We start from the raw sequence: 69,810 nt of genomic DNA, 5'->3' as shown, positions 1-69,810 counted from the left end.
TCATCATCTGCAGACAGGTGGCGATCTCTGTGGAAACAAAATGGAGGATGCAGAAAGATGGTGGAGAAAACACTTCAGTGTTTCTGTTTGTTGTTCAGACCGGAGTAGATCATGAGGATCCTCTGCTCACCGATCGAAGCAGGAATCGTTTTAAATCAAATTTTCTCCCCAAAGATCTGATTCAAATGTCAGAAGGTAAAATGTTCCCTCAGCAGCGAGGAAGTAGAAGCTGCTAATGTGTGCTAGCACTAGCTAACCTGTTCAACTGACAGATGTTGTATTCTAGTGCTTGGCGCCCCTTTCTGATAGCGCCCTGGGCAGCTGCCCATGAAGCCCATTTCAGAACCTATTCAGATGTGTAAAATGTTTCCCATGTGGCTGTTCCGGTGAGCAGAACCTCCAGAACCAGCCGGTGCAGAGGGGTTCTGCCTCAGAGGTAATGATGCAACAATCAGACGAGTCAGGAGGAATTCAGCTCCAAGGTCTGCAGCGATGATTCACCTCCAGAGCGGCCGCTTCACTCAGCCGCTTCGTCCAATCCTGACTCCAGTCCGAAGAAAACATCTGGAAAATGTTGAAGAACATTTAAAAACATCGGAAAACGTCTGAAACTGTCGGAAAACGTTGCGCTCCCTGCTGGTCGAGCTCCTCTGTCTCTCTAGCATTCTGGCTGCTGTGTCGCTCTGCGTCTTGCTAACCTTTGACCTTCTGTCCAGCAGTCAGGACAGATTAGGAAACCTCTGGGCAAAGACAGGAGAGGGCCCGACCCGCTGAGACGGGAACATCCAGATCAGAACCGGGTCAGAGCGGGATGTTTGACCCAAACAGAACCAAACAATCTGATTATTGAAAATAATTTCATTTATTATTTATTACTTTAAAACTGTAAGTATTTGAAATGAAAACCGACTCTAATCCTAATCTGACCTCTCAGATTAGACCAGATTTAAATCCAAATTTAAAACAAAACAAACATTAAAAACTCTTCTTAGTTTTGGATCAGCAGAAGTTTTCACGCCTCCACAGAAAACCTGACGACTTTATTTGATCAGTTCAAGTTTAGTTTTGAAATTCCAGAATAACCAGTTATTCACCTGATGTGACGTCAAAAGGATGGACTGAACCTGACAGCTGGTCCTGAGACGGGACAGGAGGAAGATTATGGTGAGGAAGACGATGCTGTCGCCATGTCGAGCCTCGCCACTGGTTGCTAGGATACCAAGGTTACAGGCTCTGCCTTGATTTATTGGACGTTTACTGCGATGCATTCAGGGAATGCGTGTAAATCTGATGTCTGACTGACTGGAGGACCGACTGCAGCACCTGAGAGGCCGAGGATGAGGAGGACATCTTCATCAGTTGATCAGCTAATCAATGTTTTTCTTAATTGTTTTGACGAGCAGAGACGTATGTAAACTTCTGACCCGGCGGATCGGCTGATGAAAGATGGCGCGGTTGGTTAACGAGGCCGGGTCTGGTGGGGCAGACATGAGCAGCAGAGTGCAGAGCTGATCAATCTGATGATCAGATCTGATCCATCAGTAATTAACTCCAACTGCTGAAGGTCAATCAGCTCCTGATGAGGTCAGCAGACATCAGAGGGAAACAGACGGAGATCAGAACCATCTGCAAATCAGAAGGAAAAATTAATCTCACAGCAGATTCCTCAGAGTAACGATCAGATCTGTTGATCAGGAAGTTTACCAACTGAAAAAAACTAAACTTCGACTGACAGCCTGAAGGTTTCAGCTAGATGAAGCTAGCTTTGATGCTGTTTCTCCTCCAGGTGGCGATGTAGCCTCAGCTAGCTGTAACGCTGTGTTTCTCCTCCAGGTGGCGATGTAGCCTCAGCTAGCTGTAACGCCGTGTTTCTCCTCCAGGTGGCGATGTAGCCTCAGCTAGCTGTAACGCTGTGTTTCTCCTCCAGGTGGCGATGTAGCCTCAGCTAGCTGTAACGCTGTGTTTCTCCTCCAGGTGGCGATGTAGCCTCAGCTAGCTGTAACGCTGTGTTTCTCCTCCAGGTGGCGATGTAGCCTCAGCTAGCTGTAACGCTGTGTTTCTCCTCCAGGTGGCGATGCCAGCTCCGCCCCCCCAGCCGTTCCCCACTGTGGACGTCCCTGACCACGCCCACTACACCATCGGCTCTGTCATCCTGGCCATCGGCGTCACGGGCGTGGTCGGGAACTTCCTGGTGATCTACGCCTTCAGCAGGTAGAGAGAACATTTCTCGCGACCAAATATGGCCAAATCTGTCCAGTGGTTAATGAAGGCCATCAAAACGTTGTTACATTTTAATTTAAACGTTTGTGATCACCTGCTTGGTTTAATAAACTAATAATTTCATAATTACATTGCAAAACAGGAAGCTGAATGTTTTTTCTTTGTTCTACAAAGGTAGTATAGAAAAAGAATTTAGCATTTGCCACAACTTTATTTTTTTACTTACCTATTAAATTAAGAAAAAAAAATTAATAATCTTCCTGAATCCAATTGGCTGAGCGACTTTTTTTGTTTCTCATTTTGAAATTATTTAATTTAAACTAAATTTGGAGAATTTTTTTCACCAAAAAAAGAAGAGCTTAGATCTGAAGGAATTTATCTGTGAAAATTAAAAGGAGTAATTTTTCTCTCACAACAGAAAAATTCCTCAAGAAAAAGCCCGGAAATCAGAGATGTGTTGGCAAGGGCGTAGATCCATCTCATTACTGGGGGGAACCATAAACAGGAACATTTCTTAAGACCAATTTTTGGGAGGGGGGGTCGGCAAAGTTACAGTGAAATGTAACGTAAAATGTTTAAAGAGTTTTTAAACCACATTCAAGCTGCAGGACCAAAAATGGCTAGTGATGCACATCAAACGTGTTTTTCTCAGTAAGCAGCCTACTGAGAAACTAAACTAAAATTTAAATGTTGCTTCTATGCGAGTTTTGTTCATTCTGACTGATCTGATCTCTGCTACTCCTTTGCAAAAATGTAAGGTTCTAAAGAAAAAACGCTTTAATGAGTAACTATTAAAGTTCCCCATAAACATTGATTTATTGAAATGGCTCCCAATACAAGTTATGGCCTATTTAAATTATAACTTGTTAAGCTGCTTTATTTTTAAGCCTTTTTTAAATTATGGCATATCCTGGATGACTGAGAACAAATAAGCAGATATAAATGAATATCTGAAGTATCATAACTTAAACATAACATTTAAAGCACCAAAGTTTATATAGAAAAATATTCAGATTTTATTTTGTGGTTTTAAAGGCTCTATATTGAAGACAATGAGAAATAAAGGCATAACTTTGTTTTTTTTCTATCTGTTCTCGGCTCCCACTCTGAGCTGGTCCACCTGCTCAGCCCCTTCCTCCCGTTTCAAACTCTTGTAATTAACTAAAACTTAAAGAGTTAAATATGAATGAGATGTTTGCTACCTTTAACTTAAACTTAAAAAGCTTAAGTTTCTGAAAGCAGTGTAGCAGTTTAGCTAATGAGGTAGCTCATCACGATTCAGCCAAAGTAAGAAAATAACGAACTGCAGTCGGATTTTTATTGTTAATGTGTTTATTCTTATTGAGTAGAGAAAGTAAGTAAAAGGTGTTGCATGTTTTTTAAATATTTTATATTTTTAAATGTTTTATGTTTGTGCTGCGGAGCCACAGCTAACAGCTAACAGCTAGCTCCTCTCTGCAGTGGCTCTAATTCAGCGCTGTTGCTCCTCCTACACTTTGGACTGAACCATTGTTCTAATAATGGTGGGGGGGGACCTAAAAAAAATATTTTTTTCTGAGATAAATGGCAGATTTAGTTCGTTTTTTGTTTCTTTTGCCATTTCATATTGAGATTAATTAAATGCAAACGTTTCTTTAATGATTTGTTTTGGGGGGACAATTCTAGACTTTTCCAAGACTTTGGGGGTCTGGACCCCCCAAACCTCCCTGGGATTTACGCCTATGTGTGTTGATGAACAGGTGTTTGTTCTGTTAAAGAGTCACCTCTGTTTATCGACCCAGCCCATCCATCTCTCCTCAGCGAACATCTTTGTTTTTAAGGAGCGATTCGATCGGCGAATTCGATCCGTCCTCCTTGGAAGTCCGGCCCGGTTTCTGACGTCCGCTTCATCGATCCGACGTTTATTTAGAGGAAAACCAGCAGATTTAATTCTGATGGTTCTGATCCAGAATCCTTTCATCAGATCCACGAACTGAGTTCATCCTGAAATTAAAACAGAAACCCAGAAACAAACTGAAAACCTGAAATATTCACATTAATACTGTTACATTTACATCTTTAAAGTTAAAAAAATTATGAAAAGAGTTAAAATAAATGTATCTAAATATAAAAATTGATCAGATCTGGTGTTATTGATCTGGTTTGATTTGTGTCTTTTTATCTTCAAGGAAATATTTTATTTTTGCAGATAAACTTTTAAAACTGATTTGGCAGAAATCCTGAATTTAACCTCGAACTACGGGGCTAAATCAACACCAAAAATGTTACAGCATACCTGGGAAAAAATAACTTAACGAAAAAATATCAAGTTTTGATCTTAAAAATAAAAATGTATATTTATTTTATCCATTCTGTAAAGTTTACATTATTTTTGTTGTAAATACATTTCTGTAGTTTTCTCAGTTCAACATCAAACCTCTGTATTCAGTTTTAACATAAATTTTAATCTATTTCTTGAAATGATAAATATTTGAGGATTTCTGGCCCAGATTTGGTCAGAACATTTAAATTCAGCCAAAAATTGCTGAATATGAAGAAGTTCAGATGATTGACTGAGAACGTTCATTAAAAACAAACTGTTAAAAACCAAATTATTCAAACCAAATGAAACATGAAATATTTTCAAAACCTTTTAAATCTGTAAATATTTCCCTAAAGCGTAGACGCGCCCCCTGCTGGCATAAATGTGCATTAATATGATGCAAGAAAAGTTTTTATTTCATTTATTTATGTATTTCTTTATAGTTCTGTTAGTTTTTATTTGTATATGTATTTGTTTTTTTTGTTTAAAATTTTAATTAATTTTATTTGTGTAAATGTGGTTAATTTATTTTGTTAATTTTGTATTGCATTTTCATGTTATTGTTTATTTACTTTATTTCTGTGCTTCCTGCAGGAGCCGCAGCCTGCGCACGCCGGCCAACATGTTCATCATCAACCTGGCCGTCACCGACCTGCTGATGTGCCTCACCCAGTCGCCCGTCTTCTTCACCACCAGCATGAACAAGAGGTGGATCTTTGGAGAGAAAGGTAACCATGGCAACCAGGGGAGGGCCCTTCATCCAACACCAGGGGGCGCTACAGAGTGGTGGAGTTTATGTCTCATAAATGACTCTGGATTATTTTTTCAGTAATTTCAAAAGATTTTAGCAGTTTCTGGATTCTCAGACTAAATTTTCTGCCAGATATTTGTCATTTGGTCGCCATGGTTACAGAACTGACAGCTGAACATGGCGCCGGTTAGAGAGCAGTTACAGAGGCAGAACACCAGGGGGCGACAAACTAGAAGCGCTTCCCCTGACTGGTTCCTCACTGGTTTCTGATTGGTTTCTGATTGGTTCCTCACTGGTTTCTGATTGGTTCCTCACTGGCTTCTGATTGGTTCCTCACTGGTTTCTGATTGGTTCCTCACTGGTTTCTGATTGGTTTCTGATTGGTTCCTCACTGGTTCTTGACTGGTTCCTCACTGGTTCTTGACTGGTTCCTCACTGGTTTCTGATTGGTTTCTGATTGGTTCCTCACTGGTTTCTGATTGGTTCCTCACTGGTTTCTGATTGGTTCCTCACTGGTTTCTGATTGGTTTCTGATTGGTTTCTGATTGGTTCCTCACTGGTTTCTGATTGGTTCCTCACTGGCTTCTGATTGGTTCCTCACTGGTTTCTGATTGGTTTCTGATTGGTTCCTCACTGGTTCTTGACTGGTTCCTCACTGGTTCTTGACTGGTTCCTCACTGGTTTCTGATTGGTTCCTCACTGGTTTCTGATTGGTTCCTCACTGGTTCCTGATTGGTTCCTCACTGGTTCCTGATTGGTTCCTCACTGGTTCCTCACTTGTTCTTGACTGGTTCCTCACTGGTTCCTCACTGGTTCCTCACTGGTTTCTGATTGGTTCCTCACTGGTTTCTGATTGGTTCCCCACTGGTTTCTGATTGGTTCCCCACTGGTTTCTGATTGGTTCCTCACTGGTTTCTGATTGGTTCCTCACTGGTTTCTGATTGGTTCCTCACTGGTTCCTGATTGGTTCCTGACTGGTTCCTCACTGGTTCCTCACTGGTTTCTGATTGGTTCCTCACTGGTTTCTGATTGGTTCCTGATTGGTTCCTCACTGGTTTCTGATTGGTTCCTGATTGGTTCCTCACTGGTTCTTGACTGGTTCCTCACTGGTTCCTCACTGGTTCCTGATTGGTTCCTCACTGGTTCCTGATTGGTTCCTCACTGGTTCCTGCTGCGTTCTAATCATCTCTTCCTGTTTCCTGTCCATCGGCCTCCCTGAGTCCAGAGACGTGTTTGGTTCCAGAACCAACTGATCCGTCATTCTTCTTCTCCTCTGCAGGCTGCGAGCTCTATGCATTCTGCGGCGCCCTCTTCGGGATCTGCTCCATGATCACGCTGATGGTGATCGCCATCGACCGTTACTTCGTCATCACGCGCCCTCTGACCTCCATCGGCGCGTTGTCACGGAAACGGGCGCTCCTCATCCTGCTGGCGGTGTGGGCGTATTCGCTGGGCTGGAGCCTGCCGCCGTTCTTCGGCTGGAGTGAGAACACACAATGACGTCATCACGATGATGATGTCATCACGACTCGGCCTGTCACTAGACGATAAATCGTCCCAGAAGTTTTTGTGATAAATGTTGTTTTTAGACCTGTTTGCTGTAATATGACAAAATAATGAAAGGTCCGATTCTGAAAGATGAATAAACTTTATATTCTAATGAATATTTAACTCTGGAAGTGGAGGACATTTTAAATATCTGAAATAAAGAAAACAAGAAGAAACGGCAAATCAAATAATGAAGACTCTGGAAACAAAGTTATCCTAAGATGCTGGTTGAGCTGATGTGACTCCCTCCCTGACCCTCTCCAGGTGCCTACGTACCTGAAGGCCTCCTCACTTCCTGTACCTGGGACTACATGACCTTTACCCCCTCGGTGCGGGCCTACACCATGCTGCTCTTCATCTTCGTCTTCTTCCTGCCACTCTTCATTATCATCTACTGCTACGTCTTCATCTTCAGAGCCATCCGCTCCACCAACCGGTCGGTCCCAGTTCTGTTCAGGTGCTGTGGGGCTGGAGACCCGGCGACCCACCGTGTGTGTGTGTGTGTGTGTGTGTGTGTGTGTGTGTGCAGGGCGGTGGGGAAGCTCAGCAGCTCTCGGGATGCGGTGAAAAGTTTCCACCGGCTGCAGAACGAGTGGAAAATGGCGAAGATCGCTCTGATCGTCATCCTGCTGTACGTCGTGTCCTGGTCGCCGTACTCCGCCGTCGCCCTCACCGCCTTCGCAGGGTAGGACACACACACACACACACACACACACACACGCACACACACGCACAGCTCTGTGGAGGAATACCTGTATGTTTTAATTAATCATCATATTTGTGATCATTTTAAGAAACATCTGAAATCAAGCTTGAGGAAAAGTGAAGATGGTTTATACAGTTTCTATCTAAGGCCAAAGCAGTGATAGTAAAGTCTTCTGGTCAGTTTTCAGGTAAGAAAGTAAAGATTTCCATAGCAAATTAGAGACTTAACAAACCGGGACCCTGTCATGAGCCCAGCTGGTCAAACAGCCTCTGGTGACACATTACATTTAATAAAAGCCATCAGCATTGTTACTCTGTGACCCGGTCTGAGGAGTACGGTCAAATACTCAGACTCTGAGAAAATTGAGTCAAGGTAGAAGAAGATGATGAGGGTTAAGCAGGTTTGGTTTGGGTTTTGATTCAACACAATCAACACCAGGACTATCAGGGTAATTTAATAAAAAAAATAGAAAAACAGTCAGAACAATAACTAAACCAAACTGAATAATAAATATGTACTTTTTGCATTTAAGATGAAAAAATCTTGGTGTTTACATTTTTTCCACCAAACTCCCAGTTCAGTTTTCGCTTCACCTGCTTCATTCTGGAAGAATCTCCTGTTAATCACGTTTTTCTATTCAGTCATTAATCTATAATTAATCACCAGATCGGCCCTGCGCTGCATTAATGTTCAGTCCAGCAGAAGGCCTGAGCTTCAGGAGGATTTTAGCTGCAGATGCAGCTTTTACTACAAAAGATCAAACTTTCACGAGAAATGAGTGGATTACTGGGAAAAAACTTAGATCAAGTAAAATCCTCCTCTTTTGACAAGCTGAGGGCGCTCTTTAAGAACTGCTACTTTATTGGAACCAAACATTCACCAAACCGTGGGTTTGTCAGGTTGGTGCCTGACAGACACAGCTGAGGGCTTAACGAGGCGTTGTGATTGGTGCCTGACAGACACAGCTGAGGGCTTAACGAGGCGTTGTGATTGGTGCCTGACAGACACAGCTGAGGGCTTAACGAGGCGTTGTGATTGGTGCCTGACAGACACAGCTGAGGACTTAACGAGGCGTTGTGATTGGTGCCTGACAGACACAGCTGAGGGCTTAACGAGGCGTTGTGATTGGTGCCTGACAGACACAGCTGAGGGCTTAACGAGGCGTTCTGATTGGTGACTGACAGACACAGCTGAGGGCTTAACGAGGCGTTGTGATTGGTGCCTGACAGACACAGCTGAGGACTTAACGAGGCGTTGTGATTGGTGCCTGACAGACACAGCTGAGGGCTTAACGAGGCGTTGTGATTGGTGCCTGACAGACACAGCTGAGGGCTTAACGAGGCGTTGTGATTGGTGCCTGACAGACACAGCTGAGGGCTTAACGAGACGTTGTGATTGGTGCCTGACAGACACAGCTGAGGGCTTAACGAGGCGTTCTGATTGGTGCCTGACAGACACAGCTGAGGGCTTAACGAGGCGTTCTGATTGGCTCTGCTTCAGGTACGCAGACATGTTGACCCCCTACATGAACTCCGTCCCCGCTGTCATCGCCAAGGCCTCCGCCATCCACAACCCCATCATCTACGCCATCACACACCCGAAGTACAGGTGAGACCCGCTGGGCCAGCAGGGTGGCGCCACGCACCATTAGCATTTAGCGATTAGCTGGGTTAGCATAATTATCACTCCAATAAATTTACATTCGAAACTCTGATCCATTTTAAATTCTTTGACATTTTTCTTTAAACACAACAAGTTGTATTTTAAATGTACAGTGCTGTTGGTGGCCCCCTGCTGGCCTGGAGGCCCTGAGACAGGGGTGTCCAAAGTGTGGCTCGGGGGCCGTTTGGGGCCCTTTGAGTGATTTGTTCTGGCCCCCATAAGCAGTTCAAGAAATTTGTTTATTAAACTTTTTGTTTTTAATCTAGGTAAAATTATTACCAAGATAATTTTCCTACAATGCAAAATACAAAGTACGACAGAAGTAATTAACATAATTAACTGTTTATAACCAGGTTCTTATAACACGTTTATCCAGAAAGTTTTACTAGAACATGATTTTGCTGCACCCAGATCAGCTTTTATTTTATTTACTTAACTTGTCTAAATATAACCAATGATCCAAATCTTGTTTAATAACTGGAAATAAATTTGTTCACTAAACCTAAAATAATTTGAAAAATAGGAACATTTTTAATACATAAAATAAATTATTTTATTTATTTTTCCTTGGCCCACCTGTACTTTGACTAGACCGTTTTGGCCCACATGACAAAAAGTTTGTACACCCCACCCTAAGAAGCATCTCGGTTTGATTCTTTTTTCTCTATTTATTTTATTTCTATATTACAGTGTCGTCTTTACAACAAGAATCTTAATTATTTAATATTTATTTAATTGTAAAAATGTGTTAAATCTGTAAAACTCCCTCTGAATCGCCCATAAAGCACAACACACTCCTTGTTGACTTAATTATTAAATAATTGAGTTGGTTTTGTGTAAATGTTGACCCGTTTCAGACGCCGGGTCTGGTGCTGCGATTCAGAGTGGGGGGATAAACAGGAAGTGGGTCAGATGATGCTCCAGATGGACGCGGTGAAGCGGCGGCTGATCGGATCGATCAGGACGTTAATCTGGATGAAACCTGAATCATCCTAATGGCTGCTAACTGGAGCGCATGAATTAAACTCACAGGATGAGTTTTTACAGCGCTCAGGTTAATGGCCTGGATCCAAGTGGTGGCGCCCCCTGCTGGTTGGACCTGGTGTTGTTAGTGGCTCAGAGTTTCGTCTTCTGTGGTTCCAGGCTGGCTCTGGCCAAGTACGTCCCGTGTCTGGGCGCGCTGCTGTGCGTTCGTCTGCGCGACCTTCGCTCCTCCAGCAGCAGCTTCCTGTCGACGCGCCGCTCCACCGTCACCAGCCAGAGCTCCGACATCAGCAGCCAATACCGGCACGGCGCTGCCAAGTCCCGCCTCTCCTCCGCCTCCGACAGCGAATCGGTGAGATTAGCGCTGAGTGTTTCCTCTGCAGACAGGAAGTAGCGCTGAACGTTTCCTCTGCAGACAGGAAGTAGCGCTTAGCATTTCCTCTGCAGACAGGAAGTGGCGCTGAGCGTTTCCTCTGCAGACAGGAAGTGGCGCTGAGCGTTTCCTCTGCAGACAGGAAGTGGCGCTGAGCGTTTCCTCTGCAGACAAGAAGTGGTGCTGAGCGTTTCCTCTGCAGACAGGAAGTGGCGCTGAGCGTTTCCTCTGCAGACAGGAAGTAGTGCTGAGCGTTTCCTCTGCAGACAGGAAGCGGTGCTGAGTGTTAGCGTTCCCGTTGCAGGGTCTGACGGACACGGAGGCCGACCTGTCCAGCCTGGGCTCGCGGCCGGCGAGTCGCCAGGTTTCCTGTGACATCAGCAGAGACACCGCCGAGCCGCCGGGCGGAAAACAGTCGACCAGCTTCAAGGCCAAACTGAGGAACCACGACTCAGGAATCTTTGAAAAGGTAAAATGCCTGATCTGGGTCTGGAGTAGATCTGGATCTGGATCTGGCTTCACGTCAGATTTGTTTCGTCTGAACTCTGTAACGTCGCCGTCTGCTGCTGTGGGACGTCTGGAGGGACGTTGTCCTTCAGGACACCAACCTGGACCTGACAGGACGCTCGTCTCCTGCAGAACCTCCTGGTTCCGGCTCTCTGGTGGATCTGGACCTGTTCCAGTTCGTCCTTCTGGACTTCAGAGACTCTGTCCTCTGTCTCTGGTTTGTCCCAGACTGTCCAGCTGACATCTCGTCTCTTTGTCTCCTCCAGTCGTCGTTTGACACCATGTCCATGGGAGGAGTCAGTGAACGCAGCAGCGTCCCAAATGTGAGTGGAGACGACCGTCCGCTACCTCTGTATGTCCTCCATGTTGTCCCCCTGCTGACCTCTATGTCCCTGCCTCCCTGGACAGAGCGGGGACGCCTCAGAGGGACAGCTGATGAGGGGACAGATCGGCCGGATCCCCAGCATCGTCATCACCTCAGAGACCAGCCCCTTCCTGTCCATCGGCCGGAGCGGGTCGCGGACGTCTGGGCCCAAAGCGTCCGGCGGCATCCTGGGGGCGGGGCCAGGGTAGAGCCCCGCCCACCAGTCATGTGACCGGCTCAGATCCCAGCAGATGAAACCAGAGCTTAGAAATGATTCAAGTTTAAAGTTATTTAATGCAGAAACAAGAGATCTGTTGACCTAAACTAAATAATATCAGTCAGTCATTTTGTTTCCATAAAATAAACATCACAGGATGATGTTGGATCTGTTTTAACCAAAGATCTGATTCCAGGTTTTAAAGTTTTTGATGTGAAAGTAATAAAACTAAGCAAACTGCAGTGGTGGGCGCTAATCTGCTAATCTACCAGTAGCTGAGTTAATGTTTTATTTAGCGCTTTAATGTTAGCTTCCACTGGCTGCTGTATTGTAATTGAACTTTAGCATTAATGGAACTAACAGTCATGGTTAGTGCATTAGCATTAGCAAAGCTAATACTTGTGGTTAGCATGTTAGCATTAGCTGAACTCATGTTTATGATTAGCGCTTTAGCATTAATGGAACTAATATAAATGGTTGGTGCATTAGCATTAGCACAGCTGACCTGTTAGCTAGCAGTGCCCACCGCTGCTGAGCTGTCAGTAAATCAAGTTCAGCTTTAAACGATTTATTCCAGATTCAGACAGAAACACGTCAGGACAGAATCCGGATCGGGATTAACTGAGAGGCAGCAGAACCAGCTGGACGGTTCTGATGAGATTTATCTGCCAATCTGATCAGAAAACATCTGCATACCTGTACAAGTGTCCTCTGCTCTGATTGGTTGGTTCCGACTGAACCACTCCCAGTTGACCCCAAAGAGAACCGGTCCTGGGTCGGGTTCTCATGGTTTGTTCCCCTGAGGGGAGGAAACCAGGTGTTCATGTTTGTTGTTGTGTATTTTTGGGATGTTTTTCCTGTTTGTTTTTATTGTTCTGAATGTTTAAATGTTTTCTGGTTCTGGAACCCAAAGCCGGTTCAGCTGAACCGGAACAGAACCCCTTCCTGAAGCTGATTGGTTCCAGACCACATGATGTCACTGTGCGGTTTGGGCTCCAGGTGAACGACCTTTGACCCCGTTTGGGTCATGTGACCCCGTTTGGGTCAGGATGTTCCGGTCCAGCCTCTGATCTGCTGCTTTGTGTGAAGTGGAGCTGGAATGTTTCTCTGCTCTTTGTTTGCTGGACGGTTTTTGTTTGGTCAGTAAAACTGGACCAGAACCTCCTACTGAGCCCGGCTGCCAGAACAGAACCTTCAGTCCAGAACCTTTGAGTGGTTCTGTCACTTTAGATCCTCCCAGACCTGCAGAGTAAATATTGTTTGTGATCCTGAAGCTGTAAATGTTCTGAGTATTTATGCCGACCCGTGTTGACCCGGTTTATTTTTCTAAATAAAGATCTGTTCTCCAGCCCAGCCGCTCCGTCTGGTTCTGTTCTAGAAACATCAGTGATGCTCTGCAGCTCAGATTATAATCTGAGAAAAAAAAAATCAAAGAATCAGGAATGTCTCCAGTCCGGATCTCCTGGATCCTTCAGATCAGATCCAGGTTTTCATCTCATCACCGGATCTAAAATATTCTGGTTCTCCAGAACTCGTCTGCTCAGTGTCGATATAAACTGGCTGTAGTCGATGCTGACCTGCTGTTGGCAGAAGAATGGATGTGACTGGCTGAAGGCCGAGGATCTCCGTTTCCATGGCGATGATCTGCACAGCGACCCGACCAGGAAGTTCAGTTGGCTCACAAACATCAGAACAGGAAGCTCATGATTATGATTGACATGAAATCCAAACTGAATATTTAAGATCTTTGCATAAATTAATCAAAAATAAAGAAAATGTATTTCAGAAATCTTCATTGTACTTATTCAAATAAGCAATTTATTGGTAAACTTATTACTTAAAGATGGATCAAAAAACAACGGAGAGTGAAGAGTTTTAATGAATTATTGACACCAATAATTTTATCTCTATCTATAAAATGTGTTTCTCTAAATTATCCTAAAGCTATATTAAGAATAAACCAGGGATGATATACATCGTGTATTAACATTAGCTTTAGCAGAGGTTGAGAAACGGACTGTTTTTCATTTATGCCGGTTTCACGTTGCATTTGGACTGGAGACTCAGATCTACCAATCATTTCGAACGGCGCCATGTTTGTTATTTATGAGCGTGAGGCGCATGCGCTGTGCTGGATAGCGGCATGGCGCAGCTTCGACATCATCGTTTTTAAAAAGAGGCGGCTCGTACTTGGCCACACGGAGACAGGCGGTCTGATGTTCGTCCACTCTGAAGTAAAAACTGGATGTTTCTGATCTCCCAAGACGCCGAGTGAACGGCCAGCATAAATGACTCAGAACTTTTATGTTTATCCTGAAATCATCTCCGTTTTGACGGAGGCCTGCTAGTTTGTCGCCTCGTACTTGACCTGCTGAAGATGTGAGGGCGTTTGTTTTTCGGTAGGTTATTTATCTAAGTTGCTTGTTTTTTACATTATGAAGTTATGAAAGCCACTTTTGTGTGTTTGTCACACACGCGCGTCCTGTCACACGCGCGTCCTGTCACACGCGCATCCTGTCACACACGCGCGTCCTGTCACACACGCGCGTCCTGTCACACACGCGCGTCCTGTCACGCATGCGTCCTGTCACACGCGCGTCCTGTCACACGCGCATCCTGTCACACACGCGCGTCCTGTCACACACGCGCGTCCTGTCACGCGTGCGTCCTGTCACGCGTGCGTCCTGTCACACACGCGCGTCCTGTCACGCGTGCGTCCTGTCACACGCGCGTCCTGTCACACGCGCGTCCTGTCACGCGTGCGTCCTGTCACACACGCGCGTCCTGTCACGCATGCGTCCTGTCACACACGCGCGTCCTGTCACACACACGCGTCCTGTCACACACGCGCGTCCTGTCACACACACGCGTCCTGTCACACACGCGCGTCCTGTCACACGCGCGTCCTGTCACACACGCGCGTCCTGTCACGCGTGCGTCCTGTCACGCGTGCGTCCTGTCACGCGTGCGTCCTGTCACGCGTGCGTCCTGTCACACACGCGCGTCCTGTCACGCGTGCGTCCTGTCACACGCGCGTCCTGTCACACGCGCGTCCTGTCACGCGTGCGTCCTGTCACACACGCGCGTCCTGTCACGCATGCGTCCTGTCACACGCGCGTCCTGTCACACGCGCGTCCTGTCACACACACGCGTCCTGTCACACACACGCGTCCTGTCACAGGCGCGTCCTGTCACGCATGCGTCCTGTCACACGCGCGTCCTGTCACACGCGCGTCCTGTCACACACGCGTCCTGTCGTGTGTGTGACAGGACGCCTGCCCTCGGAGGCTCATTTGTCCTGGGAATAACAGATAAATGCTGATTGGATGTAGTTGTGCTCAAAGCTTCCTTTAGGTGTTAATGCCTTGCTTAGTTCCTTCATGTAAGGATTCTTTGTTTTATCTGCATGATCTAGGGGTTTTTCAGAGATTTGAGCCTAAAAACTTTCCTTCTTGATGAATCTGATGGTTTGCTTCTGAACTGCTGCTGGACGACAAACTGACCGTCTTTCCTGTTATTTCAGCTGATAGCTTTTAGTTTTCTCAGTTGTTTTCTCTCCATCGGGATCCACCTGGTCTGCGTTCTGATTGGCTGCCTCCTCCCTGGAGGCGGGCTTCAGCGGCATGATGCTGCCATCACCTAACCGTTCTCCCTCTCCTGCTGTTAATGAACATAGAAAATGTTCCTACACCAGCTGAGAAACGATCCGTTAAGACCAGGAGAACCGGGACGGAGAACGTCTCTCCGGTCTGGTTCTCATGGATCCTTCAGATCAGATCCTGGTTTTCAGCTCTTTAAGTTTTTAAAATCATGTTTTATCTGTTTTTTTCTGGCTGGTTCTGCAGAACTCGTCTGTTCTGGGTTGATAACATAAAACTTCTTCTACCTGAATGATCCATGAAAACATTTTGGTTCCTTCAGAACCTCAGTTGGCCCAGAGAATCATGAAAAAAGGAAAAAATATATTTATTTATTTGTCAATAAGTAAAGTGAATATTAATAAATGAATACACAACTTAAAAAGTATCTAACAAAATGAATATACTGATAACTAAATTAACTAGATAAGTTAATAAATTAACAAACATTAAACTAATAAATAAAATAACTAAATAAATGAGTACATTCCCTAATTTAATTATAAACTAATTAGCTAACAAACTAATAAATGGGCTGATTTGAATCAGTTTGAATATTTTAAATGTTCGGCGCCCCGTAAGGGACATGAGGGTTCCCTCAGTGCCGTCCTGTCAGCCCATCGTTTTTCTGCTATAACCTGAGGCTTTCATGAGGTTTTTCCATCAATCTTAACCCGTAGTATTGTTCTGGTTATCTGATGTAACAATATTTTTTTCACCTGGGTCGGCCATGTTGGATTTAACAAAAATAATTTCTTGCATTTGCCGCTGATGGCCAGTAGTTGATGGTGTATTTTATGATGCATTAGTGTCCACTTCAGTGGTCTGTGTGCATTTATAACTTAAAAATCCACAAGAAGCTCAAGAAAATGGCTTTTAGACAGCTGTCCACTGTAGTGACCGCTATGCATTGTGGAATATCTGAAGTTTTATATCTTTTTCTTTCGGACAGAAATTCACCACAAACCTACGATATAAACAGAAACTTTCCGTAAGAAGGAAAGAAATAAAAATGCATCCAGACTATTTGGATTATTTCTGAGTTATTATCGCGGGTAATAAGTCATCTGACAGTTTTGATCGAGTCTCTTTGTGTTGGTCTGATCCCAACCTGACAGACATAAACATGCAGGGAATAAATTAATTTCCAATCAGTGTTTTGCACCAAAGAGTTATGAATAAACACTGAGGCTCTTTAACGTTTGAAATATTAAATTCACATTTGTGACTGTTTACTAAATAGACCAGCAAATATTGCAGTAAACATATTGCGACCGCAAAAAAAAGATTTCCCCATGTCCCTTACAGGGCTCCGTATGAAAACTTTATGGCGTGTTTATATTGATAATTAATTCTGAATGATTTGTGTTTTAATGAAGCTGTGTTGGCGGTGTGTGTGTGTGTGTGTGTGTGTGTTGTTTACAGTAGCTCTGAGGCTCCTGCCTCTTTAAATGAAAATCCCGTTAATGAAAATCCCCTGGCGCTCCCCACCCCCCCCCCCTCCGGTCTCCCTCCGCTCCGTGGCAGGGAGTCCGGACGGGACCGGAGCTGGATCCCGGACCACCGCGGACCCGTCCTCCCAGCCAGGTACGGTACCGTTCCCCCCAGCAGTCCCTCCCCCGGGTCACCGCGGCTGCCTCCCCCTGCTGAGCCGACAGTTGCTGTCGGAACCGGACGGAGCTGTTCTCCGGGTCTGGGCTCTCCCCGACAGGTACGGGTTGATTTCGGGGTGTTTGCTGGTTTCTGTGCACAGGGCGGCCCTGCAGGGCGGAGCTGAGAGCGGGGGGCGGGGTTACCTGGTTCAGGTGGAAAGTCATCAGCCTGTTTCTATGACAGGCTGGAGCTTTTAGTTCAGAGACTGAACACATTTCTCCAGTCAGCTGCTCTGCTGGTTCTGGTCCAGTTCCTCTGGTTCCGTCAGGCTGATGCAGAGCTGACCTTTACTCAGCCTGAGCCTGAGGGGACGCTCCATTTACCAGCCAGTCTGACCTTTCAGACGGGGCCACTTTATTAGGTACACCTGATGGATGAATCGAGCAGTTGCTCTCCAGGCTGCCTGAGGCTCTCTGTGGTTTCCCTTCAGAGGCTGGCCCGGTTCTGCAGAACCGTTGATCTGGATCTCTGTTGGGGTCCACAGATTGGTCCGATTGGGAGGAGCCCAGGAGGAAGGATGGATCCGGAGCCTGCAGAGGCTCAGCATCGTCTCTGTCAGATTCCTCTCTAAACTTAGTCGGTGACATTCGACGCTGAGCAGAACCAGCTGCTCTGGGATCAGCCTCCCCACCCTGAACAACAGGCTACATGCTACAGGCTACATGCTACATGCTACAGGCTACATGCTACAAGTTACAGGCTACATGCTACATGCTACATGCTACAGGCTACATGCTACAGGCTACATGCTACAAGCTACATGCTACAGGCTACATGCTACAGGTTACAGGCTACATGCTACAGGCTACATGCTACAAGCTACAGGTTACAGGTTACATGCTACAGGTTACATGCTAAAGGCTACATGCTACAGGCTACATGCTACAGGTTACATGCTACAGGTTACATGTTACATGCTACAGGTTACATGCTACAGGCTACATGCTACATGCTACAGGCTACATGCTATAAGTTACAGGCTACATGCTACAGGTTACAGGCTACATGCTACAGGCTACATGCTACATGCTACAGGCTACATGCTACAAGTTACAGGCTACATGCTACAGGTTACAGGCTACATGCTACAGGCTACATGCTACAAGCTACATGCTACAGGCTACATGCTACAGGTTACAGGCTACATGCTACAGGCTACATGCTACAAGCTACAGGTTACAGGCTATATGCTACAGGTTACATGCTACAGGTTACATGCTACAGGCTACATGCTACAGGCTACATGCTACATGCTACAGGTTACATGCTACAGGTTACATGCTACATGCTACAGGCTACATGCTACATGCTACAGGTTACATGCTACAGGTTACATGCTACAGGTTACAGGTTACATGCTACAGGCTACATGCTACAGGTTACAGGCTACATGCCATATCCATGATCCAGGTTGGGGTTAGCATCTGGGAAAACTGTTATTAGAGGTCCTTTTAATGATTGTCATCCAGACTGAGAACAACAGGGATCCTGGTGAGGATCCATTTCTGCTCCTGGTTCTGGATGGTTCTGGACTCAGGGATGGAGTGATGTCATCATTCCTAAAATTAACCAGATTCAGGTATAAAGCCACTTGAGAAGCTGTTGCATCTCCTGAGCCAAACGGTCTGATGGACAGGAAACAGGTCCAGGTTCTGACCCACTGACTGCTGGAGATGATTCCAGAGACCTGGTGCTGTTTTCTGGACCAGGCGGTTCAGATTAGCTAAACGTTTTTGGATAAACGCGTAGTTTAAGAGTTTCGTCCCGTCAGGTGAGAGCATTGATCAGGAAGAACATGGAGGGTCGTTGAAGAACCTTGGTGGTTCTTGTGGCCCAGGTTCTGGTTCCCACTGGACTTCCTGCTTCCCCTATTGGCCATTAGCATGGATAGGCTAGCACTAGCATTGAATAGGCTAGTGTTAGCTTTGGCTAGGCTAGCATTCAAATTTATGTTAGCTAACAACTAGCATACCAAAGCCAGGGATTACTGCTGGGCAGCGCTGACTGAGAAGACATACTGGACCCAGTAGGTTCTGGTCCCAGAGGTCCCAGTGAACGGGTTTGGTTCTACTGGCTCTGGTCCCAGTGAGGTATTTGCCTCCTGTTGCTGACCTTTTCCTATCGGACCTCTCGGCGTTATCAGCTCCAGATAACGAGACGTTTCCTGCCGGCTCCTGATTGTGTCCGTGGGAGACCCTGTAGAGCCGGTGGGGTTGGGGGTCTGGAAGAATCTGAGGGTCTATATTAACCCGGTGAATCACGGCGAGCCTGGCATTCCCCGTCTCTCCTTTCACGCCATATAAGTCCTACCCCTCCTCCCGGCCCACGCCCCCTCCCACAATGCCGCGCTGCGATCCCCGGCTATTCTTAGCGCGGCGCCGTGCCGCCTCGTCTTCCTCAGCCTTCCTCCTGCCTGTCCATTCAGACGGTTCCTCTCTTCCAGAGCGTCTCTGTGGTTCGGAGCCGAGGATCCGCCTGGAGGAATGAGCTGCTACACGGTGACCCTGGCAGGCCCCGGGCCTTGGGGCTTCAGGCTGCAGGGGGGCAAGGACTTCAACATGCCACTGACCGTCTCCAGGGTAAGCATGGGGTCCGATCCGCAGGGGTCCGATCAGGCAGAGGGGTGCCAAGACTTATGGAGGGTGTGAATACTTATGGGGAGGTTCTGGTTGGACTGAGACTCTTTGCTGAACCAATCAGCCTCCAGCTCCGGTTTCATCATCAGAGAGACGTTACAGTGAAGCTGCTTGTTGCTCCCCATCAGCCCACGACTGGCTGCTGAGTCGGGGCTGCTGCTGTGGCCCCCAATGGCCTCGACAATCCTCCATGGCCCCAGTGGCCCCCCAGTGGCCGCCCGGCTGCCCCCGCAGCCCCCTCATAGCCCTGCGGCCCCTCATGGCCCCAGTAGCCCCCCATGGCCCCAGTGGCCTCCCGGCTACTCCCCATGGCCTCAACGATCCTCCGTGGCCCCGGCGGCCCCCCATGGCCCCAGTGGCCCTCCATAGCCCCAGTGGCCTCCCGGGGGCCCCCATGGCCTCCACGGCCCCTGAAAGCAGAGCTGCAGCTTCTAAAACTGGACCGGGTTTATGTTTCCAGAGCTCAGTCTCTGAATAGCCGGTTCTGTCTTCACTGCTGCATCTGCTGAGGAGATGCTGACATGGCCGCGCTGACGTCTGCTCTGGTTCTGGTGGTTCTGGTTCTACTGGGTCCTTCTGTTGGTGACTTGGGAAGGAAACTCTAGAACATTAAACCAGAACAATAAAAACGGTTTTAATCCAGAAGTGTGGTTCTGCTGAGGTTCTGGAAGCCCATGTTGCTCCAACAGTGACCAGTGGTTGGCTTGGCTAACTGAAATTAGCTAAGCTAACCCTAAAGTGCTAATCATAAACATTAGTTCTGCTAATGCTAACTCATTCATTCATTTGTTGTGCACTTGCTATTTGTTCAGTTCAGTTCATTTATAAAATAAGCCAATGCAAGGAGAGGAAACAACAAAATTCAAAATAAGAGCATGAATATAAATGCCCAACTACATGAAGAATTATTAAGTCGATAACTAAAACTTCAAATTTGTGCATAAGTGTGTTCTCCACTGCTAGCTGCCTTCAGGTGTTCTGCATCGTTGGTTCTGCCGTCTTTCTTCCTCTTGACATCAGTCCATAGATTCTCTACAAGGCTCTGTTCAGGCCTGTTAGCTGCTGTTGCCATAGTGATTAAAGCAGAAACTGGTACCGTTTGTAATATGGGTTGGTACCAAGTCCTGCTGGAAATTGAAATCAGTTTCTCCTTAAAACTTGTCATCAGAAGAAAGCATGAAAAGCTTCAAAATGTTCTGATAGACGGCTGAGTTTACACTTTTTCCTTCCACTGAACTTTCCACCTATAGTGTCCCAGCTCTCAGTAACAGCCTGTGTCGTTAGAAATGAGTGTTTTCTGAAAGGTTCTGATCGGTCCAGTAGAACAGTTTGGTCATAAAGACATTCTTATTGGTCCAATCTGATGGTTCTGATGGTTCTGTTGTGGACTGGTGTTTTACGAAGCCTCTCATGTTCTGGTTGATTTGGACCGGATATTTTTATCCAGAGGGAAGCAGCAGCTCGGTTCTGGTTCTGGTTCTGGCTGTGAGGTCCAGTCTGTTCTGAGCTCTGATCAGTTTCCTGAGATGAGGTGTAAATAAAACCTGGACCTGGATCTGGACTGGTGATGGTTCAGTTCAGCTCAGTTTCTGCTGGCTGAAGGTCCAGATTATTCCAGATTAAACCTCCATCAGAATAAAAGCTGCTGCTGATCTTCAGGTTCTTCCTGCAGTAGAACCCGGCCAGGACCTTCATCGGACCCTCAGAGTTTAGCTTCATACTTCCTCTACTAGCAGAGCATTAGCGTTAGCACAGCTAACATTTAGCTAGCGACCACTGGAGGTTACCTGCAGGTGAAGCTGAACTCATCCCAGGAGTCCTCACCTTCCTGTTGGATCAGCAGGTCAGAGGTCACCTGGGTCACATGTCAGAACCTCATGCAGGCATCTTGAGGTTCTACTGATGTTGGACTTTAAATGTTCTGAAGGTGTCAGGAGAACCAGAACCATCAGTGGCGATGAGAGACATGAAGCGCTCCTGGAAAAGTTAATTTCTATAATTTATTTATTAATCTGGATTATTTAATGTTCTAACGGCATCGTCAGCTGTTTATGGGTCAGAACCATCACAGTTCTACCATTTACTTAAAATCAAAGTTATTCCCACCAAACCTGAGGTGGTTCTGTGGTTCTGCTCTGGTCTGCATGAGGTTCAGATAAACTAAAGGTTAATGTTGCCATGGTAACCAGCAGGCTATCTGCTGCTGTAGCTAAGCTGTAGTTGGTCAACAGGGGGCGGGGATCATTTGGTCTGTTTTATAGTAGCGTTACCATGGAAACAGCAGCAGGCGGCGCTGTCTCTGGTACCAGGACAGATTGGGTTTTTGGTACCAGTAGAACGTTTATATGGGTCCAAACTGCAGGAAGGTTCTGGTATAAGGGAATCTGTTGGGTTAAGTTCTGAATGGAAACCCGTCCAGTAAAAGGTTCTGGATGATTATGAGGCAGAAATCTGAGAGGTTCAGTTCATCAGGATGAATTAAAACTTTGAGAAAGGAAAGTTCTGGAAAGTCTGCAGAGAATCAGAACCGCCTCTGATGAAGAGCAGGTGGTACCAGCTGCTCTGACAAACCTGTTCAACAGAACCAGAACCGGCCATGTGGTCCAGTTCAGGCGCTCAGTCAGATTAGACGGATTTGGATCATTTGGCCAAACTGCTGAGGAGAACGTCAGCTGATTGTAACACATTTAGCAGCTACAATTTGGTTTATTCAGAGGAAACGATGTGCGTTCATTATTCAGTCACACGTTCACCATGTGATTCATCCATTCATAAATGTCACAGTTTAAATATTTAATTAGCGAGCTAAATATTTACATTTTACCAACTAAATGTTAATTCATCTACAGAAACTGAAGCGTTTCGGCTTCACCAGCAGGAGTTGATGTAGAAGTTAGTAGGCTTTTATTTTGACAGTCCACTTCCCCTTATCAGGAGGGATTTTCCAAGTTGGCTAACAGTTAGCTCTGAACTAGCTAAACATGGAGTTTGAAATATTTAACTTTTCAACAAAATGGTTGGCTAGGAGTTAAATATTTAGCTCCAGACTGCAGGTGTGCTACTAAATACTTCGATTCAAACTAAATGTTGAGTTTAAAGGAAACTATTTATCTGGTTAAGTTTTTAGTTCCAAGCGCAATATTTAGTTTGAAAAAAATTAATCCCATTTATTCCTCTATGGCCAAATAACCCAAATTATTGCTGTTAATTTTTGACTGTAACTTTAGTAATGACACCCCGTACATTTCTCCAAACATCTGAACTGGTTTCCCTTTAAACTGGTTGGTCCATCAGCTGAACTCGGGGAATGTTTTAGTACCTTCTCTTCTGGACAGCTCCGTTCTGTGCAGGCTGCAGATTTCCTCTGATTTCTGCTGATTTTTGCTTCGTGTTTGTGCTGCTGCTGCAGAGCGCAGCGGCTCTTTGCTCTGCAGGCGTCGGTTTTCCTGCAGCCGCGAATTTAGCTGCTCCTGTAAACTTTACAGTGAAAGGCGAGCCGGCGGTAACCGGAGCCGGCGCTGACCCGGCCAGCGGCTCCCACAGCTCCCATTACAGCAGCAGGGGCATCCCACATCCGCAGAGCCCAAATTAGACCTGCAGGGATCCAGGTGGATCCTGTAGTGAAGAGGTCAGAGGTCAGAAGGAAACCCACCAGTTTTATACCAAACAAATACAGAAACATCATAAATATTTACCTATTTTAAAGCGTTTTAGACCTGAGGGTTGAACTAAGCAGTTCAGATTTAAGGTCATAAATCAGAAATATTGGATTATTGAGAGAGAATCCATCCCAGAACCAGAGGACCAAACCAGAACCAGAACCCTTCACATCGGAGCCACAACGCCATAGGTCACAGCGTAATGGGACATCAGGGATTAAAATGTCAGAATCTAGATTAAAGGTCTGCTGCAGGACGTAAACAACAATAACGTCTTAAAGGTCAAAGCAGCAGCTGCTCTGTCCGCCATGTTTGTTAAAACATGGCCGCTCACTGAGGGCAGGAGCAGATCTGCATCAGTCAATGGCTGAAATGAGCAATTTAGCATCTTAGCATTAGCAGAACTAATGTTTATGATTAGCGCTTTAGGGTTAGCATAGCTTTTAATTAGCAGTGCGCACTGCAGTGTAATACAAACACAAAATAATTTAAAAATAACTGATTATAAATGATCCAGAAACCTAATCGCTATGGAAACGACAGACGGCGACAGGGATATTAAATATTGTAAAATTAACTTCAACAAAGAGCTTCAGGTAGTTTAACTAGATGAAATAACTGATTTAACCCTGAACTGAAACGGATAAAATATCTGGTGAAAACTTTATTAAACATGATAAATGTAATGATTTTATAAATACTTCTGGGTGTTTTTCTGCTTTTCCATATTTCAGCTCTGCTGGTTTTTTGTTTCGAGGTGAATCAGAATAAACTTTATTTATCTGAATTTATGTTTTTCTCTTGCTGCTCAGGGATTAATGGAGCCAAAATAAACGAGTTTACTCAGATTAAATTACATCACAGAAATGTTTGGGTCTGAGCCGACTCCAAATGAGCAGAACCAGACAGTAAGCTATGAGCTGAACCCTTTTGGACCAGCTGATCAGAACCAACCAGAACCAGGGATCACGGCGGCCGGTCCGGTTCGACCCGGTTCGTCTCTTGGGACAATCCCCGGCGGCCCAGAAACGTGAGCCATGCAGGCTGTGACCCGTATGTGGGTCAGAGAGGCTCCTGGGAAACCGGGCCGCAGCGCCGGCCGCACAGGCCCGGTATTGTTCAGGCTCAGTGAGCAGCTTCCTGTTAAACTCCACGATCTGGTTCTGATTAATCCGACAGCCAATCGGACCAGGAACTGAGCTGGGGTCACGAGGTTCTGAAAGGTTCTGGAGGGTCAGAAAGGTTCTGGAGGGACAGAGAGGTTCTGAAAGGTTCTGGAGGGACAGAGAGGTTCTGAAAGGTTCTGGAGGATCAGAGAGGTTCTGAAAGGTTCTGGAGGGACAGAGAGGGTCAGAAAGGTTCTGGAGGGTCAGAGAGGTTCTGGAGGGTCAGAGAGGTTCTGGAGGGTCAGAGAGGTTCTGGAGGGTCAGAGAGGTTCTGAAAGGGTCAGAGAGGTTCTGAAAGGTTCTGGAGGGTCAGAAAGGTTCTGGAGGGTCAGAAAGGTTCTGGAGGGACAGAGAGGTTCTGGAGGGACAGAGAGGTTCTGGAGGGTCAGAGAGGTTCTGGAGGGTCAGAGAGGTTCTGAAAGGTTCTGAGAGGTTCTGGAGGGTCAGAGAGGTTCTGGAGGGTCAGAGAGGTTATGGAGGGACAGAGAGGTTCTGAAAGGTTCTGGAGGGTCAGAGAGGTTCTGGAGGGTCAGAAAGGTTCTGGAGGGTCAGAAAGGTTCTGGAGGGACAGAGAGGTTCTGAAAGGTTCTGGAGGGTCAGAGAGGTTCTGGAGGGTCAGAGAGGTTCTGGAGGGTCAGAGAGGTTCTGGAGGGACAGAGAGGTTCTGAAAGGTTCTGGAGGGTCAGAAAGGTTCTGGAGGGACAGAGAGGTTCTGAAAGGTTCTGAGAGGTTCTGGAGGGTCAGAGAGGTTCTGGAGGGACAGAGAGGTTCTGAAAGGTTCTGGAGGGACTGAGAGGTTCTGGAGGGACAGAGAGGTTTTGAAAAGTTCTGGAGGGACAGAGGGGTTCTGAAAAGTTCTGGAGGGACTGAGAGGTTCTGAAAGGTTCTGGAGGGTCAGAGAGGTTCTGAAAGGTTCTGGAGGGTCAGAAAGGTTCTGGAGGGACAGAGAGGTTCTGAAAGGTTCTGGAGGGACAGAGAGGTTCTGAAAGGTTCTGAGAGGTTCTGGAGGGTCAGAGAGGTTCTGGAGGGACAGAGAGGTTCTGAAAGGTTCTGGAGGGACTGAGAGGTTCTGGAGGGACAGAGAGGTTTTGAAAAGTTCTGGAGGGACAGAGGGGTTCTGAAAAGTTCTGGAGGGACTGAGAGGTTCTGGAGGGTCAGAAAGGTTCTGGAGGGTCAGAGAGGTTCTGAAAGGTTCTGGAGGGACAGAGGGGTTCTGAAAGGTTCTGGAGGGACAGAGGGGTTCTGAAAGGTTCTGGAGGTTTCCACATGATGACCTCATGCTGGAGGTTAAAGGTGACTTCTGACAGGTCATGTTCACCTGGAAGGTTCTGGTCCGGTTCTCCCCTCTCTGCCCACTCTGACCCGGTTCTGTCTCCCAGCGAGATTATTTGTCCCCAGATTACAGTAATCTGAGTGAATGGGTGATAAATCGACCTGTTCTCATTCCACTGATTGTTTCTTGGAACGCCGGTGGTAATCCTCCGTGGCGCTGACCCGTTCTCCGTGTTCTGGCCCGGTTCTTTCTGTTGGGACAGATCTCACCGGGCACCAAGGCGGCGCAGGGGAACCTGATCCAGGGCGACGTCATCGTGGCCATCGACGGCGTCAGCACCGAGGGGATGACCCACCTGGAGGCCCAGAACAAGATCAAGATGGCGCACCACAGCCTGGCGCTCACCATGACCAAGTGAGGACCAGAGGTCACCTGAGGTCGCCTCACCTGCAGAACCAGCAGTGCTCTCATGTTTTTTCCTCTGCAGGTCGAAGCGTCCCGTTCCCATGGCGCCGCCCAGAATGGACGCCGTGATTCCCATGATCCCTCACCAGCAGGTAGCTCCGCCCCCTGACTGCAGCTTCACTGAAGCATCAGCTGCTGGTGGTTCAGAAACTCTTTGCTGCCTCCAGTGGTGACACGAGGAACTGCTGCAAATGGCTTTTAAACCACTTAGAGCAGAACATGTCAAACTCTCAGAAAGTTGCATTAAAGTGGAAACGTCTCACCAGGCATCTCAAGGTGAACCATCGCACAGAGTGATGTAATGATTATGGCTGCAGCTGACTGGTTGCCATGGAGATTAACTGAGGAGCATAGAGGTGTTCGTACTTTACAGAAACGTCACATTTGTTCTTTAAACATCCGTTTCTCATCGGTCTGATCTGATATTCTGATTTTGTGAGAAAATGAATTTTGGGTTTTCTTTACCTGAAGCCATAATCCAATAAAACTGCAAAACATATAAAGGCTTAAAATATTTCAGTCTCTGTGAGATTAATCTATTTAAAATGTTTTTCACTTCCTGAGATGACTGGTGAGAAATATTAAACTTTTTCACAATACTCTGATGTTTTGACATTTATTAAAACTGAAATGAACGGAGACAGTTGATCTATTCCTACAGCTGGATTATCAATCTGTCTGCCGCACCAATAATCAAACAATAGAAAACTGATAGATTTACATTAAAGCAACAATGTAGAGTCAGATGAATCACTCCCAGCAGTGCAGGGCATTCTGGGTAAATCCAACCAAAGCTAACGTGCTAACCGAGCGCTAGCAGCAGAAATGGTTCCTGGTCTTTAGCCTAAAGAGAAATCCTCCAACCGCTAAAATCTGACGCCTCCATCTTGTTTCCATCTGGTGAAGAAGGAAGTTGCTGTCAGTGTCTTCAGAGGTTTTGGTGTCGTTTCCTTCAGTGGTTCTTGGTGCAGCGCCCCCACAGGCCAGGAGGGGAACAGGTTGGTTTGACTCAGAGAGACAGAGAACCAGCAGCTGGAGCTGGAGCAGATGTTCTGGTTCCAGTAGAACCGGGTCCACCGGACCATCAGCAGGGAAACGGATGGATGGAAATGTTTTGGGTTAGAATAAAACCTTCACCGTTAAATCGTTGGAAATGATTTTAGTTGCAGTTTTTATTTCTTTTGTACCAAAAATCCTCAAATCTGATCGTTTGAAGATAAAATATACCAACCGAATTGTTAAATACGGTCCAGATTTATATTTTTTAACAAAGTGTGATTTTAGTTTTAAACTGGAAAAGTCCTGCTGTGAGTCTGTTCCTCAGATGACGACTCATGTCTCCCCTCCGCCCGCCGCTTCAGGTAAACGGCCACGCTCCGGCACTGCTGCCCCAGCCTGCGGCGGCCGGCTCTCCAGGAAGGAGCAGCGCGGCGCCCAGCCCCCGCCACCGGGGGCAGTATAACTCCCCCATCGGCCTGTACTCAGAGGAGACTCTGAGGGGGATGGCGGCCATGCAGGCGGGGTACGTAGAGAGAAAGCCACCAACGCTGCTGACCTTTAACCCCTGGGAGGAGGAACCAAACCTGATCAGAACATTTAGAGATGAAACGTTTAGATGAAGTGCAGAGGTCAGTTAATCCAGAGCGGCGTTCCTGCAGCGATTCTTCAGCTGGGTTTGGTTACCGTGCCAACGCAGAGGCCGGACACCTGTCGGATCGAGGGCGTCTCTAAAGGTCAGGGGTAACCTGACCCCACCCCAGCACGCACCACTAGGGTTCAGGACTGAAATTATAGACGATGGTTGACTTAGAGAGGGATTAAACCAAAACATGCTCAGCATTTAATCCAGAAGAAACCAAACCTGAAGTCAGGTTCAGCAGCAGCCAGAGTCTGAACGGGCCGGAGATCTGGAGCTGCTCCGGTTTAAACACGAGAAGCAGTTTAAACTGGTTCTGGAAGCAGTTTAATCTGGTTCCAGACAGCTGATCTTCATTTCTTCTTCATGTGAAGGCCTTTATTCAGCCTCTGATGATGTTTCTTCTTCTGTTTCTGTTGTCCGTTTGTCTCCAAGGTTTTCTGCCCCGCTCCTCCCAAGTTAGTATCTGTCTCTGCGTGTGTCTGACGGTTTGCTGTGGTTCTGCTGGACGTCTGTAGATTAGCACGAATCTTTAGCTGCTGGAACAAACCTCAGTGGGTAGTTCAGTGTTTTTAGTTGTGAAATTGTCTTGATTAGAAAATGTTTCAGAATTTAATCTCTTAATTCCTTTTATTTCTGTCTCAATGTCAGAATATCACAGTAATCAGAGTTTTACACCAAATCCAGTTCAGCAGAACTTCTTAGTTTTAGCTTTAAAACCCAAAACTTTCCTGCAGACTGCATGCTGCCCGAGTGCATGAGCTGCATTATTATTATTATGGTTATTTATTGCTATTATTAAAAGGTTTTTGTACAGTTAGAAGTAAAGATGAAAGTCACAGAATTGTTTCTGGTAAAATGGGACTTAATTTTAATTCTTTGTTTGTGACGTTTCTTCAGTTCCAGGTTTGGTTTCACAAATGGTTTTCTAGTCAATTTGAGGACATTTAGTTATGTTGATTTACAGTGGAGTCTCCAAAGCGTCCCTAATGCGTCCCCAATGTGTCCCCAGTGTGTCCCCAATGCATCTCCAATGTGTCCCCAATGCGTCCCCAATGCATCTCCAATGCGTCCCCAATGTGTCCCAAATGCATCTCCAATGTGTCCCCAACGCGTCCCCAATGCATCTCCAATGCTTTTTCAATGTGTCCCTAATGTGTCCCCAATGCGTCTCCAATGCTTTTCCAATGATGTGTCCCCAATGCGTCTCCAACGCATCTCCAATGCGTCCCTAATGTGTCCCCAACGCATCTCCAATGCGTCCCCAATGTATCTCCAACGCGTCCCAATGCATCTCCAATGTGTCCCCAACGCGCCCCCAATGCATCTCCAATATGTCCCCAACGTTTCCCCAATGCATCTCCAATGCGTCACCAATGTTTCCCCAACACGTCCCCAATGCGTCTCCAATGCTTTTCCAATGTGTCCCTAATGTGTCCCCAATGTGTCTCCAACGCGTCCCAATGCATCTCCAATGTGTCCCCAACGCGCCCCCAATGCATCTCCAATATGTCCCCAACGTTTCCCCAATGCATCTCCAATGTGTCCCCAACGTGTCCCAAATGCATCTTCAATGCATCTCAAATGCATCCCCAATGCGTCCCCAATGCGTCTCCAATGTGTCTCCAATACATCTCCATTGTGTCCCCAACGCGCCCCCAATGCATCTCCAATATGTCCCCAACGTTTCCCCAATGCATCTCCAATGTGTCCCCAACGTGTCCCAAATGCATCTTCAATGCATCTCAAATGCATCCCCAATGCGTCCCCAATACATCTCCATTGTGTCCCCAACGCGTCCCAAATGCATCTTCAATGCATCTCAAATGCATCCCCAATGCGTCCCCAATGCGTCTCCAATGCGTCCCCAACGCGTCCCCAATCCATCTCCAGTGTGTCTCCAATGAATCTCCAATGTGTCTCCAATACATCTCCATTGTGTCCCTAATGTGTCCCCAACGCGTCCCAAATGCATCTTCAATGCATCTCAAATACGTCCCCAATGCGTCTCCAATGCGTCCCCAATGTGTCCCCAACGCGTCCCCAATCCATCTCCAGTGTGTCTCCAATGAATCTCCAATGCATCCCTAATGTGTCCCCAACACGTCCCCAAAGCATCTCCAATGCGCTCCCAATGTGTCTTGATGTTCTGGTTGAGGTCAGTCCAGTCTTGCTTACCGGTTCTGAGGTGAACCGGGCCTGTGGTGTGTTTGCTGTGAGCATGCAGCTTTCTTTTTGGTGCTTCTTCTTTTTGTTTTAAACACAAACCCAGTCGTCCATCCGTCCTGTCCTCCGTGTCTTCCTGGTCGTGTCCGTCCTCCCCTCAGCGCCGGCTTCAGCCCCGGCGTGCTGAAGGACTCGGGCCTGTCGCCCCAGAAGACCATCGAGGTGACGGGTCCGGGCGGGAAGGCCACCATCATCCACGCCCAGTACAACACCCCCATCAGCCTGTACTCGCAGGACGCCATCATGGACACCATCGCCGGCCAATCACAGGCCAAGGGACACGATGCTGGGTAGGACGCCGCCTGATGTCCAACTCTTTGGACAAGTCGGTGCTTTGGGTAAAGTCTGACCTCTGGGGAGGTTCTGGTTCTGTTGGATCCAGTTCTAAGCAGCTGAACTGCCTGTGACTCAGTTGCCTCTCCGCAGTGAGATAAGGCGGCTAACTGCAGCTGAACATAGCGAACGTTCAGATTACAGATCAGTTTTTGGTGAATTAAAATGTTTCTGGTGAATAAAGTGGAGCAGACCTGCTGCTTGTCAGATGATGGAAAACGTTGAAGTCTCGTTTCTGCTTCAGCGGTTTAAGCAGAGAGGTAATGAGATACAACAGACACTGACAGGCCTCTGTCTGCCTTTCTCTGAAGAACTACTGAGGGGAGGAGACAGCCAGGTGAGGAGAAACTGTTCTTATCTATCATTCAGTGTTTTTATCATACAGACATTAGGCTGTTGTTGTTGTGCTATTAGCTAGCTGCTAGCTAACGACTTTGCTAGCAAAGCTAGATAACTGAAAGCTTCTTCCCTTTATCGTTAATGATATCAGTCATTCTTCAGTATTGATTATGCAATAGGGGAACATCGCCTGTCCCAAACCGATCATCTCCATAATGGATTTATGTCTAATTTCCTTTGCTGCATAATGTACATTTATTCTGGCGTTAGGTAAATGCATCTAGGAGAATAGCACTTAGATAAAAGTCCAACAAGGATATTCATTTAGAATTAAAAATAACTCACCCTGAATTACCATGATAGATAAAATGTATGTGATAAAAGTCATTAATGAAGGGAAAAAACTCAACCAGACTTTAAGTTTAGGGTCTGGTTCACAGAGTATGAAGTTAAATTTCCCCCCAATTATTCAATGACTATATATATATATATATATATATATATATATATATATATATGTATGTATATAATAACCTCAGTTAAGTAAAATAAAATTGTAATCAAAACTTTTGGATTTGTAATGATTCCTTTTTTTAAAAACAAAAAGTTTTGTTTAAAAACTTTTCTTAAATTAAATAACTCATTTTTGTCTTGTGAACTTAAAAAGTTATTTGCCAAACAAACTTTTATTTGCACACATCAGGAATCTTGTGTTGTGATTTTAGGCCCCGCCCACGACATCATGTGAGAATCACAGCAAAACTTTGAGTCACAAATAAAAACTTAGATTAGCAAGAAAAGATTTATGACATGAGCAAATAAGTTTGTTTGGCAAATAATTTTTCACTTCATGAGACAAAAATGTGTGATTTTAATTTTAAGAAAAGTTTTTAAAGCTAAACTCAGTGGGTTTTCTCATGGTGACATGCATTAACAATTTAATATTTGCTTTTGTTCTTTTTTCTGCAGTTCCAGTTAAAGTTTGATGCAGCTCTGCTTTCCTGAATGAACCATCTTCATCTCCACTGCAGCAAACAGGCAGCTCTGTTTTATAGATTAGTCACTAAAAGGCTGCATTGGGCCTTGTTTATATTTGTAATAGTGTAATTCTGTAAAGACTAAATATGTCTGGTGGTCCAGCTCTGATTTACATTTCTTGCTAAATTGCGGGTTTGAATATTGCAAAACTTTCTTATAACAAAATAGACCTGCAGAAAGAAATGACTAATAAAATATCTTACATATACATAGTTGTATGATCTATATAGGGATTTTCCTTAGCTTTGATTGTACATGTCACAATTTTGTTATTTATTATTGTTTATTAAACTCTGAAAGCTGAGTGGTTTGTTCATATTCTGTCCTAGAAGGCGGTTAGATGGGCCCTTTTTTTTGAGCACCTGCCCCTTAGTGGTCTCTACACGGCCCTGCTGATCAGCTTCGGTCAGCCTGTAGGTTCTGCTGTCGTCCATCAAGCTGCTGATGTGAATCGTGGTGCCCTTCATTTCTTATTTCACTCTGATAACAGAAAATACAAAATCTGATTTTAATTACTATCATTGAAACTCATATTAAAATAAAAAGTACTTCCGACGTGTAAAAAGACAAAAACTTTCAGAAAATAAACCAGAAAATCTTAAAAATATTATTAGGGCCAGTCTGAATAAACTGAACATCAGCAAAATAAAAAAATGTGATATTAATAAAATTACAGGAAAAAAGTTGTTTTACTGAGTAAAAGTTTGAATAATTGTCAGAATTTGATGATCAGTTCAGACTTTGTTGTTTCAAACTTTTACTGCTAATAATAATAATTTGATGCTGAATTGTTAAAAGATTAAGAGTTTCCTTATTTATTAAATTGATACCAAATATAATTTCACAAGATGCTAAAATTTTTTGTTTTATTTTTAGGAGTCGTCATAAAATTATAACTTTATTCTGGTGATTTAAAAAATATTTCTCAGCCTGATAATACTGAGATAAATACCCTGTCTTTAAATAGAAACACGTGAGATCCTGTACAAGCTGAGATTGACCCTGATTGACCCCTGAATGACCCTGATTGACCCCTGATTGACCCCTGATTGACCCCAGATTGACCCTGATTGACCCCAGATTGACCTTGATTGACACCAGATTGACCCTCATTGGCCCTGATTGACCCCGGATTGACCCTGATTGACCCTAGATTGACCCTGATTGATCTCAGATTGACCCCAGATTGACCCTGATTGACCCCTGAATGACCCTGATTGACCCCAGATTGACCTTGATTGACACCAGATTGACCCTCATTGGCCCTGATTGACCCCAGATTGACCCTGATTGACCCCAGATTGACCCTGATTGACCCCTGAATGACCCTGATTGACCCCAGATTGACCTTGATTGACACCAGATTGACCCTCATTGGCCCTGATTGACCCCAGACTGACCCTGATTGACCCCAGATTGATCTTGATTGACACCAGATTGACCCTGATTGACCCCTGATTGACCCCAGATTGACCTCAGATTGACCCCAGATTGACCCTGAGGTCTGCGCGTCTCTGGAGGTGAAAATGTTGCCCTAAGAGAAAAACTCTGAATGTTCTGATCCGGTTCCTCCTCTGATCATTTCCTGATTTATCTTCCTCTTCCCGTCACTAAGCAACAAGTTGAGTCAGTGTGTCTTTAACCAGTTAACCCAGTTGCTGGGTTCCCAGTAACTGGTTAACTGGTTTAACAGTTAACCCACTCAGATTGAGGCTCTTCCAGCTCTGCGACTGATCACTCCTCCTGAAGCGGTTCTGTTCTGACCCGGTCCGGTTCTGGTTGCAGTCGTGCCTCCGTTAGCGACCGGCTGGTGGACAGCGCCTCTCCGGTCTACCAGGCGGTCCGGACCACAGACCAGAACCAGAACCAGAGCGACTGGAGCCGCCGCAGCGCCCAGTCCAAGACCTTCCAGCTGCTGGCCCACCTGACCCACACTGAGCCCAGTAGGTCTGGTTCTGCTGGTTCTGGAGGAGAAACGCGGAGCGATCAATAGGTTCTTTATTTCTGCTTCCAGTTCAGCAGCAGGATGAGGAGGAGGAGGAGGTGATGAAGAGGAGCAGGTAGACTCCGCCTCCTCACCTGGGCACAGCCCCTCCCCCCACTGTTTACTGACCCAAACCACACCTGGAGCCGACCCTCTGCTCCACCTGCATGTAGTGAGTGTGTGTGGCCAGCAGGGGGAGCTGCAGCTCTGCAGGCTGATTTGGATCCTGGATCTCTGGAACCGAGACAAAAACAGATCCACAATAGATCCAGAACCTCCTGATGGGAGCTTAGAGCTGCAGATCCAGATTTGATCAGAAACTTTTCTGTCTGAACCATGAAGAGGTTCTGATCCAGAGACAACATCAGGGGTTTCAGTCGCCTCACTACAGGAAAACTCAAACACATAGAAGACAAACATTACTAAAACTTAATATTTCATAATAAGCCGCTGGGTTTCTAGCATCAGTTACCATGGCAACAGGCACAGGAAGTTAGAAACCTGAGCAGAAGGTAAAGTTTCTCTGTCATCAGGCTTCCTGTTGCTTCAGAGATGTTTCCGTTTGGTTTTGATGGATTTCTGAACCTAAAATCTCATCGGCTTCCTGAGATGATCCTCATGTTGACCCGAAACCTGAGGATGAAAACTGATTGTCCCGTGAAATCCTTCAGCCCGAGTTTCTCTGGAGGCAGAAACAGCAGAGAAGCATCATATGACGTGTAACAGGCTCCGCCCACCGGCTCTTATCTCATCATCCTCCATTAATCCCATCGATCCTCCAGGCTCCACTCGTCCTGGATCGATGGCAGCAGAGGTCGGCTGTTTCCCCCAGAGTTTATTTTGTCTCTGGGAGGAAGAGGAAGCAGATTAGATCCACATGAAGGTCGACTTCCTGCTGGAAACAGTTTAATAAACCCTCAGTTCATTTAACTCCTTATAAAACATCAGATATGTTAACAACTTACTGGTTAAATATTTCTGATGCTTCCTGTGGTTTTATGTGAAATTCTGCAAGAAATAGTAAAACCTGTTACAGACGCACAAAAAATAACAAACATTCTTTATTCAATATTGTTTGGTAATTTATTTCTAAATTACCAAATATTATTAATATTAATTCAGAAGCTTTAACCCTTGAAGAAAAATTAACTTCACAGTTTCCACCTTAATGTCCTGAAATAATACCTTTTAATAAACTGTACTAAGAAATAATATTTAACTTTCACTGCATTAAATCTTTTCAACAGCTTCAATTGTTATAATTTTGGTGTTTCAGCCATGATTAAACATTAATAACATTGATTATGATGCAAAAAGTATTCATAATTAACATGAAAACATGTGAGCAGGAGTCAAACATGGAGGTGATGTCATGGAGGAACGTCTGACCTCTTCCTCCTCCTCTTCCTCACCGCTCCAGATCTAATAAAGCTCTAATCACATTGATCCAACATCCAGCTGCTGCTCCCAGTCTGGATTCATCCTGGAACATTCCTGACTCCCAGCAGATCCGTCCTCTGATTGGCTGAAACTCCAGCAGATCCGTCCTCTGATTGGCTGAAACTCCAGCAGATCCGTCCTCTGATTGGCTGAAACTCCAGCAGATCCGTCCTCTGATTGGCTGAAACTCCAGCAGATCCGTCCTCTGATTGGCTGAAACTCCAGCAGATCCGTCCTCTGATTGGCTGAAACTCCAGCAGATCCGTCCTCTGATTGGCTGAAACTCCAGCAGATCTGTCCTCTGATTGGCTGAAACTCCAGCAGATCATCAGCAGCTTGTTATTGTGAATGTAGAAGGTTGACAGGAAGCAGCAGAGGTCAGAGGGTGAGGAAGTGTTGGGAGTTTTCCTGTGGATTTCAGTCTGCAGAGAGAGAGGCGGTGCGTTTAAGTGTCTCACAGAGAGTGGGACATCAGGTCGCCTGCTGAGCTGATTGGTCGATTAAAGAGGCAGAAATATTCCTGAAGAAACTTCTGGATGGTTGGTTGGATGGAGAGAGCACTACCTGGTCACTCCAAGCAGCCAATCAGAGGCTCTGTAGCCTGACCAATCAGAGAACAGTCTGTGATGAAGACTCGTCCTTCAGATGAAGGCTCTGCTGTGGGAGTTGAACCTTCGACCTCAACGTGTCTCTGTGCTTTTCCAGCCAGTACGGGATGGCCCCGCCCACGCACCAGGCCCCGCCCCCTCAGCAGTACCAGCCAATGCCGCAGCAGTTCCAGCCGATGCCCCCGCTCTACCAGCAGCCCCCCCCACTTCAAGTCCCGCCCACCCAGCAGAGCTCCATCCAGATCCCCGTTGGCTCCGCCCCCCCGAAGGTGGTCAGCACGGCCTGCATCTACCCCTCCCAGCCAGGTGAGGGAGCATGAATATGGCGGCCACCAGAGGGCGCACATCAGCAGATATCAGGCCGTAACCAGAACACCTGGCAGTCAGCAGGAAGGTCAGAGGTCACATCCCTGATTCTCAGAGTCTCAAAAGGCTTCAGCAGAAGTTAAGGTCATGTTGAGTTCAGTACACTACTAGGTATAGCTAGCTGCAAAGCTAACCATGCTAGTTGCTAAAGCACTTATAGACATTAGTTGTGCTAAAGTGCTTCACTGTATGCAGCAGAAGCTTATTTAAAAGCGTTATAGTAACGCTGTATTTAAGAGAAGCTAATGCTAAAACCAGAGTTATTTCACTCCTGGCTTCAGTTTTATAGCTGTTGAGTTTTTCTATCTCCGATGCTGATTTAGGTAATCAACCACAGTACAGGACGAAGGACAGGAGACGCTAGACTGTTTACTATTCTGCAGTGATGCATTCTGGGTAGCAAATCATTTCTCTACCTGATGTTCTCCACCATTATGAGGGCAGGAAATGGAACTGCTGCGTAAACAGACTTCAAAATAAGAGCATGATTATAAACAAACTGGCAGAATTCTTAACAGTCGATAACCAAAACTTCAGCGCAAATGTCAAACTTCATTCAACTGAAAGTAAAAAAGAATACTCAGGTAAATTAGTGTTTTAGAATTTAGTTTAGAGGAAGCTAAGTGCGCTAAGCGCTTTCAGAGTTAGGCGGTCTGTGCTGGGTAAAAGGTCTCTGTTCAGCTTGTGATGCTATCAGACGTTATGCTAACGCCCATGTTGCCTGTGGCTGCAGCTCCAGTCCCGCCCCAGCCCCGCCCTGCAGCAGCCGCCCCGGCCCCACCCCCTGCCGCCCCTCCTCCGGGTTCCTCCACCGCCAACCGACCGCCCTGGGTGACCGACACCAACTTCGCTGATAAGTTCGACCCGGGTAAGACCACCAGCTCCTCCGTGAAGGTCCAGCCGCTTCCTCAGGCGGCCCCGCCCCCGCCGGCGTACATCCCCAACCCGTCCCCCGCCAGGCCGCCCGCTCCCAGCCCCGCCCCTGTCACACCGAGCCCCGCCCCCTTCCTTCCTGTGGCGAGGGGCGTGGCCCAGAGAGCAGAGAGGTTCGCCGCCAGCAGCCGCACGCCTCTGTGTTCAGCGTGCAACAGCGTCATTAGGTAGGGGCCTCGGCGTTCATCACAGCGGCTCGTTCCGGTCCGTAGTGTGTGACGGTGTTGCTGTGGTCCCCAGGGGCCCCTTCCTGGTGGCCCTGGGCCGGTCCTGGCACCCCGAGGAGTTCAACTGCCACTACTGCCATGTCTCCCTGGCCGACGTCAGCTTCGTGGAGGAGCAGAACAACGTCTACTGTGAGAACTGCTACGAGGAGTTCTTCGCTCCGACCTGCGCCCGCTGCAACACCAAGATCATGGGGGTGAGGCAGACCTGGGGGTCATAGGTCATCCTGACTTTCTAATGTACTGGTTAGAAAGTCACATTGTTTGTGTTTTGACTTTAAAGTTCTGAGCTGATTGGAACGGGAACACTGCTAACATGAATGAACACGTTTGTAAACAAAGTCTCGACATAGTTAGCAAGCCAGCTATTGCTAATGCTAGCACCAAGAATGTCACTGAATGCAAAACAAAAATGGCAAAAACAAGAAACATGCAGGATGGCTCCGTCCTCAGGGAGCTAACCGCTAGCATACAGCGCTAACATTAGCAATAGCAGAAGACATGATGCTACTGCTAGCAACGCAATGACCAGGATGTCATAGCAACACAATAATTCATGTCTGAATTAAAGTTTCATTTGTGGCTTTGCTGCGTCGCCGTTTCCACAGAAGGAAGGAACTGACCGCCAGTCTTTTGCTGAATCCTTCTTCGTGCTGCTGAAGGTCATTGAAGCGTTTGTCTTTGGCACAAACAAATAGAAAGTCCTCCTCTGATGTGGGAACATTTCCAAGAGAAAAAACACGTGACCTGGTGCTGAGAAGCGGTTCTGATGCTGGAGGATGATTCTAATGAGTTATATGGGTTGACCAAACATTTTGACCTCCATTTGTAGTTTCAACATCCTTGAACTTGGACTACGAAATTACTGCAAGAAATAAAAATGGCAGCTTTGTGAAATTGGTTGGTGAGAAATCCAAACAGAAAACAGAGAAATCAAAATATATGCGAAATAGATTTAAGGGCTAAAAAAGTTAATTTTGCATGATACGTCTCTGAGTTTCTGAGGCCTTGGTTAGTATTTCCTCTGCTGTTTGTTGCCTCTGGTGTTTTTCTCAGTGAAAAAACGACGACATGCTGTTGCAGGAAGTGATGCACGCCCTGCGGCAGACGTGGCACACCACCTGCTTCGTGTGCGCCGCCTGCGGGAAACCGTTTGGAAACAGCCTGTTCCACATGGAGGACGGGGAGCCGTACTGCGAGAAAGGTAGTGGGGACGGAGCCGGGTCTGGACTGGAGGCCTAATGTCCACAGACGGGGGACATGGTCCTGACGGACAATCAGAGGACAGACGGGGACATGGTCCTGACGGACAATCAGAGGACAGACGGGGGACATGGTCCTGACGGACGAACTGAGGACAGACGGGGGACATGGTCCTGACGGACGAACTGAGGACAGACGGGGACATGGTCCTGACGGACAATCAGAGGACAGACGGGGGACATGGTCCTGACGGACAATCAGAGGACAGACGGGGACATGGTCCTGACGGACAATCAGAGGACAGACGGGGGACATGGTCCTGACGGACAATCAGAGGACAGACGGGGACATGGTCCTGACGGACGAACTGAGGACAGACGGGGACATGGTCCTGACGGACAATCAGAGGACAGACGGGGACATGGTCCTGATGGACGAACTGAGGACAGACGGGGACATGGTCCTGACGGACAATCAGAGGACAGACGGGGACATGGTCCTGACGGACAATCAGAGGACAGACGGGGACATGGTCCTGACGGACAATCAGAGGACAGACGGGGACATGGTCCTGATGGACGAACTGAGGACAGACGGGGACATGGTCCTGACGGACGAACTGAGGACAGACGGGGACATGGTCCTGACGGACGAACTGAGGACAGACGGGGACATGGTCCTGACGGACGAACTGAGGACAGACGGGGACATGGTCCTGACGGACAATCAGAGGACAGACGGGGACATGGTCCTGACGGACAATCAGAGGACAGACGGGGACATGGTCCTGACGGACGAACTGAGGACAGACGGGGACATGGTCCTGACGGACGAACTGAGGACAGACGGGGACATGGTCCTGACGGACGAACTGAGGACAGACGGGGGACATGGTCCTGACGGACAATCAGAGGACAGACGGGGACATGGTCCTGACGGACAATCAGAGGACAGACGGGGACATGGTCCTGACGGACGAACTGAGGACAGACGGGGACATGGTCCTGATGGACAATCAGAGGACAGACGGGGACATGGTGACGGTCTCTCCTGGTCCTGCTGGTTAAAGTGGAGGAGAAACTATACGTTGGTCGAGAGGAGCTGTTTTCGTTGTCATGGAGATGAAGATTTGTTTCATAAATGGATCTTTGATCATTTTAATGCTTTCAGTGGTGGTGCTGCTAACTGAAAAGTTAGCTAACTCCAAAGCGCTAATCATAAAATTTATGTAGATTCGCTAATTTTTAGGTGAAAGCTAATGCTAAAGCCAATGATAAATTTGAATTTATCTGCTGTTTGAATTTTAATTGCATCCATAATAATAAATTTAGGAGAAGCTAAGTGTGTGATTTCAAAGTTAGCAAAAACGCTAAAGCGCTGAGCTACAACCTTTGCTATTAGCAGGTTAGCAGAAGTGTTCCCACCACTGGTTCTGACTGATCCACTTGTAGCTTCAGCATCCTTGATCCTTGGAATAAAAATGGTAAATTTGCTGGAATCCATGACCTTGTTTAGCAGTTCTGCAGCAAATACTAGCATGTTAGCCTGTTAGCACGTTAGCAGCTTAGCATTGTTCCTTCTGCTCTGTCAGATTACGTCGCCCTGTTCAGCACCAAGTGTCATGGCTGCGACTTCCCGGTGGAGGCTGGAGATAAGTTCATCGAGGCTCTGGGCCACACCTGGCACGACACCTGCTTCGTGTGCGCGGTAAGAGTCGGCTCAGAGGCAGAGGTCAGAGGTCAGGCCGTCCTCTAAGTGCTGCTGTCTCTGCAGGTGTGCCACATGAACCTGGAGGGTCAGCCCTTCTACTCCAAGAAGGACAAGCCTCTGTGCAAGAAGCACGCCCACGCCATCAACGTGTAGAGCTGAGCTGACCGAGCAGCCTGCTAATGCTAACCACCTGCTGCTGCTGCTGATGATTCTGCTTCCAGACAGGAAGTCCTGCTGCTGCATGCGACCGGGGCTCAGGTCAGAGACAGCCGGCTCCAAGCTGCGGCTGCAGGGCAGAATAATCCCTCAAGTTACAGACGATGGGTTGATGCTGGAAAACAAATAATTTTTAACGTCACTTTTAGTCGTTTAATAAAGTTTGATGTTTTAACACAAAGTTTTAGATTTTAAATCTGTGCCATTTTATTTATTCTAGACAGAAATCATAGTTTCATGTTTTTATTTTTTAATGAACCTGCAGATGTGCCTGTCTGACTTTATGACTTTTATTATGTATAAAGACGCTTTGAGCTCAACAGGAGGAGTTCGGTTCTGGGTTCGGTTCTGGGTTCGGTTCTGGTTCTGGTGCTGATCACTGAACTCAACAGCATCAGATCCAGAAACTCTCTGCTGGTGAAGCTTTTCTGTCTGCAGCAGCTTCATCTCAGACCCAACAGGACAAACACCCAGGAAATGATAATGAGCCGTTTCCTGTGAAGACCTGCAGGGGGCGCTGCTGCAGGCTGAGCTGATGGAGCCGATCCTCCTCCGTCTTCAGCTGAAACCTTTTCTATTTATGATCGCTGAGTGTATTTTGAAGTGTTTATTTTAGATTTTTTTCTATCTGAACTGTAAACGTGTCTGAGCTGCTGCAGATCAGACGCTCAGGTGTAACGGGTCTGTTCACACTGCAGAACTTCAGAACCACTTCCTCTGGATTACAAGAGGCTGCTGCAGCTTCAGGTAAATTACACACAAACACAGAAATAATCCAGACAGGAATGAGAGTAGAGACAGACAATCAGCTCTCCATTGTCTGCTTTTTTAACCTGATTAACATTTAATAAAAGTAAAAAATATAAAAATGTAGTTGGAGGAGCGGTAAATCTGAAAGTTTGATCAGAATCTGGATCAGAAACCAGATTCTGATCCAGAAGAATCTGGGTTGGAACTGAGATTATTTTGGACCAGAGAAACAAAGCTGCTAACTATAAATACTGTTTTAGCGTCTCCTTGTGGCCAGTAGAAGAACTGCAGTTAGATCTATCTTTAACCTCCATCTCTGCTGTTTCCTTTAGTCAGTCAGCACCAGTCTCAGCAGGTTTCTGTTAATATCCAGACCTCTGCTGTCAACCAGAAAGAACATCGGCCAACAGGACAGAATCATCTGCATAGAGGCGAATATTAAATATTAAATGCTACGTTTGCTAAACTGCCGCTGCGTTGGCTGAGTAGCCTGGGATGTAATTCAGCATCACAACAGTTTTAAACAATGTTTGAAAGTTATTTTGACTTTAATCCTTGTATGTTTGTAACAACTGGTTTGTGTTTTCTGATCTGACTCTGTAATTTGGTTTAACGTTCTCACAGAAATCATGAAAGCTGTTACAATTAACAAAGTTTTTGCTAATTATTGGGGTAAAATGCTTTTTATTTATGGATTTATACTCATGAACCTGTTTGTAGCAGCCTCTACTGGCCGCTGAAGAAACTGCAGCCGTACCAAACCAAAAAAAAAAAAGTAACTAAAGTCAGATCTATAATTTAAATTTGTATTATTTATGGAGCAAAACAAAGGCAGTATGATTTCTGATCCGTGTTTTTTTAGGCTGTGTGAACAGATTATTCTAAAACCCAGTAGCAGTACCTTCAGTGGCCACAGGTGTCACCAAAATCCACCTGACAAAATGTGAGACAAGTCAGCTCAGTCCGCTGGAGTGTTAGAAATTTTTTTTAACTTACAAAGATGACTCATAATATTACCAGAAGAAAGTCGTAAGATTATGAGAAAATGTTTAAATTGGAGCAAAGTCTGACCAGAGTAGTGAAGATTTGATGTGGCCCTCTCAGCCAGTCTGTGGTTCTTCTTCCTAAATAGATTCAGTCGTTTCAAAGTCCTGATAATAAATGTTAAAATATTATTTCCTTATTTGTCAAATGGATACCAAAGCATAACTTCACAACATGCTGAACATTCCTCATGTTAACGCAGCGCCAAGACTGATTTTACATGTCAGTTCTCATAAAATTATTACTTTATTCTGATAATATTCTGACTTCATTCTGGTGTTATTACAACTTTACGGTTGTTCGACCTTTTTCTTGTAATATGACTATTTTCATATTATTACAATTTTTTCTGGTATTAGTCGTTTATACAACTTTTTTCTGCTAAAATGAGTTTATTCTTATATTATTAAGAATTTATTTTTGCGATATTGCGAAATTTTTCTTGTAGTATTATGATTCTATTCTGGTGTTTTTGGACTATTCTTGTATTATTACAACTTTATTGTGAAAATATTATGACATTATTCTCATACTGTTTAAATTTTATTGTTGTAGGATTTTTTTGTTGTGATATTCTGACTTTATTTACCTTCTTTCTCATACTATTACGACTTTATTTTGATAATATTTTGACTTAATTCTTGTATTATTACAACCTTTTTGCTTGTAAAATTATGTCTTTTTCTCATAACATTCTCCCATTTTAGGCTCTTTTATCTTTTGTCTCGTTTTAGCGCCATCTAGTGGTGGTTTAAGGATCTGAACTAAAACAGTCTGAAGTTCTGCAGAGTGAACTCTGTTTCACTGACTGTTTGATTCTGTTTTAAAGATTATTTTAGTGTTTCTGTGCGTAGATCCGAGTCGTTCAGAGTGAGTCTTTGTGCCTTTTCTCAGCAGCTCCGTTCGTGTCGGACTCGGTTTTTTCTCCGCCTCGTTCGGCCCGACTGGTACATGATCTGTGTTGAGTTTTTACTCCGTCTCGTCCTTTTATACGGTTTATTTTCAGGGTGAATGCAGTGTGCATGCAGAGCAGCGTGTGGCAGCATGTCGGTGTTAGTTTAGACAGAAAGAGAAGTGCTAACCTCACCGTTTGAATTCAAGCTGCCTGGTCTCATGTTAACAGGTGGATAGAACGAATAAAGAGAGCACCTCAAGCACAATTACCTGGTCGTTTCATTCTTTGAAATCTAATCATTCGTTGGTCAAACCAGATTCCTTAAACCATGGAAAACATTTAAATAATTGAAAATAAGGAGAATTATCTCTGTTCTGTCTTTTTGACCTCTATTCAGTTCCTGTTTCAGGTTTCTGAAACTCTGACTAATCTGAGCTGCAGATGTCAAAATCACAATTACTCACTTTTAACGGACAATTATTGCAACAGTCCGCAGTCTATATTTATATTTATTGGCACTAGAGGGAGGCAGAGTCACCTTTGGTGTTGATTTCAAAATAAAAGCCCGTCCAAAACAACTGGGCGGCAATTTACACAGAGGAGGAAATATGCAAAGATGTTTCACTCTGCTTGTTTTATAACATACCAAAGAATTGCAGTTTTATTTTTCTTAAAGATTTTTTTAAAATATAATTATTACTTTATTTGTAAAGATGACAAAGCTAAACTTTGTGAAACTGACTAAACTTTACTGTCACTCACTGTTTTTCCACCCAGTTCTAATTCAATAATAATTTTAGATTAAGTTGTTAAATTGTGAAATTGATGTAGCTATAAGCTAGTTATTTAAAGTAAACTTGTATTACTGTGTGCTTTCTTGTCTATATTAAACTCAATTTAATTAAATTGTAAATATGTACCTTTTTAATGTTAAGTTGGACTCAATATTTATGTAATATTTAATTTCTTGTTTTTACTTTTAATAAACTCAAGGTATTTCTGTGTAAAATATTGATGAAACAGATTAATTTAATACAGTTTTAAATAAGGTAGCTTAACAAAGTGTAGGTAAAGTAAATTGAGTTAGATACTTTCCAGATGTACAGTGATACGTGTGGCCTTGTTTATCAAAACAATTTATGAAAATTAACTGAATGTAAATTTTAGTTTCTTTTACTTTGAAAATCCAGCTTTCTTTCACTCTGGTTTTCACTGTTTTCATTCTCTGAAAATTGAAATAAAACAGCAACTGTAGCTGAAATCAGGAATCTGACTGGGATATTGAGCTCACTGAACAACCAGGAGTTTAATATCCAACATGGCGGCAAGTGACCAAAAAGCCAAAAAGAAGTACAATGCTAAGAATCTATTAGCATAGTAGGGGTTTATGTGGGAACAGCTTCCAGATTTGTGCGACAATAAATCGAAAGCAACATTTTCTGTGACAAAAATCACACAGGGTAAGGCATCCTTTAAAACAAATGATCTATGTCAGATTTACTGTCCTTCAATTTTGCAGTAACAAATCAGAGTGAGTTGTCGTGTTTTAGAGAGGATCTATGTCGCATTTTCCTCTCCTTCGTAATGGCAGCAGCAGAAACAGAGTAAGGCGTCCTGTTTGGGAGAGGATCTCTGCCAGGTTTGTAACAAGCAGCAACAGAGTGAGAGATCGCGGAGCTGGAAGGAGGACCGATCCTGGAAATATTTCTGAAAAAACGTTTGGAAATAAGATTTTCTGATCGCTCCCAGCCGTCCCCGGCTCTGGATTTATCTATCTGGATTGTTTGGAAGAGAATCCTGGAATCATTTGGGAATAAAGACTAAAGAGATCAATATAAAGGTAAGGGCAGATTTAACCTAATGTAACCCAGAAGTTGTCTCCTAACCTGCGGCGCCGAGTCTCCTCAGCTCCGTCTATGTGCTGGAGCGCCGCAGCCCGTGGGTGGAAAACAGCCCAGATTTAAAGCGGCCGAGCCTCCAGAACCACTGAATTATCCCGGATTTAGTGATAAAACTTTATGTTTCATGTTAGAAACCTTTTCCAGCGGTGGGTTTGGTTAGAGGGAACTGAAATGAGAGCGGAGTCAGGGGAACAGATTGGGTCTCTGAGTTGGCGCCAGGACATAGACGGATCCTGCCGTCGTGGAAAAAAGTTTGTTCTAAGCGCAGTTCGTCTTCCAGCTGATTTTATGTCTAAAGCATCAAATCAAAGAATTAAAAACATTAAAACGTGTTTTATTAAAGTTTATCAACCCTGGGCAGGATCGACTGGAGGATTTTAATCGAACTTTATAAAGTTTGTTTACCACTAATTAGCCGCATTCCTGCCTGTTAGCTCCGCGGCTAACTCCGCTGGGAAAACGTCAGGAAAATCAGGATTTTTCCAGGTTAATGTTTGGGTTTGTGCTGGTTCTGGTGGAAGTCCGGCTCAGTCAGGATGTTTGTGGGTCGGTTCTGGTGGTTTTGTGTCTGTTCAGCTCACCTGGCCGGTCCTTCATTTTCAGCTGCTTTCTAAACCGAAACCTCCCTGCTGGTTTAATATCAGGATTATTACTGTAAACATGTTTAGTTATTAATAATAAAACATTTTATTTAAGGAAACTGTTTATAACCCTCTAAAAGATGCAGACATTTGACCTTCTCAGTACAGATCAGGTGTTTTGAACACCTACATTTTTCCGGGCCATTTTCCTGAAACTGGATCTGATTTTTGGACTAAACCCGACATGTTCTGGCGGTTCTGTTCGGGTTCTGCTGAGATCACCTGTCTGGACCTTCTGCAGGTCGTTTCCAGCTGTTTTCACATGTAAAATTATCACATTTTGCTTTAATTTCTGTGAAAAGGCTCTGAAACAGAGAAACTATTCCTGTTGAGGTGAAACTGGGCCCAGTTCCAGAACCGTTCTGGTTCTGAGATCCAGATGTTGAATTCTGGTGTTCTGGTCTTGGATGTCTGGTAGAAACTGTAACAGAACCTTTAGTGATGTATCCTGTTCATGTTGGCATGAATCGGATCAGAACCAGGTGGATGTTTGGGTGATTTTTCCGGATCCAGGATGGATTCCCAACCTGTTCATCAGAACCAACCAGCCCACATCACCACCCATCTTCCTCCTAAGGATCGGAGCAGGAAGCTCAGCTAAGGTTCAGTTGGAACTTCCTGGTTCTGGTTCCGTCTCCAGAGAAACCGGGCTGCGATTGGCTGGAGGAGCAGCTGATTGTCCAATGGATGGGAACGTTGGACGTTCCTGGAGGTTCTTGGACGTTCCTGTGGAGCAGATCTATCTTCCTGCTCCATCCTCTCTGCTCTGGTTTGGTTTTCCTGGTTTTTCCTCTCCTTTTGGAGTGTTCTCCCAAATTTTCTGTCTCCTGGAGTATTTTTCCAGTCTTACTAGTTTCTCTTGGCTCTCTCTGTTTGGCTCAGTTTTCCCAGTGTTCCCATTTTCCCTCTCCTCCTGGCTCAGTTTTCCCATTTTCCCTCTCCTCCTGGCTAAGTTTTCCCATTTTCCCTATCCTCCTGGATAAGTTTTCCCATTTTCCCTATCCTCCTGGATAAGTTTTCCCATTTTCCCTATCCTCCTGGCTAAGTTTTCCCATTTTCCCTCTCCTCCTGGCTCAGTTTTCCCAGTTTTCCCATTTTCCCTCTCCTCCTGGCTCAGTTTTCCCAGTTTTCCCATTTTCCCTCTCCTCCTGGCTCAGTTTTCCCAGTTTCCCTCTCCTCCCCCTCTGAGCCTCCCGCTGCAGAGCCGGGATCGGGTTTCTCAGGCGGCTGAGAGGCGGCGGTGGAGGAGGAGGAGATCAGGTTTCTTCCTCCTCCTCCTCTTCCTCCCCCATCGTCCTGGAGACAGAGTGGCTGAGCCGAGGAGGAAAACATGCAATCCGGCCCTCTCCTCTTCCTCCTCCTCCTCTTCCTCAGCGCTGCAGCTCAGCAGATAAATAAAGGCAGTAATGGCAGCCAGCGCACAGAGGAGCCATTCTTCTTCTTCTTCTTCTTCTTCTTCTTCTTCTTCTTCTTCTTCTTCTTCTTCTTCTTCTTCTTCTTCTTCTTCTTCTTCTTCTTCTTCTTCTTCTTCTTCTTCTTCCTGCTGCTGCAGTTCCAGCTGAGACCCAAATTGATTCTTTTTCCACTGAAATGATTCATTTTACCTGAATCACTTCCATTAAACTGAATCTTTGAAGGTGAATCACTTTTCACTGAATCAGTTTTAAATGAATCAGTTTGATCCAAAATACTTTAATTGATTCCCTGGAACTGAATCAGTTTCATGTGATTTAAACTGATTCACTTTAAATGATTCACTAATTCACTACAGCTGAACCACTTCTAACTGAGCCAGTTCCTCTGAACCAGTTCAGTTCCTCCAGTCAGTTCTTTTCTCTCTGATGAAGTGAATCATTTTTATTTCTTCATATTTTCTGAACATTTTGTTGGACTGAAACCCAAACGGTTCTGTTCTGGGACTTTCTGGGTTTCTGATCAGGACTGGTTCAGATGAGCATTGGTACCGGGTCTCTGTCCGACCTGCTGCTGCAGCGGGTTTATTGGGTCGGGTTGGTTCTGGGACAGACCGGTTCTGATCTTCACTAAATGATCTGAACAGGCTGGGCTGAGGTTCTGGTTCTCCTTCTTGTTGGGTCATGACCCAGAGGTTCTGGAAGGCTCTGACCTCCAGGTTCTGTCTCGGGTCTCCTGTGATTCTATCGATCTGCTGTAAACAACCGGGCCCGGCGGTTCTGACCCGCTCCGATAGCCTCAGTTCCTGCAGGCTGCAGCAGCCGGGTCCAAACCTGCTCCAAGCTCAGCGCTGGGTTTTCCTGGAGGCTGTGAATGCACCGCGGCCTTTTGGTGCTGCGTTCAGGAACCGAATTAACGACCCAGAAGCATCAGAGATTAAAATCATATTTTCTCCTAAAAGAGCTGAAATCTGATGTTTGTTAATCTGATGTTTATTAATCTGATGTTTATTAAATATCAGTTTTTGTGTAATTTGTAAAATGAATCCGACTAATTTTGTGATATTAAAATGGTTTTATGAATATTTTATGTTGTATCAGCTGGATCCCCAGAAGATTAGTAACTAAAGTCCTGGGAAGTACCTGGGATCCTAATAAAGAAAACAAACAAATTCCTGTAGTCAGAACCGGGGCTCCAGAACCGGGGCTCCTCTGTGCGCTGCAGTAAATCCTGAGTGTTTCTGGAAAGGCCGGCGTTCCTAACGGGATAAATACAGCAGCTGGTGAGTCAGTGGAGCCGCGCCTACTGGACCCAGTTCACCACTGGGCGGACTGGGATGTGAGCGCCATGTTGCTGCAGAGGCAGCAGCTCTGCCTGGACGCAGGGTGCTGATGCCTGGTCCGGTCCGGTTGAGCCCTGCCCAGTCCTTTGTGAGGAAAGAGTCCGATTGGACCGATGGGTTCTGGCTGTCAGCCCGGCTGCAGGTCTCGGGTTCTAGGCGGCGTTCCTCTGCTCTGCCACCAGAACCGGTTCCACTGGTTTCCACCTACAGGAATCCAGCTTCCTCTGCTGGTTGCCATGGTTTCCGCTCTGGGAGCAGGTCGGCCATGTTTGCAGCTGAACATGTCAGGGTCGTCATCAGGAGCGGCCATTTTTGGTCCTCAGAACAGGAAACGTTTCATCTTCATGCTAATATTTAATTTACTTCCTCAGGTTTTTCCACAGTAAAGATCTTTTAAATCATTCATGTAGATCTGCAGCAGACAGTAACTCGCATTAACATCCATCTGATGTTAGCAGCTATTGTTGGGATTGTTGACATTTATATTTCCTGTTTATTTTGTAAAAACCTCAATGTGTCTGAATTGTTGGAGGAAATCAAGTTTAGTTTGACTTTAGCTTAGCTTATCTTCTGCTAGCTAAGCTTAGTTTAGCTTAACTTGTTTTAGTTTAGTTTATATAATTCCAGCTTAGCTTATTTTAGTGTAAGTTAGCTTATCTTATTTTCGATTAGCTTCCATCTTTTAGCTTAGCTCAATGTTCTGATTTCTCCCATTTTTACCGTTTCCTTCCTTCCTGTTGCTCTCTGCAGTTCTCCTGTCAGACAGTAGGTGGCGCTGCAGAAGTCGATGCTCATATTTAGCTCTAACTGCTCTTTTATTGGTGCTTTTTGTTCAGTCTAGTATTTGGGTCTCTTCCTGGACCGGGTCCGGTCCATCTGGACTCTTATTGTGAAGGGTTTTGGAGCAGCTTCCTGTCTGGCTGCAGAGTGAACATTAACTTGTTGTTCCGATGTTAATATTGTTTTATTTCTAACCTCGTTGTGTTTGTTTTGCAGACCGGCTGCCTTCAGACTACATTTCCCATGGGGCCGTGCTCAGTCCTGCTCTCTGCTGCATCATGGAGCCTCCAGTCAGGTATGAAGACCAACCGCTCCTCCAGGCCCCGCCCTGCTAAATGAGGAGATTAACCTCTGACCCCTGGGCCTGAGTCAAAGCTGGCCAATCAGGAGGCCTCCTGGCTGTTGAGCGCAGGCTGTGATTGGCTGATTGGATCCATCTCCTGCTCTGATTAATGGAGGAGAGACGGAGGGATTTTTCTGTTTGGGGCGGCGGAGTCGGAGGTTCTGCAGCAGAGCCGGGCAGTCTGCAGCGCCTAATAGCTGCCATATGTCCCCCCGCCCCGCCTCTCGCCCCGCCCTGTCTGGGCCGACCCGGCGGCTCCGGTTACAGCCGCAGCGCTCCGGGTTCTGGTTCTGCTGCAGGAGCCGTCAGCACCGACCTCTGGACCACCTAGCAAGGTCCGCTGCTGTGGCCGGGCTGCCGTTTCCACGGCAACGCGGTGGATGAAACCAACCAGCGTCCAGGCTCCGACCGGACCACACACACACAGAGACACACACACACACACTGTCTACTGCTGGCCGTGTTTACTCTGCTGTGGCTGAAGCAGAACCAGAGACAGAACTCCTCCAGGCTGCTCAGCGTGTGTGTGTGTGTGTGTGTGTGTGTGTGTGTGTGTGTGTGTTTTCCATTACCTGCTTCACATTCCAGCAGCCTGGGAGGAGGCGGGGGTTTGGGTTGGGTCGGGGGTTCTGGTTATCGATGCTGCTCTCCCTCGCTGTGATTGGCCGATTCTGGTGTCTGTGACTTGACGGCAGCTGTGATTGATGGACCTGTTTCCATGACGATTAAAGTAATTAAACCTCCTCCAGGAGCTCCACAACAACCCGCTGTGTGACCATGACGAGGCGCCCCAGAGGATTGTGGGTAGTCTGTGTGGCTGTAACCTGATGAAGCTGCTGGTTCTGGTTCTGTTCGGTTCTAATGAAATCAGCGCCGCAGCGGACCGGCCTGGTGCTGAGAAGCTTCAGGATGTCTGGGTGGAACAGCAGCAGAGTGACAGAACGTCAAAGCTTTTTTACAAAATGTATAAAATCAGAATAAAGAACAACAATCTGTTCAGACTGAGCAGAGCTGCAGCACAAACAGGATTAATAATAAATGTTTTTTATGGGTTAAATGTCCAGAATGATGTGATTGTGTTCCTGAGCTTTAAAGTCAATACACTGATTACAGTAAGTGACAATAAAACAGCAAATCCCAGCAGGGAGATAAAATCTATAGATTCTACAGGAGGATCTACCGTAAAGCTCGTTTTTGCACCTCAGATGCAGCAGTCTGCAGCTGTTCGTGTTGCTTTGAGGCGTTTTGTTTCTCTGGAAGAGCGAGCGCTGCAGAGGAACTTCCTGTCGCTGATGGATGAACTTCCTGTCGCTGATGGAGGAACTTCATGTTGCTGATGGAGGAACTTCCTGTCGCTGATGGATGAACTTCCTGTCGCTGATGGATGAACTTTCTGTCGCTGATGGAGGAACTTCCTGTCGCTGATGGATGAACTTCCTGTCGCTGATGGAGGAACTTCATGTTGCTGATGGAGGAACTTCCTGTCGCTGATGGATGAACTTCCTGTCGCTGATGGAGGAACTTCCTGTCGCTGATGGATGGAAGCGGCCTCAGTGTAATTTTTGGTCTTCAATCATCTCAGTTTCAGACCAATCGACAAACTCGGAGCGCCAGATGCTCTTTACGAAGTTCTCCAGGATACAATCCAAATGTTTCGACATCTTTTCTCCGTCCAACAGGATGAAAAAAGGACTTGTGCGTCTTCAGGATGTCTTGTAAATGTGATGTCACAAGATGGCGCTCTGCTCCTCATTTCCTGCTCAGGTCACCTTGATGCAGCAGCAGCTGCTTCTCATAACATTAATCCAAGTAATATAAATCTCTCAGGGTCACACCAACCCTGTTTTGCCTAGTCAAAGTCCGGTTTGGTCGGTGAGGTGTGAATCCATAATCGAACTCTGGTCCTCCAAACCTCGGTCTGGGTTCAGTAGAAGTGAACTGTGGTGTGGTTTGAACGCCAAGCAGACCGGAGACCGCTCCAAAAGCAATAAGTGGACTACAGAGCTGGGCATTCTGGGTAAACACAACCAAAGCTAACGTGCTAGCCTAGCGCTAGCAGCAGAAATGGCTCCTGGTCTTTAGCCTAAAGAGAAATCCTCCCACTGCTAAAATCTGACGCCTCCATCTTGTTTCCATCTGGTGAAGAAGGAAGTTGCTCTCAGTGTCTTCAGAGGTTTTTGTGTCGTTTCCTTCAGTGGTTCTTGGTGCAGCGCCCCCACAGGCCAGGAGGGGAACAGGTTGGTTTGACTCAGAACCACAGCAGCTGGAGGTGGAGCAGGTGATGGAGTTTGGGTCCTGAATCAAAGTGAGTCTACTGGACCATCTGGTGGAGAAACAACCTTAAAAACACCAGAATCCATTACAACCAACCTTGACACGGATCGGTTTGTTGTTGTTGGGACCATCAGAACCTCAGCAGGTGAGTACGTTTTTCATGAACTCCTGGTTTGGTGGAAGATACACATCATGGAGGCTTTCTGTTTACAGATGATCCGCTGTGATCTCCGTTATCAGCTGTAGTAACCAGGAACTCCAGGTTACTACAAACACCATCCCAGATCAGCCAGAGGTAAAGTAAGGCACTGCAGGGTTGTTGGTTCAATCCTCTTTAAATGACTGAAGGAGCAGCACAGGTCAGAAATCAGGAGGAAGGATGGAGAGGAGGGTGAAGATGCGCCGCTGGCTGTGACTCCGAGGATTCTGGGTAATTTTATGCTAATCCACAGCAGGGCAGGAGGCAGAGAGCAGCCGAGCAAACAATGGCAGAGGAGCCAGAAAGTCTGGGCTGCAGTCTCCCAGGCCTTGAAAGGCATGCCGGGCAGGGCGCCGACAGCGACGGGAGGCTGCAGCACCCAGAGGCCCGCCTGCAAGGAGGGGCCCCCGCAGGGGCCGGGGAACGGGGCCAAGATGGAGGCAGGAGAGGGGGAGGCCATGGAAAACTGGAGGCAGGAGGAGGGGGAAGAAAACCAGAGAGTGGAGAGGAACCAGGCTGAAGCTGTTCACAACCTGAACTCCTGCTTCCTGTCAAAATCTGAAGCCTCAGAGCAGCAGCCGTGAAGCTAATGGCAGCCGTGAAGCTAATGGCAGCCGTGAAGCTAGTATCCGTGAAGCTAGTATCCGTGAAGCTAGTATCCGTGAAGCTAGTATCCGTGAAGCTAGTATCCGTGAAGCTAGTATCCGTGAAGCTAGCTAGGTGAAAGTTTGGTTCTGCTGAGCTCTCTGAAGGTCCCACCACAATATTTCAATCCGATTCAGCTCTGGACTTTGACTAGGCCATTCCAGCTCCTTGATTCTTCTATTCCAGTCATTTTGTTCTACATCTGCTGCTGGGTTTTGTTTGGACCAAGCTTCGGCTGTTGGACAGATGGACTCACTGTACACCCTGAAATAGTTTGGTCTACAGCGGAGGTCAGGATCCATTCAGTGGCTGCCCACAGCATCATACCTGCACCGCCGTCCTGGACCATGATGGACAGAACCATCATGGTCCAGTATCAGAGGACCAGAAGTAAGGTCCTTCATCTAGACGCAGCTTTGCTAACCTCCATCCTGCCGCCATCTTGTCTCTAGAGAGGAGAGATTCTCTCCCTCTACCTGGTTCAGTGCAGAGTTCCCTCCAGTGTATTTTAAGCCTGGCAGGCTACCAGGCTTTTCTTGTGGCCCCACCAGGCTAAGCATTGCTTCTTTACTTAAGTGTATGTGTGCATTTTTAAAACTTTAGTTTGTGTTCAGGTGTCTGACCTGCGACCTGCTAAACGAGGCCTGTAGCATTTGACATGGAGCTTTCTCTGAGCAAACGATGACCTTTGACCTTCACCAGACTGATGGACAACAGTAGGTGCTTCTGGGAGGTCAGGTGGTATGTGTGATGTCATGTGACAATGATGGTTAAACTGGAGTGAGACGTGATGTCAGCAGTGAAAGGATTGGTAATTATTGGTAAATAATGGTGATTATCTGTGATTGGCCCACATCTCTGGTTTCTGTCATCAGTCAGATCGTCACAAACATCTCAGAGTATCAGAGTATCAGTCTAAACTCTCTTGTTCCCATCGGTATAAATTCTTGTGATGCTGTAGCATCAAAGGTCTTATTATTTCCGTCTCCCTAAGACCTTTGACCCTGATCAGGTTGTGCGACCTCAGATTCCTTCCCCCAGGGAGCGACCACAACTCAAAGGTTCCTATGAGGCTGACGAAGGTTCCTCCTCCACCCGATGGAGGCCTTCAGGGACCAGGACCAGAACCAGGACCAGAACCAGGACCAGAACCAGGACCAGAACCAGAACCAGGACCAGAACCAGGACCAGGACCAGAACCAGAACCAGAACCAGTCGGTGTTTCCTGCTGCTGTCCGGACGGCGATAACGGAGAAGTGGAGGAATCTTCACCTGGTTGCCACAACAAAAACACTCGTCTGTTTGGGCGTCTTCGCTCCGCTGGCAGATGGAGACGAAGACGACGGCAGAGATAAGGACACAGACCCAACAAGACCCGGCAGGCCCGGTTTGAGCCCACAGCAGGAAGCCCCCCGCCCCCCCTCCCTAAATCACCCAACACATCCACTTCCCTTTGAAAACATGGCTGGAGGAGAGAACAGCAGGGCGGCGCCACCTCCTCCTCCTCCTCCTCCTCCTCTTCATCCTCCTCCTCAGTGGAGTCGTGTTCTGACTCGTCTCCGAGTCTCGGAGCCTCAGACTTTGGCTTCCTTCACCTTCAGCAGCACGGCGTTACTTTATTAAAGTCATGTTCACAGCTGGAGGTTTTAGGAGAAGAAAGATGAACAGAAACGTCACTTTATTTTAAACTGAAGGAAAAACAAACAGTTTTCAGCTTATTTAAAGAAACGTTTGATCTGTTGTAGAGATTGAGCACAGATATGTAATAAAGCAGATCTGTGATCCGCTGCTGGGCTGGACGGGATGTAAACAATAGAAACATCAGGAAAGAGTTTCTGTTGTTTCCAAACTGGTTTTATGTCATAAAAATCTAATTAAACCTTTTATTTCAGCCTCCACTGAAGCTTAACGAGTGTTTCCGTCTAGTTTCTACTGCAAACATCTTAAAACACTTGAAATGAGAATAAACTCTTAGGTAACTTTTTATCAAGATGTAACGGCTCGTTGTAAGTCAATAATTCCTTAATATTGATTTAAAAAATGACTATTTTTGCCAAAGTGAGATGATCTGCCAGTGGAACTAGAACTTCAATATTGATGAATTATTGACTCTAAAAAGCTTCTAAATCTTGCTGAATAAGTTAATTTATTATTTCAAATGTATTGAGATGTTTACAGTGGAAACTAAACATGAATATTTGGTCATATTTTGTGTTTTTGCAGCTTTATGACCCAGAGGAGGAAAATCTGAATTTTATGAGTTCAAGACGTTTGTAGAGCAGCTCTGCTAGCTGTTAGCCTCTGTTAGCCATTAGCCTCTGCTAGCTGTGAGCCTCTGTTAGCCATTAGCCTCTGCTAGCTGTTAGCCTCTGTTAGCCATTAGCCTCTGCTAGCTGTGAGCCTCTGTTAGCCATTAGCCTCTGTTAGCTGTTAGCCTCTGTTAGCTGTTAGCCTCTGTTAGCTGTTAGCCTCTGCTAGCTGTTAGCCTCTGCTAGCTGTTAGACGTCTGCTAGCTGTTAGCCTCTGCTAGCTGTTAGACGTCTGCTAGCTGTTAGCCTCTGCTAGCTGTTACCCTCTACTACCCGTTAGCCTCTGCTATTTATGTGAAAAAAAAATAAAATATTAAATACAAAGTAAAACATTTTTTAAAATCATTATAATTGGGTCCATGTGAGGCTGTGGAGGTGATTCCTTTAGTATTTTAATAAGAGTTTAAAATGATATATCTAAAAAATAAAGAATAAAAATCAGTGGAGAAAAATAATAAAACTCAACTTAAAACAAGTAGAAACGTTTTAACTTTTTATTTAAATGTTTATATTTTTAATAAAACAAACATTAAATAAATAAAAATGGCTGCAGAGGTCTACATTTTTCCTCTAAGCCTGTTGGGAACTTTGACCTTCCACCTCAGTATCCTCTCTGGTTTCCATGGAGATGAGGCCACCAAGCTCCGGTTCTGACCATCTGCAGAGGTGAATCTGGGTCAGAACTGAAATCTTTGACCGTTCTGGTATTTCTCTTCCAGGGTTTCGGACCTACAGAACCAGTGAGACCCAGCAGAACCTGAGCTGTTGATTCTTCTGGATCCAGTCGTCCCCCTCCCCCACCTGCTGCTGCTGCCGACCCGTCCTGCTGTGAACCGATCAGAACCAGCATCTCTGGAAGCAAAGCTGCTGCTGTGTGGTTCTGGACCCGGTTCTGGCTGCAGGATGGCGGTTCTGACCCGTCTGCTTGCTGCTCTCCTGCTGGCTCTCAGAACCCATGGTAAGACACCTCAGGTCCAGTTTGTCTGGTTCTGACTGAAAGATCCACCAGAACCATTTCCCTGGAAGTAGAGCTGGAATCATCTGATCCGACCCAACAGAACCAGTTTGGACCAGTAATTCCCAGTAACTTAATAAAATAACTGACCTTTGACCTGCCTGACATTCTGTTGGTCCAGTTCTGGTTCAGTTCTGGTTCAGTTCTGGTTCAGTTCTGGTCCTGCTGGTCCAGTTCTGGTCCTGCTGGTCCAGTTCTGGTCCTCCTGGTCCAGTTCTGGTCCTGCTGGTCCTTCTGGTCCAGTTCTGGTCCAGTTCTGGTCCTGCTGGTCCTTCTGGTCCAGTTCTGGTCCAGTTCTGGTCCAGTTCTGGCCCAGTTCTGGTTCAGTTCTGGTCCAGTTCTGGTCCTGCTGGTCCAGTTCTGGTCCTGCTGGTCCTTCTGGTCCAGTTCTGGTCCAGTTCTGGTCCAGTTCTGGCCCAGTTCTGGTTCAGTTCTGGTCCAGTTCTGGTCCTGCTGGTCCAGTTCTGGTCCTCCTGGTCCAGTTCTGGTCCAGTTCTGGTCCAGTTCTGGTCCAGTTCTGGTCCTCCTGGTCCAGTTCTGGTCCTGTTGGTCCAGTTCTGGCCCAGTTCTGGTCCTCCCTCCTGGTCCAGTTCTGGCCCAGTTCTGGTCCTCCTGGTCCAGTTCTGGTCCTGTTGGTCCAGTTCTGGTCCAGTTCTGGTCCTCCTGGTCCTGTTGGTCCAGTTCTGGTCCAGTTCTGGTCCTGCTGGTCCCAGCGCTCCGACCCGCTCCCCCTCCCCCCTGCAGGAAGCTGTTGAAGTGATTGCTGCCGCTCTCACTTCCTCCCGGCTCATAAAGCGTTTCCTGTATGGCGCTGCCGGCCGCCAGCGGCGCGAAGCGATCCAAACAGCCATTGTTCTCCGGAAATATCCCTCATGCCCTCAGGGGGCCGCGCAGGCTTTGAAGCCCGGTCCGGTTCTTCCTCTGAGCGCAGCGCTGCGGCGCTCCAGCTCTGGTTCTGGTTCTGGTTCTGGTTCTGCAGAGGTTACAGAGCAGAGTGAGCCCTCTGTCTGCTCGTCCAGCTCTGTTCTCCAGAACCGCCCCGACTTGCTGCTGGATCTTCCTGTCCAGGTCGGGATGAAATTTGCATCGCCGTGGAAACCAGCTGACATCGGTGACAAACACAGCTGCTGCGTTACCCAGCATGCTTTGCCAGACCTCCACTGGGACTGATGCTGCGATTAAACGCTCAGCAGCGTTTCTATAGTTACTAAAACTAACCAAAGACTGACACAGACGAAACATTTTCTTTAACTGGAGTAAACAAAAACGGTAATAATGAAGAAAAACTGTAACTAACTGCGAATATGTTGCACTTTTATAAAACTGAAACTCCTGCAGCACGAAGCTGGTCTGATCAACACCAACAGCAGAAACTCCAGACGCCGTTAAACTGTAACCGATGACGTCTGAAAATGGAAACTTCTGTATTAATAGGACTGTTGGAGCCTATTAAGAATTAGATAAATTTATTCTTTGCTAAATTAATTTCCACAGACTTAATGACAAATTAATGGTAGCTCAATTTTGTATATTCAATTATGTATGTATTTAATTGTTCCTTTTTTAGACCCTCCTCCTTGTCAGTCAGGAGCGGGTGGTGATTATCAGGCACAAACAGCTGTTGTGGCTGAGCTGATTGTTTGACAAAGGAGTGAGGAGCGAAATGATCTTTGTACCGCAAATTAAGTTTTTTGTTGAAGTCAACTCGGAGATTACTTTTTGTTATGTTTGTAAGTAAAAGAAACCTTTTTGGAAACAAGAAAGGAGTCTCCGCGAGTGCTTTATCTGCTTGAGCGAGTCGAAACCCTCCTCCTGGGCTGCTCTGGCATTTTTTGCCTTTTGGATATTTTGAAATGCGAGAGTGGACCTAACAAGGACAATCAGAGTCACAATACAAGACTCTGAAACTGAACCAACGTGTGAAAAAACTTAAACTAAACAATATTTAACCAGCAAACACTGTAAAAACTAACTGAATTAGACAAAGTCAGCTGTACTGGAAAACAAAAGCTATTTTAACTGGTTGATTGGAGACGGCGGCCATTTTGCTCATCTGGAGGCCCCGCCTCTCTGATGACTCAGAGCCAATCAGAGGCGGTTTTAGTTTGATCTCAGTTTCAGCAGGATCTGATTGGATCTGATCAGGATCCTGTAGAGGAAAGAGGTCTCACTCTGATGGTGCATTTCAGGCTGTTTGTTATTAACTCAGAGGATCTTTGTGCCATCAGCCTGTAACTGTGGTTCTGTCTGGTCCAGCTGCAGGTCAGAACCCGGACCATGTTCTGCTGGGGACCGGCGTGAACCCGGAGGCCCGGCGACCCGGAGAGGACTCCACCATCGCCCCCGAGGATCTGCCCCGCTTCCTCAGCTGCTACTGCTCTGGACACTGTCCTGATGACGCCATCAACAACACCTGCCGGTGAGTACAGCAGGAACAGAACCAGGAGCAGAACCAGAACCAGAACCAGGAGCAGAACCGAACAGGAGGCTCTGCAGAGCTTTGAGCTTCAGGATGAGTGGAGAAGTGGATGAAACCATGTTCTCTGGTTCTGGTTCCGGTTCTGGTTCCGGTGTGAAGCCCTGACTAACGGCGGGTCTCTGTGCGTTCAGAACCAACGGTCAGTGCTTCGCCATCATTGAGGAAGACGATAACGGAGAGATCCAGCTCGCCTCCGGCTGCATGAAGTACGAAGGCTCCCACTTCCAGTGCAAGGTAGGGCCGTCTCCATGGCAACCAGACAGGAAGTGACTGTCTGTGCGTCTCAGGTGTAGAAACTGATCGTTTGATCTGTTGGGTTGGAGTTAAGCCCGGAGTCTTCCTCACCTGAAGCCTTCATCCTTCCTGTCCTGCTCTCTGATTGGCCGACAGGACTCTCCCAACGCTCTGCCCAGGAGGACCATCGAGTGCTGCAACACAGACTTCTGCAACGAGGACCTGAGGCCCACGCTGCCGCCGCGGGTCTCCACCGGTAGGTGGGCCGCTGGGCCGGGTTCTGCAGAACCCGACCCGGCTCTGACCCACCTGTCTGTCTGTGCAGAGAGCAGCTCTCATTGGCTGGCCTTCATCATCTCCATGACGATCTGCTGCTGCACCCTGATCTGCCTCTCCATCGTCTTCTACTACAGGTTCATACAGACTAAACGTTTGGGAGATTATTCAGTGATTTTCTCACGTTTTTATCGTTTAGTGTCTCTGAATCTTTATTTTTTATTTTATTGAACCAGGAAAATCCCACAGAGAATCCTGGTAAAGACGGACAGCAGAGCAAAACCAGACAAAATGATCAGTCATGAATGAAATGATAAAAAGATTCGTCAGTTAAAACTCTGACAGATGATTCCTTCTCAGTAAAACAGCCTGAAAAACATTTAGAGACGACAAATCCTCAGATTTCTGTTTTTCTGCAGCAGAAACTGAAAAGATTAATTTAAAAGTTTGGAGTAAAATAAGTTCTCACAACGTATCGAAGCCCCGAGGCTTTATCAGCTTTGTTTAATAAACTGGAGGCTCAGTCTGGTTTCAGTTTAGTTTTTCTATTAATGTTGAACATTTTCATGTTTTCTTGTTTTTATGTCTGTCATGTCTAATAAAAATGGACACAGATCAAAATCTTTGCTCATTTTTAGTCTCAGATTCATTTCAGAGTTATTTAATTTTTGATTTATTAAATACCAACATATAGTTTTTATAAACAGTATCAAGATGTCAAAGGTCTCTAGTTCAGTAATTACAGTAAAACCACCAACTCCAGATTGAACAAATGCAGATTATTATAAAAATCTGATCCGTTGTCCAGAAACCAAAGTGTGAACGTTTCAGCCAGATGCTGCAGGGCTCGATCGATTTCCATCGGTTAGAGTGGTGTGTGTGTGTGTGTGTGTGTGTGTGTGTGTGTGTGTGTGTGTGTGTGTGTGTGTGTGTGTGTGTGTGTGTGTTCCCCTCTGAGGCTCTCTGTGTGTTTTCAGGTACAAGTGGCAGACGGAGCGGGAACGTTACCCCAAAGACCTGGAGCAGGAAGTCTTCATCCGAGGAGGAGAATCCCTCAAAGACCTGATCCACCAGTCTCAGAGCTCCGGCAGCGGCTCAGGGCTCCCCCTGCTGGTAGGAAGCAGAACGACACTCACCTTCAGCATTACACCCACAGCCAGGTTCTGCTTTCAGCTGCTTGGTGGGCTGGATCAGAACCAGAGGGAACTGCTGTGTTTTGTTCTGTTACATCCCGGTCCACTAGGGGGCGTCGTCATGCCAGGAGCTGTTGTTTCAGGGATGAGTCGGCCGTTTTGGTCCTGAAGTATCAGAGGAGATCAGAGTTTATCAAACCTTTTCAGGCTGAACCCACTGAACCATTTCACAAACACTCATATAAAACACAACCTCTTCATATGTCTGACTTTAAAACGTTCGTCTCTTGAGTCACTGTTTGCTGTCCAAAATGTCCTGAGCCGACTCAGATTCAGAAAGTGGATTTAAGCTTTCCACTGATGTCAGACACCCGGAAATTAAAAAAGAAGTTGTATTTTAGGAACCAAACGTTAATAACATTTTAGAGCCATTTGTAATTTAGAAGCATAATTAAAGAAAATAGTTTCTTTGTCAGAAACTAGAATCCTCTTCTGCACAAATAAATATAAAATCTATCCACCCATTTCTGTCAGTTGTATTTATACAGTTTACATTTGCTGAGTAGCTCATTTTTAATGAAAGGTAACGACAGACGTGAGCAGAGCTTTATAAGCAGGCTAAGCTGGAAAGACAGAGAACAGTTCTCTGAGTCCTCCTGTTCATAGAGTCGTTCAAAAGAATCAAATCGTTAGTGAACGATTCATCAGTTCTCTCAGCAGGTTGACTTGGTTTCATGTCATTAATCCTCTTTTCTTTGACTGACCAGTTTTAAGCCACTTATTGATTATTATTAAACACAATCCGTTGGTCAGCTGGTTGAACTCATGACCCTCCAGTTGCAGCAGTGGAGGGACCAGGCCTCTTTCTACCACCAGGGAGGGAACTAAGACATGCAGGATGCCGGGCCCCCCGGACCCACTTTGGGTTCTCTGGACCCACTTTGGGCCCCCAGACCCACTTTGGGCCCCCTGGACCCACTTTGGGCCCCCTGGACCCACTTTGGGCCCCTGTGTTACAGTAAATTAATGGTCGTTCACATGCAGTACCTTGCAGGCCACCAGGTGGCGCTCACGGCCCACAGTCTGTTGGTCCTGCTCTGTGGTTCCAGAAACATTCACCTCGTGTTTAATCGGCGCGGCGCTCTGCTCCTGCAGGTCCAGCGGACCATCGCCAAGCAGATCCAGATGGTGCGTCAGATCGGGAAGGGCCGCTACGGCGAGGTGTGGCTCGGCCGCTGGAGGGGAGAGAAAGTGGCGGTCAAGGTGTTCTTCACCCGGGAGGAGGCCAGCTGGTTCAGGGAGACGGAGATCTACCAGACGGTCCTGATGAGGCACGAGAACATCCTGGGTAGGTTCCTGAGGCTGAACCCGGCGGGTCAGGGGCCGACCCAGGTCACCTGAGGTCATCAGCTCCAAGTCCCTGGAGCGCCGAGTCAAAGCGTCAGGGAGCCACACTGCTGCTCCTCCAGGGTTTCATTCTCTCCTCAGGCTGCAGCAGAGAACCTGACTCAGTTTTTCTAACGGAGGTTTTTGTTGCCAACCGGCAGATGGGAACAAAATTCTTCCCGTTTCTGTTCCTCTTTCCACAGCTGCTTAGTATGTCGGATGTAACATGAAACCTGTTGTAATCTTCTAACATTGACTGAAACACCAGAGTCATGACGTTTAATGAAATGTGAGCCTTTTCTCGTCCCCTGCTGTCCAGGCTTCATCGCTGCGGACATCAAAGGTTCTGGCGCCTTCACGCAGCTCTTCCTCATCACTGACTACCATGAGAACGGCTCCCTGTACGACTTCCTGAAGGTGAACACGCTGGACGCCGCGGCGCTGCTGCGGCTCGCCTACTCCGCCGCCTGCGGCCTCTGCCACCTGCACACCGAGATCTACGGCACGCAGGGCAAGCCGGCCATCGCCCACCGGGACCTGAAGAGCAAGAACATCCTGGTGAAGAAGAACGGCACCTGCTGCATCGCTGACCTGGGCCTCGCAGTCAAGTTCAACAGGTGACGCTCAGACGAGACCCGACGGGTTTCAGTGTTTAGTTTTCATTTCCTGAACCAACATGGATCTGCAAACACAGTCAGAAGAAACGTCTCCCTGAAGAGCTTTAATTAAACGATTCTGCTACTGTGTTGCCATAGCGACACCAGTGAGGTGGACATCCCTCTGAGCACCCGGGTCGGAACCAGGCGCTACATGGCCCCGGAGGTCCTGGACGACAGCCTCAACAAGAACCACTTCCAGGCCTACATCATGGCCGACATGTACAGCTACGGCCTCGTCGTCTGGGAGATGAGCAGACGCTGCGTCACCGGAGGTACGGTCCCCCTGAAACGAGCTGCGGCCGCCGCAGGGGCCCCGCCGAGTCAGCGTTTACACAAAGCATCACTCATCCTGCCTAAGCTTCACATTTCCATGTTAACTTGTTGGCCACATTTATGCCCAGTGAGGTGAGTTCATTTGTGTGGTGCTTTCCATGATGAAAATATAAAGTGATGAGAAATATTTCTTATTTATCGCAAAAAAAGCAAAGATGAGAAGCTGGAATAAGTTATTAATCAAAGGCTAGTTTAGTTACTCAGCTACCAAAATGTTCACATTGTTATGATGTTTCCCTGCATAGAAACTCCACAGAGTCCTTATGGAAGAGGCCAGCCGTGTCCGTTAGCCCAGCTGCTAATGCTAATGCTGCTAAAAGCTCTGCTAACGCTGGTCATTTGTATCTACAAAAAGGGAAGCAAACTAGATCTACAAGCAACAGGCAGAGTGAGATCAGCAGGAGCGAATATCCAAAACATATTCTGATCATCTGAGAGTGAAAAATACTGGAAGATAAGAAAATGTAATAACTTACCGCCTGCAACGGGATTCATTAAACCTGGTTCTGTTGCGTCTGGATCTACCATGTTTGAAAAGCAAAGCGTCCAGCCGGGTCCACAGATACAGAAAATGTAAGGAATAGAAAATAAAAATGATCAAATATGGATCAACGTGTCCTGAAGCAGAGCTGATGTGAAGCTGCAGGGTCACAATGTCACTTTGTGGCAGCATAACACTGATTTCATATTTTAGGTCCTGAAGAGGCTCTGACATGTTTTACAATCTGATGTCACGCCCAGAAAGTTGGCACAGATTAAATTTATCTGCTGCATGTTTGACAAAATCTGCAGGTAAAGACGTCGATGTGGGACAGGTTGGTGCAGCCGGACTGCCGACCACATGTAGAAATGAATGGGTGACGCCACAGTCCAACGCCATCCAGACTCTTCTCACTCCCACAAACTTTCAACTTAACAGAAGCTTTAGCTTAATTGTGTCCATTTCTGACTAGACTTCCTGCTTTTCTGGAGAAACCTCTGAGGAGGCAAAAGCTTTAGCGTTCCTGCCACAGGCTTCCTTTATAAATCAGCTAACCCTGGAACCAACTGACGTTTTTAACTCCTCATATCCATGTAGATGCATGAAATGTAATTTTCTTGACTCCTCGTGGTTTATTAAGCATTATAGAAAACCTCACAGAGTAATCTGTATTAGTCACATATTTCCACCAACAGACTCCTGTTGCTGCTCACAGCGACCTGGAAGTGAAGCTGTTATGAGGCTGATAGGGAAAATAAACATCTGGCCGATCAGCTTTGCTCAGTCTCTCGCACTGCCACAGCAGATGCCGGGAAGTTTTACGTTGCCATGGTGATAAATTTGATAAAGGCAACAACGGTCGAGGGAACGCTTAGACCGAATTCTCCAGGTTACAGAGGATTTTCCAGATGGCCGGTAAGCTACAGCTTCAGCTTAATTAGCTTAGCTTCCATATTTCTCTGTTTACTGTTTCAGCTGCTGTCATTGGTCTTCACTGGTAATCAGTTATGAATATCGCTCTGGTTAGCATGATGCTAATGTTGCTCTGGTTAGCATGATGCTAATGTTGCTCTGGTTAGCATGATGCTAATGTTGCTCTGGTTAGAATGATGCTAATGTTGCTCTGGTTAGCATGATGCTAATGTTGCTCTGGTTAGCATGATGCTAATGTTGCTCTGGTTAGAATGATGCTAATGTTGCTCTGGTTAGCATGATGCTAATGTTGCTCTGGTTAGCATGATGCTAATGTTGCTCTGGTTAGCATGATGCTAATGTTGCTAAGATTTGTTTTCCAAGTTAATGATCATGTTCTTCTCTTTGCTGCTGTTCTGATGTTTGGTTGCTTTCATGATGTTTGCTGGGTCATGTTAGCTTTAGCTTAGCTCCTGATTGTTGCTGTGGCTCCAGCAGAACCCGGTCCAGTTCCTCTGATTTCTGGGTTAATTTTATGTTGGTAGCTGTGATCATTTCATCCTGTTGGTTGTTTCTGGTAGAAATCTTCTCCTCTTTGCTGTTATTGGTTGATTCTCTTCAGTTTTAAAATAAATGAGCCTGTCATTTGTTCAGTTGAACTCATGTTTGGTCATTTTCACAGTTTTGAGTCTGATTCAGTTATTAGCTGTTGACACAAATTTTATAGTTAAATTCTTCATATATTGCTAGTTACTGACCTGACTTCGCTGTTAGCTGATTTAACCCTTCGTGTTATTTTGCTGTGTGAATTCTGTAATTGTGGAACTGCATCGTCATTCATTTGAATCCTGAACCATTCCTGAATCTTTTGGCTGAATCAGGAATGTTTTCCCGCCTCCACTGGGTCGGATGTTGACCAGAGGGAGGATCAGCTGACTGGCCGTGTTTTCTCTCTGTGCAGGTATGGTGGAGGACTACCAGCTGCCATATTTCAACATGGTGACCTCTGAACCCTCCTATGAGGACATGCTGGAGGTGGTTTGTGTTAAAGGCCTTCGGCCCTCAGTGTCCAACCGCTGGAACAGCGACGAGGTGAGACTGGCTGCAGAATCCTGCATGTGGTTCAGTTTGAGGCTAAACGTCCTGCTGTTGCTTCCTCAGTGCCTTCGAGCCATGCTGAAGCTGATGTCGGAGTGCTGGGCCCACAACCCCGCCTCCCGCCTCACCATCCTCAGAGTGAAGAAGACTCTGGCCAAGATGGTGGAGTCCCAGGACATGAAGATCTGAAGCAGATCCTCGTCTTCCTCCTCCTTCCTCTGCTGCCTCCAGATTCACCCGACTCACTCAACCTGGACCGGACCCGACCGGACCGGAGCGCTTCTCCCAGGCTGCCTCCTTCATCTGCAGGAGGAAAAGGAGGAGAAACGGGGAGATGGAAGGAGCTTCTCAGAGCTGAACTGTGTTCCTCCTCCTCTTCCTCCTCGCTCTTCATCCAGATGACAGCCGGGCTCGACGCTTTCTGTGAAAGCCAAACGAGACGATAAAAACCCTGAACTGAGACGAGATGAGCGGAGAGAAGCAGCCCAGTTTTCTTTGTTTCTCCTGCCATCAAGGAATTTCTCTCCATCTCCCAGCAGCTTCTTTCTGAACCGACTCAGATCCTCTGAGGAAACGAGGAAATAAATGTTTTAATGCTGAGCTTCACCTGAGAGCTCTGGAGTCCAGGTCTGCCGTCCTGTTTCTCTGCCCACTTCCTGTCAGTTTCTCAGTCAGATTCATGGGGGCGGGACTTCAGATGAAGCTCCACCCATCATCTGATCAACACAGGAAGTGACAGGAGTTTGAGAACCAATCAAATCAAAGAATCCTGCAGGTTTTCATCACAAAGTCAGAATCAAATCTGAAAGTTTGAATTGTGTTGAACTTCAAGGAACCATCTGCTCCCCTCTGATGGATGCCTGTTGGATTTGTGATGTGGTCACATGACCTGCGTCCTCTGTGGGTCCTCCAGCCTGCAGTTTGACCACCACAGACCCTGGAGCCCGTCAGCCTGGTTCTGTTCCGTTTCACAGATCAAATTTCTAGACACTCCAGAAGGTTCTGATCCCTGAACAGAAACCTGTTTCTGCAGCTCTGCTAACAGTTTCCCTCCACTTCCAGTCTTTGTGCTAAGCTACGCTAACAGCTCCCTGAAGCTGAAAATGTGGGACTGTCCCTTTAAGTGGAGCAGCAGGACGCTGTGGTCGCTGCAGCTCAGTGTAAAAATAAAAGGCCAGAATAGGAAGAAGCTCTGATGTGGAAATGTTTCCTGTTCTGTTGTTGTTTGTCCAGCTTCTGGTTTGTTGCTGCATGAGTTTAGCAAGAAAATGAAAAACTGCTCCTCAGTCTGTCCAAGTCAGCAGTTTGGAAGTAAAGAAGCTGATTTTAGTCCAAAAACTGTTGATGTCGGCTCTTCTTTCCTTCTCAATGCGTTTTCAAAATCATTTCATCACTCATTTGTGTTTCTGGTGCTTATTTTTCCAACTGAAGATGAATCTCATTTCAAAAACCCTCAGAAAGAAGATGGGAATGTTTTACTGTAAAATTATCACTGTGATATGAAAGAAGTCTGTTGTCCTGAAAGGAGCCGTTTTAATGAAATATTAACATTTCAACAGAGCAGCAAATGAATCAAATTAGAAGATAAATGTTTATTTCTTACTAAACGTGAGGTAAAGTGCAGTAAACATACAAAGACGCCAGTTTATATTCATCAGGATGTGAACATTTTAACTTCCATGTCGAAGTTGATCAATAAACACAAGTTACTAATTTTCAGATTTTATATAATCTCAAACAACGCGGTTAAAAATCATTAAGACCCACAACCAGTTTGTCAACAGTTGTACATAAAGTGAAGAACAGATTTCTGAAAATGCATAATTTATTTGAAGCTGGTGTTTCTATTGAGCAGCAATCGAGGACTGGAAGTGGAAGAAGTTCCCAGGGAACCATTTAGTTTCCAACAGAAACGAACTGAAGCCATGAATCTGAGAATGTTTGAGTGAAAGACGGATTCCTTCGCTCTGAAAGGACACAGCTGGGTTCTGGTTCTGGTTTGAGTCTTTGATGGATCCTGTCAGAAACATGATTAAAACTCATTCTGTATCATTCTGTTTTCATATCGACCTACGTTTATGTCATGAACCTGAACTAGTAGGGATACATGGAAAAAAACAAGACTTATTCTAACATGTTGGTTCTCATTCGGGTCGGAGGAACAACATGAACTGCGCTTAAAAAGTCCAACTTCATCACCACGTCTGTTTGGGCCTGATGTAGTGAACGCTGTGTGAAAAGGGCTGTGGACACTTAGAGATGGTGACCTCACCTCTGACCTTTGCTCTGGCTCCCATCTTCCCCACACAGAGTGGTTTTAGAGGGAGGGACTCCCTCCTCTCTGTCCTCACACTGATCCATGCTGCTGAATTCACTTCAGCTCACACACACTTTCTGGCTTCACCTGCAGAGGAAACACACATCATTCATCAGCTCTGATCATCCTTTACATCATTAGAGCTGGAAAAAGACCAGCTGCTCCTCCTCTGATTGGCTCTTCTCTGCTTCATGTCAGTGTCAGTTGGATGCAGTCAGACAGCAGAGAGGCAGAGGAAGCTGCATCAGCTGCTGCACTTCTACCATCAGTCCACTAGATGGAGACACGGAGCTACATTTACATTCACTGATTCACTCTGACTGGACATGTTGTTCCAGAAAGAGCTTAAAAAATTGTTCTGCTTTTATTACCAAACAAAACGGACTGGAACAAAATCAAATGTAAAATCTGAAAATAGAGAAAATGAGAACAAACAGAAACTAAAGGATGATGTTGAAGGAATGATGAGATTCCAGTTTGACTTTGAAGGAGCAGCAGAACCACAGAAAACGGTTCAGTTACAGTGAACATAAATGTGTCACAGTTTCATAAAAACATGTTATTTAATTTCAGTTCATCAATAATCTAATAATCCTGTAGATTAAAATCCAACCAGCACAGATGAAACTTTGAGCTGAAATCAGAAGTGAACATTTTCTCCAAACATCAGAGAGAAACAAGCAGGAAAGTTCCTGAAGACAAAGTTCAAGTAGGAAATAAATCAAACTTACAGATTGTTCAAACGGTCCAAGAGTAGAAGGTCATCTGAACAGACTGAGATCCACCAGAACCACGATAGAACCGGACTGTTTCACCTGAACATGGGAGTTGGAAGGGAAATTATACCTGAGGATTGTTGTGAAACTGATGACATCACAGCTCACCTGGTTTGTAGTTTCCTCTTCCAGAGGCAGGTTGATGAAGTCTTCATGAGGAAGGAGAAAAGAGCCCAGAGAGCAGAGCTGCTGGTTGCTTCCTGCTGCAGTAACTGGTCAGACTGGGAGGGAACCAGTTCAGCTGCTGACGTGTGAACACATGAATCCTTCTAGTGACTCCCAGTGTGAACACATGAATCCTCCTCGTGACTCCCAGTGTGAACACATGAATCCTCCTAGTGACTCCCAGTGTGAACACATGAATCTTTCTAGTGACTCCCAGTGTGAACACATGAATCCTCCTCGTGACTCCCAGTGTGAACACATGAATCCTCCTAGTGACTCCCAGTGTGAACACATGAATCCTCCTCATGACTCCCAGTGTGAACACATGAATCCTCCTAGTGACTCCCAGTGTGAACACATGAATCCTCCTAGTGACTCCCAGTGTGAACACATGAATCCTCCTAGTGACTCCCAGTGTGAACACATGAATCCTCCTAGTGACTCCCAGTGTGAACACATGAATCCTCCTAGTGACTCCCAGTGTGAACACATGAATCCTCCTAGTGACTCCCAGTGTGAACACATGAATCCTCCTAGTGACTCCCAGTGTGAACACATGAATCCTCCTAGTGACTCCCAGTGTGAACACATGAATCCTCCTAGTGACTCCCAGTGTGAACACATGAATCCTTCTAGTGACTCCCAGTGTGAACACATGAATCCTTCTAGTGACTCCCAGTGTGAACACATGAATCCTTCTAGTGACTCCCAGTGTGAACACATGAATCCTCCTAGTGACTCCCAGTGTGAACACATGAATCCTCCTAGTGACTCCCAGTGTGAACACATGAATCCTTCTAGTGACTCCCAGTGTGAACACATGAATCCTTCTAGTGACTCCCAGTGTGAACACATGAATCCTCCTCGTGACTCCCAGTGTGAACACATGAATCCTCCTAGTGACTCCCAGTGTGAACACATGAATCCTCCTCGTAACTCCCAGTGTGAACACATGAATCCTCCTAGTGACTCCCAGTGTGAACACATGAATCCTCCTAGTGACTCCCAGTGTGAACACATGAATCCTTCTAGTGACTCCCAGTGTGAACACATGAATCCTTCTAGTGACTCCCAGTGTGAACACATGAATCCTCCTCGTGACTCCCAGTGTGAACACATGAATCCTCCTAGTGACTCCCAGTGTGAACACATGAATCCTCCTAGTGACTCCCAGTGTGAACACATGAATCCTCCTAGTGACTCCCAGTGTGAACACATGAATCCTCCTAGTGACTCCCAGTGTGAACACATGAATCCTCCTAGTGACTCCCAGTGTGAACACATGAATCCTTCTAGTGACTCCCAGTGTGAACACATGAATCCTCCTCGTGACTCCCAGTGTGAACACACGAATCCTTCTAGTGACTCCCAGTGTGAACACATGAATCCTCCTAGTGACTCCCAGTGTGAACACACGAATCCTCCTAGTGACTCCCAGTGTGAACACATGAATCCTCCTCGTGACTCCCAGTGTGAACACATGAATCCTTCTAGTGACTCCCAGTGTGAACACATGAATCCTCCTCGTGACTCCCAGTGTGAACACATGAATCCTTCTAGTGACTCCCAGTGTGAACACATGAATCCTTCTAGTGACTCCCAGTGTGAACACATGAATCCTCCTAGTGAC

At 46.2% G+C, this 69,810-nt stretch overlaps 3 protein-coding genes and 1 long non-coding RNA gene across 6 annotated transcripts; 3 read left to right on the top strand and 1 right to left on the bottom strand.

The window, feature by feature from the left end:
* Positions 1–2,028: 2,028 nt before the first annotated feature.
* On the top strand, positions 2,029–12,982 carry opn4a (opsin 4a (melanopsin)). Its single transcript, XM_088013339.1, has 10 exons — positions 2,029–2,211; positions 5,117–5,250; positions 6,553–6,756; positions 7,086–7,257; positions 7,351–7,506; positions 9,028–9,135; positions 10,333–10,525; positions 10,851–11,015; positions 11,320–11,376; positions 11,462–12,982. The coding sequence occupies exons 1-10, from the start codon at positions 2,075–2,077 to the stop codon at positions 11,624–11,626; spliced, it is 1,491 nt and encodes a 496-aa protein (XP_087869465.1). The 5' UTR covers positions 2,029–2,074; the 3' UTR covers positions 11,627–12,982.
* Positions 12,983–19,232: 6,250 nt separating this feature from the next.
* LOC106916373 (LIM domain-binding protein 3-like) lies at positions 19,233–43,334 on the top strand. 2 transcript variants are annotated; one of them, XM_088013334.1, is made up of 13 exons: positions 19,233–19,504; positions 25,922–26,073; positions 26,147–26,216; positions 28,196–28,218; positions 30,088–30,276; positions 33,482–33,639; positions 33,711–33,756; positions 35,826–36,034; positions 36,828–37,194; positions 37,268–37,448; positions 38,335–38,455; positions 40,046–40,161; positions 40,228–43,334. In XM_088013334.1, exons 1-13 carry the CDS (start codon positions 19,409–19,411, stop codon positions 40,315–40,317), a joined length of 1,818 nt encoding a protein of 605 aa, XP_087869460.1. In that variant the 5' UTR covers positions 19,233–19,408; the 3' UTR covers positions 40,318–43,334. The 2 variants fall into 2 exon arrangements, with proteins under 2 accessions (XP_087869460.1, XP_087869461.1); XM_088013335.1 differs by lacking the exons at positions 28,196–28,218; positions 30,088–30,276 and adding an exon at positions 27,478–27,646 and having other exon boundaries at positions 19,314–19,504; positions 26,147–26,217; positions 33,446–33,648.
* A 1,332-nt stretch (positions 43,335–44,666) lies between these two features.
* On the top strand, positions 44,667–66,260 carry bmpr1aa (bone morphogenetic protein receptor type 1Aa). Of its 2 annotated transcripts, XM_014984549.2 has the most exons (13): positions 44,668–44,909; positions 49,363–49,441; positions 55,636–55,874; positions 58,188–58,350; positions 58,542–58,644; positions 58,801–58,900; positions 58,970–59,057; positions 59,898–60,033; positions 61,209–61,401; positions 61,759–62,056; positions 62,195–62,370; positions 64,786–64,916; positions 64,986–66,260. In XM_014984549.2, exons 3-13 carry the CDS (start codon positions 55,820–55,822, stop codon positions 65,109–65,111), a joined length of 1,569 nt encoding a protein of 522 aa, XP_014840035.2. In that variant the 5' UTR covers positions 44,668–44,909; positions 49,363–49,441; positions 55,636–55,819; the 3' UTR covers positions 65,112–66,260. The 2 variants fall into 2 exon arrangements, with proteins under 2 accessions (XP_014840015.2, XP_014840035.2); XM_014984529.2 differs by having other exon boundaries at positions 44,667–44,909; positions 58,801–59,057.
* A 572-nt stretch (positions 66,261–66,832) lies between these two features.
* On the bottom strand, positions 66,833–68,098 carry LOC148155406 (uncharacterized). Its single transcript, XR_015765513.1, has 3 exons — positions 67,971–68,098; positions 67,195–67,326; positions 66,833–66,939 (listed from the first exon to the last, which is right to left on the bottom strand). It is a non-coding gene; the product is annotated as an uncharacterized LOC148155406 (long non-coding RNA).
* Positions 68,099–69,810: the final 1,712 nt, after the last annotated feature.

Source organism: Poecilia mexicana, unplaced genomic scaffold, assembly GCF_051168715.1.
Source record: "Poecilia mexicana isolate PSO_F unplaced genomic scaffold, ASM5116871v1 scaffold_15, whole genome shotgun sequence".
In the NCBI taxonomy this organism is placed as follows: Eukaryota; Metazoa; Chordata; class Actinopteri; order Cyprinodontiformes; family Poeciliidae; genus Poecilia; species Poecilia mexicana.
This window is presented reverse-complemented; position numbering and strand designations above follow the sequence as displayed.

Bases quoted from the DNA above. Each gene is read 5' to 3' on its own strand.
- opn4a (XM_088013339.1), top strand. From the start codon at position 2,075: ATGCCAGCTCCGCCCCCCCAGCCGTTCCCCACTGTGGACGTCCCTGAC. The intron at 7,258-7,350 runs GTCGGTCCCAGT...GTGTGTGTGCAG, and splicing joins GCCATCCGCTCCACCAACCG to GGCGGTGGGGAAGCTCAGCA. The intron at 11,016-11,319 runs GTAAAATGCCTG...TGTCTCCTCCAG, and splicing joins ACTCAGGAATCTTTGAAAAG to TCGTCGTTTGACACCATGTC.
- LOC106916373 (XM_088013335.1), top strand. From the start codon at position 19,409: ATGAGCTGCTACACGGTGACCCTGGCAGGCCCCGGGCCTTGGGGCTTC. The intron at 19,505-25,921 runs GTAAGCATGGGG...CTGTTGGGACAG, and splicing joins TGCCACTGACCGTCTCCAGG to ATCTCACCGGGCACCAAGGC. The intron at 40,162-40,227 runs GTAAGAGTCGGC...CTGTCTCTGCAG, and splicing joins ACACCTGCTTCGTGTGCGCG to GTGTGCCACATGAACCTGGA.
- bmpr1aa (XM_014984529.2), top strand. From the start codon at position 55,820: ATGGCGGTTCTGACCCGTCTGCTTGCTGCTCTCCTGCTGGCTCTCAGA. The intron at 58,645-58,800 runs GTAGGGCCGTCT...ATTGGCCGACAG, and splicing joins GCTCCCACTTCCAGTGCAAG to GACTCTCCCAACGCTCTGCC. The intron at 60,034-61,208 runs GTAGGAAGCAGA...CTGCTCCTGCAG, and splicing joins GCTCAGGGCTCCCCCTGCTG to GTCCAGCGGACCATCGCCAA.